The 72,089-nt window shown below is 35.9% G+C and overlaps 2 protein-coding genes and 1 long non-coding RNA gene across 4 annotated transcripts; all 3 read right to left on the bottom strand.

Annotated features, from left to right (window-relative positions):
- Nucleotides 1-1,920: 1,920 nt before the first annotated feature.
- On the bottom strand, nt 1,921-33,315 carry LOC121380805 (myb-related protein B-like). 2 transcript variants are annotated; one of them, XM_041509782.1, is made up of 18 exons: nt 33,139-33,315; nt 25,140-25,272; nt 23,285-23,437; nt 22,752-22,855; nt 20,829-20,957; nt 19,767-19,935; nt 19,062-19,092; nt 17,636-17,708; nt 17,250-17,389; nt 16,756-16,886; nt 14,996-15,178; nt 14,610-14,734; nt 13,873-13,990; nt 13,085-13,213; nt 12,324-12,437; nt 10,890-11,003; nt 8,798-8,863; nt 1,921-6,645 (listed from the first exon to the last, which is right to left on the bottom strand). In XM_041509782.1, the coding sequence occupies exons 1-18, from the start codon at nt 33,180-33,182 to the stop codon at nt 6,532-6,534; spliced, it is 2,070 nt and encodes a 689-aa protein (XP_041365716.1). In that variant the 5' UTR covers nt 33,183-33,315; the 3' UTR covers nt 1,921-6,531. The 2 variants fall into 2 exon arrangements, with proteins under 2 accessions (XP_041365716.1, XP_041365718.1); XM_041509784.1 differs by lacking the exon at nt 33,139-33,315 and adding an exon at nt 32,540-32,678.
- Nucleotides 33,316-43,042: 9,727 nt separating this feature from the next.
- LOC121380442 lies at nt 43,043-46,249 on the bottom strand. Its single transcript, XR_005958932.1, has 3 exons — nt 46,113-46,249; nt 44,644-44,727; nt 43,043-43,575 (listed from the first exon to the last, which is right to left on the bottom strand). It is a non-coding gene; the product is annotated as an uncharacterized LOC121380442 (long non-coding RNA).
- Nucleotides 46,250-46,567: 318 nt separating this feature from the next.
- On the bottom strand, nt 46,568-70,129 carry LOC121381787 (tetraspanin-18-like). The gene is made up of 7 exons (XM_041511142.1): nt 70,001-70,129; nt 65,231-65,334; nt 52,062-52,274; nt 50,836-50,910; nt 48,626-48,715; nt 47,271-47,349; nt 46,568-46,719 (listed from the first exon to the last, which is right to left on the bottom strand). Exons 2-7 carry the CDS (start codon nt 65,294-65,296, stop codon nt 46,568-46,570), a joined length of 675 nt encoding a protein of 224 aa, XP_041367076.1. The 5' UTR covers nt 65,297-65,334; nt 70,001-70,129.
- Nucleotides 70,130-72,089: the final 1,960 nt, after the last annotated feature.

Below are 72,089 nucleotides of genomic sequence, written 5' to 3'. Positions count from 1 at the left end.
ACAAAACGAGCGTTTTTCAGTTGTCAAGAAAGAAAGAAATGTTTTGTTTAACGACGCACTGGCTACTCAACACATTTTATTTACGGTTATATGGTTAAGAACCTTAGAGATATTGAGAGAGGAAGCCCGCTGTGACCACTTCATGGGCTAATCTTTCGATTAGCAGCAAGGGATTTTTTATTTTATCCCACAGACAGGGTAGTACATACCACGGCCTTTGATATACCAGTAGTGGCCCATGAGCCTACCGACGGCGATCGATCCCAGACCGATCGCGCATCGAACGAGCGCTTTACCACTGGGCTACGTCCCGCTGCCAGTTGCCAAGATGAACGTGACACGAGATCTTTATGTGACAGCACTGTGACTTTTTATTGAACAGTAAAAACTGAAAATAGTAATTGTAGTTTGAACATCATAATTATGTGTTATATACTAAAGCTCGCTCCAAGGACTGATTTTCTTGAGACGAGTGTCAGAAAAACCATCTACAAAAGGACGAGTACCAGAAACTATTAATCTACATACCGTAGTTTTTTATCCTCGGTATGACCGTTGTCATGTCAAATTGACTGGATTAATGGTGCAATGGTGTATTGGCGTTTGTACATGGAGCAGGATGCGAACATGAACAGAAATGATACTTGTCCACACCCATCTAAATGTTTTATAGCTTCTATACAGTAACTAGATACCTAGATAAAGATATTCAGTTTTAGAATTTATCACCAGACTCCTCTGATAACGCCCAAAATATTTACCTGGTATGGCAATGTTTGCATTAAAAACATTTACATGTAATTAGACTTGTTATTCTGTTCTTGTTTCTCAACAGCACCACACGGTCAGTTTTTTGTAAACTCCGTCTGTCCACATTTATTCAGTGTCACGAATTACAAGGTCGGCTTCGTACAAGGCATTAACAGATTATAAATGCAAATTAAATTTACTTACAAATGAGGGAAAGAGGGAGAGACCGCTATATTAGCATCATTCTATGATGCGATTTTTGTTCCCCTTTCTTTTTTCGAATTTTATGTGTACCATTTCCTTGGAAGGCAGAGATTCAGACAACCAAATGAGCACACTCCCGTTGTCTAGCTTTTGAGTAAGGAAATGTTTATTTAACGACGCACTCAACACATTTTATTTACGGTTATATGGCGTCGGATATATGGTTAAAGATCACACAGATGTTGAGAGGAAACCCGCTGTCGCTACTTCATGGGCTAATATTTTCGATTAGCAGCAAGGAATCTTTTATATGCACCATCCCACAGTCAGTCAGTGTAGCACATACCACGGCCTTTGATATACCAGTCGTGGTGCACTGGCTGGAACGAGAAATAGCCCAATGGGCCCATCGGCGGGGATCGATTCCACACTGACCGCGCATCAAGCGAGCGCTTTACCAGTGGGCTACGTCCCGCCCCTCATAAAGAAAATGTATTTTTAGTCATTACAAAAAAGTTAAATTGTTTGTTTAACAACACAACTAGAGCACATGATGAAGTATTCATCATCGGCCAATGAATATTAAGTATTTTAGTAATTTTGCCGTGTAGTCTTAAAGACAAAACCAGATACATTTTTTCATTAGTAGTAAGTGATATTTTATAAACACCATCCACGACTTTTGATATACCAGTCTTGGTGCACTGGCTGGAAAAAGAAATATTCCAACAAGTCCAGTGATGGGGATCGATCCTAGACCGACCGCGCTTATCACTAGGTAACGTCCCACATCCATGTTATTACAAAGGCATTGTGTGCTGGAAACAGTTTAATGGTAGAAAACTCAGTAGTCTGATTAAATGGGAGTTGTCATATTTTACCAATGGAATACCTGACTACCATTTTTGCATTGGAGTATGTACAATATTCTCACAATATAGAAGTTCAACACAAAATGCATTGATAAAGATTTTCATTTTTATTGTATTTTCATGAAGCACAAATGAGATAAATACATGTTCAATGTTTTGTAGTTAATAATCATACAAGAGGTCATATTGTATTAAAACCAATGCCTACAATGGTAGGATTGTGATTTACTATTATAATTAAAAATCAACAGAGCATTACACATCGATCTGTTCCCCCCCCCCCACCCCCAATATAAAATCCTGACTACACCAATAATATTTTAGGTTATTAATAATCATGGTGTTGTGAAATGGGCTCTAAATCCATGTGGAAAAAAAATATAGCAAAATATAAAAGTATTCTAACAATTTTATAGGAATTTATCTTTGATGCAGCATTTTACCAAAAAGATACACACACAACAGATGATAAAAAAAACAAAAACAATACATCTGAAAATGTACAAATAGGGAGCCATTTCTTTTAAAGTGTAAGTCCGCTACAGCCCAACTAACTATATAGATAAGTGTTTGATAACAAGGTATTTAGTTGCTTTACCATAACCAACATGTGTACTGAGATTACAATAACTAATGGGCAGCAGCAGCAGGGGGGGGGGGGGGGGGGGGAGAGAGAGAGAGAGAGAGAGAGAGGGAATATAGGGTCTTTTCCAGCTAGATACAAATGGTTATTTTTAAACTAAAAAAGAAACTGGCAGTGAGGCATCTGCCACCTCCCCAACCCAGACATCACCCAATTATCTATTTTGTCTAAGGTATAAAAAAATTATTATGAATGAACAAAAAGAAAAAAAGGACACGATATTGTGATCCCTCCTCCTCCCCCCCCCCCCCCCCCCCCCCAAAAAAAAAAAGACAGAGTCAGTCCAGTTTCATGAGCCAGTTAGGTTACAAGAAACAAATTTTATTCAAAAACAAGTTGGCCCAAAATGCTTCATCATTAATAATGCCAATATGAGGTTTTACAGCCGATCAAAACAAAAATATGTTATGAACAGAGCAAAATGTATACTTATACTCATAGCGGTCTTCATATATTTTTTATACTGAACACACTGAGATTTTTTTAATATAATATACAAACAATCTCCACTAGAAAGTGGGTTGTATTTTATTATCTGAAATACTAATACTACAAAAACATGCATGCACAAAATTACATTAAAACTAGCAGCTAAATAATTAAATACCCAAATGTACATAACAAAACAAATTACTTTTATAAATGATTTCTCACAACAGACTAGGAACATTTAAAAAAAACCCACATGAAAACAATGACATGCTAAATTTAGCACAATGCACCATGCAAAAACCAATACTTAATGTGCCAATATAACAACAGAAACACAAAAATTACTTATACCACAATAGATTTTATGAACTTTTGTGGTTTTCTTAAATACCAAAATAATTTATCAATTTGGAAAAAATTCATATCTTCCTGGTCGAGGTGATAAAACCAATATTGTGTGCTTCATATAAACATTTATTTTCGAAAACTGTGTAATTAGATATATATGCCACAGTATAATCACATAAACTCTAGCCAATAACCAATAGCCAAACAACATCCAGAAACAACTGTCTTTAGTCATTAATATATTAACTTTTAAGTCAACCTTATAATTAGTCAAATAATTTCAAAATCTAGCAAAAACAATACATACTTGTGATTTGAAATATGTCATGACTCGAATTTTTATTTTTTATTTTGCACAATTAATGTAAGGATAACCTATATAATTTCTTTTAGTTAAAGGAATGCTTGTGCAAGGCTATTGGACTGGTATAAACGATATATAATGCACATTGTCATAGATAATACATTTAGTAACCAGTAACTAACCCTGAGTTTTTCTAGACATTGGAAAATAACGTTATTTCCCTTGCAATGTAATGAAATCTGATGCAACTCCAATTTTATTTGTTGAGTTTTTCAAAAAAGCAGGACAGAAGATAGAATAGAAATTAAAATGTTAATAAATGTTTTACAACACATTTTATCAGCGAAAAAATAAAATAAATTCAATGATTTTAAATTGGAGCTGTCTAAGCTATCTGCAATATTTACATTAAAAAAAAAATAATAATAATAATAAAAAAAAAAAAACATTTGAGGCCTGCACATATATACCTAATAATAGGATGTGGTATTTAATGATGAAGGTAAGAATGGGGAACTGTAAGGATTTGAGTCAAGTGTGCAAAAGTTCCCCATATCCCACATAATTAACCAGTTATTGTTTTTGTTGCGTTTTAAAAAACAAACATTTTGTATCCTGCAATGAAACGAGTGGAGAAACAATGTTTCTTCCCAAGATTTGATATGATGAATCAAGCCCAGCGAGCCTTTAACACAGCATAACATCTCACAAAATACCAGATGTCAGCTGGTTAAATTCTAATTCATAAATAAATATGAAAAGTTTATTGTGTTTACCATGACACAAATCTTTTCATTCCTTATGCTTTCAAACTATGAATTAAAAAAATGTAAATGAAAATATAAACTAAACAAGGGCGGTCAGCTGACTGGTAATATTTTGCTACTAATGTATCACCACTTTGCTTTATTCCTTCATCATATTTTGTCAGTACAAACAGCGACAGTAAAATAAATTATATTATCAAATATTTTGTTATTTTCCTATATTTGAATGCTGTAGTATTTCCAGATTAATTTGTAGCTTCCTTAATTACACAGTGGTTGCCTACAAGCAAATTAACCATGAAGAATACATCACAATTAAACACTAATAATGTCACTATGTTGTCAAAACACTTTACTGGTATCTGTGCGACTAAACACTGGACAAATTCCTGTTGTGAATTTCTATCTCATCTACAATTTGAGATAATGTAATAAAAATATGGTCAGTCAGTCGGTCGGTCGGTCAGTCATGACTTTTGGGGGTTTTCTCTCTATATACAATAAATGGTAACATGTCAAATTTTCATATGAAATTGACAAAAGAGTTTTAAAAAAACACAAAAAAAATTGCAAATATATTTCAGTTTTCATGTCAACTTGTCAGATATCTTCAAAGAAACTTGGGTTATTTTCAACAGTTTAAGCCAAGAAATATGCACACTGAAAGGCACTACAGCAGCTAACAGCTGTATGTAAGAAACAATGAGTAGAAAGACAACAAACTATTGTCCAAGTCAAGAACACACTACTACGGCCTTTTTATTCTACCGAGCAACAGAAGAATTATTCTGCTCAATAAATAAAAATGAAATTTAACACACATGAAGAAATTGCAAATTGCGATCTCAATTTCATGGCTACACAAGGTTGCTGTTGTGATCAATGGTTTAAAAGTGGTGTCCTGGTTTCTTAATGTATTCTTCGCCGAAATTGATTTTTGAAAGTGGTCAAAATGCTTGCTAAAAAATGTGCTGCCGTTTTCCCTAGAAATATGGCAAGGCATGGTAGACTTTGGGGGCATTTTTACAATTTTTAGGGCACTTTTTTTTCATTAATTTTTTTTTTGCTAATACATGAATGGCAAAATATACAAGAGGTACATTTTATTACTTAATAATACTTTTTCAGAGTTTTTTATAAAGACATAGGCAGATTTAGAGTTAATTATTGAAAAAGGCTTGTTTAATCTCAGAACAGCATGGCATTGATTAAGGCAAGATGGCACTGGACTATGGAGGCATGGTGCCACACCATGCTAAAACAAGCTAGGAAAAACACTGTGCTCATTAGCAAATATTAAGTATTATATGTAAGTATTATATATTTTATTCAAGTTTCTGCAGGTCAATGTTTGAACATGAACTGGTCAGCCACATAGAACACATTTTTCTAGTTTTAAAGCAAATTTTGGTCACCCACAAAAACATGTCAACAAATCTTAGACACTGTTGACATACAATCTATGATAAAATTACCATCACAGTAATGTGTCTGGCAACATGTAATAAAATCTATGTACATAAACATGAAAATGCTTGATCGGCAGTCAGCACTCGTATAATATCACTGCTAACACAACTACAAGACACAATTGTGTTGGGAGGATGTGGAAAATTAAAAACAAAAAAACCTTATAAATAAAATTTAAGTAACAAGTCTAGTAGATACATTTGCAAAGAGTTTAAGCTTTTTAAGACGTGTGAATACACTTCTAGTAATAAAGCTTTCTGATCTTTCCAAAATATTTTTTTTATCTACAGAAATAAAGACAAATGTTTTTGTCATATACAAACTATCACAGCTTTATTATATATCCTACCAAAACAAAATGGGCGCAATAAATTATTCACAATGTTCACAAACAACATCAGGCTTTACAGCCAGAAAAACGGTTTCCAACCTGTGTAAAATGACTACACAATAATATAAACAGCCGTCAACAGGAAACACATTACCTGCTATCTGATTAGACTTTTATACCGACAAAGCATTTATGTTTGTTATTTCATAGATGGGCGTCTGTCTAATCCAAGTTCCAGATAGAAACTCAACAATCTCAAAATGACATGACCACGGTTTTTTGAAATGGTTAAATGAAGATAGCACTGAGACCGTGGAAACGGTTACATTGACTTTCAATGATTTGATGAATTCCAAGGACTTGAGGTATGTTTCTAGCTGCAACACGATGGTGTGAGTGAGTGCAGGAGATCAGAGCACAAGGGTTCTTGGTTTTACAACTGCCACATAGCGCTTAGCGAGTTCGGTCATTGCAACTTGATCTTCAGTCAGACCACAGGCCACACGTTCAAAGTTTTCATTGAGCTGAAATTGAAAAACATTTAATAAATAAATAATAATTATTATAATATTATGATTTTCTGTTTGACTGCAAACTGGATTTCAATAAGATTGGGGGGGTTGGGGGTTGGGGGTTGTTTTGTTGGTGTTTTTCTGTTTTTTTGTTGTTGTTGAGTTTTTTTTGGGGGGGAGGTGTAAAATAAATACCCCAAACATTCAACATAGTTTTTTTGTTTTTTCCCGACCATGCAAGCATAACATAAATTGATCATGACAAGATGAATTGTGAAGGCATTATTTCCAATGGAACTACTTGACAGGACTGTAAACGTTGAGCAGATTATTTATAATAATGTTGGCAATTAGAGTATACTTATTAGAAATGTTTCTTTAAATTCTGTCAATGTCATCAAAAACATATAATTATGACAACTGTTTAATCAGCCTTTTTCTCATTGTCTTTGCAATAAAAATGTGTCCTGTGTGCATCTTCTGAATGTATACAATATGACTGAAGTTATATATGGTGATGTAGGCGCTCGTGAGAACCATTAGCAACATAATAAGGATATATACTGAAGGAAAAAAGAAACTTTACCATTTTCAATTTGGAATTTAAGAAAAATGAATTGTTTTCAAAAAGTAACTCAATCCAAAACACATAGCCCAAACACAACAATAATGTATGCAGAAAATTATACCCGCCCACTGGACGTTTTGGGTGGAACACACAGAAAAGTGAAAAACTTGTGCACTATGAACAACAGCAATTGCATGTGCAATAAGGGTATAAAAACGGTTTAGACGGCATGTCAGACATCCACACAGATAAAAAAACTACTATAGGAATGCCACAACTGACACCAGAACAACGCGATAGAGCCCTGGGTATGATACTGATGGAAGCCACTCATGCCCACATCGCCGGAACCTTCGGTTGTTCCCGTGTTACTGTTACAAACTTGATGCAACGCTACAGGCAAACAGGGCAGACATCAGACAGGCCAAGAACAGGCAGACCCAGGGTGACTTCGCCCCGTGATGACCGGTACTTGCATACCTTGCATCTACGAAATCGCTTCCTGACAGTGATGTCATCAGCAATGAATGCCTTAGGTCACAGGGTTTGTAGACAGACAGTGGCCAGGTGACTCAGGACTTATGGAATAAGGGCTTACAGACCATATAGAGGACACTTACTGACACCACAACATCGTCGTTTCAGATTGACATGGGCTAGGACTGTACGACGTTGGCAGCGACGTGATTGGCTGCGGGTTCTTTCCACTGATGAAAGCCGGTTCTGTTTGTTCAGAGTTGATGGAAGACAGCGTGTGTACCGCCGTAGGGGAGAACGAGTGGCGGCTTCTTGCGTTCAGGAGGTCGTGCCATATGGTGGAGGGAGTGTCATGGTGTGGGGAGGTATCTGTGCACAGGAAAGGACACCATTGGTCATCGTTCACGGAAACTTGACAGCTCAATGTTACAGGGATGACATTCTTCGTCTAACTGCAATACCATTTCTCCAACGGCAGCCACGTGGTGTCATTTTTCAGCAAGACAACGCCAGACCTCATACAGCCAGAATCGTACAGAACTTCCTTAGAGCCAACAACGTAAATGTATTGCCGTGGCCTGCACGCTCCCCAGACATGTCCCCCATAGAACACCTCTGGGATGTTTTGGATCACCGTGTTCGACAACGACCACACCCTCCAGCCAACCAACAGGAACTGATCCAGGCCCTTCAAGAAGAATGGCAACGTGTCCCACGTGACCTCATCAGACGACTGATTTTTTCTATGCGTCGGAGAATTATTGCTTGTATTTGGGCAAGGGGTGGTCACACTCGCTATTAATGTGACTTTTTATTGGACTTGAGTGATTGTCTGTATGCTTTGCATGTCGTCCATGAAGTTGAAAGCTCGATTTGTGTACACCACCTCGCTTTGGGAAAATGTGACGTCATTATCAGATGCTGAATGACACTCATTTTTAGTTATGTTAATGTTGACATATTGATCTAGTCAATATATTTTACCTCATGCGACTATCTTTTGTTGTTTTTACACCAGAGTGATTTAAATCTATGGTAAAGTTTCTTTTGGCCTTCAGTATATTATATAAACTTTATTTCAGCTCATAACAACAATGGATGAAGAAAATCAATACAAACCAGGCATTTGACTTTCGGTGGTGTCTCGAATCTAATTCTCTTCATACTTGTTCTTTTTGGTTTAACCTGAATAAAAATAAAACAAAATAAAAATCAAACTATTTGACCCTTTACAAGAAAATAATGGTGCATATACCCGGGCTGTATGTTCATGGAAGGTTATGTTGAACATTTGCTTATACTTTGGTTACAATGAAATAATTTTCGAAATTGTAACGTCTACTAGAAAATTGCAACAGCTATTTAAAATCATCTCATTTAAGAGTGGTCATGAACTCTGGTGATAAACATGTACAAGTAAATACTGATGATATACAAACTTCCAATCTTTCTGAGTTACTGCCTTATGATACACAAAACAAGTAAATACTGATGATATACAAACTTCCAATCTTTCTGAGTTACTGCCTTATGATACACAAAACAAGTAGCCTAAATGGCATTTCGCACTTGAAAAAATACACCTCACACCAACAATATTTATTTTAGGGTAACATTAAAGAATTTTTTTTTTTTTTTTTAACTGATCAAGTTCAACTTTACCTAAAATCTTGATCAGTGAAAGAAAAGCAACCAGGCCTGGTGCTTATAAAAACTTTTAAAGTCTACACTCAAGACTCAATAGGAAATGTTTTATTTAACAATGTACTCAACACATTTCATTTACCATTATATGGCATCGGCAACTCTTAATAGTCACTAATAGACACACTAATGTCATGACAATGCCATACAAATTGCATGTGTGTGACATCATTTGAAATAGAGTCTGGACTCTTAAAGTTTTATAAACACGGGCCCAGATATGAATCTCATCACAAATGATCTACTTTGTCAGGGTTCAACAAATTCCTCCATCCCAACCGACACCATATTACCATAAATGAAATGTGTTGAGTGTGTCGTTAAATAAGATATTTCCTTCCTTCCTTCCCTTCATCCCGGCTACTGAATTCTTGGTCTGGGCTAGTGGAAATTATCAACTATTACTTTAATACATATGGTACTAGCCAAAGTTTCTGTGAGGGCTAGTGGAAATTATCAACTGTATTACTATAATACATACGGTACTAGTCAAAGCTTCTGTGAGGGCTGGTGGAAATTATCACCTGTATTACTATAATATATACGGTACTAGCCAAAGCTTCTGTGAGGGCTGGTGGAAATTATCAACTGTATTACTATAATACATACGGTACTAGTCAAAGCTTCTGTGAGGGCTGGTGTAAATTATCACCTGTATTACTATAATACATACGGTACTAGTCAAAGCTTCTGTGAGGGCTGGTGTAAATTATCACCTGTATTACTATAATACATACGGTACTAGCCAAAGCTTCTGTGAGGGCTGGTGTAAATTATCACCTGTATTACTATAATACATACGGTACTAGCCAAAGCTTCTGTGAGGGCTGGTGTAAATTATCACCTGTATTACTATAATACATACGGTACTAGCCAAAGCTTCTGTGAGGGCTGGTGTAAATTATCACCTGTATTACTATAATACATACGGTACTAGCCAAAGCTTCTGTGAGGGCTGGTGTAAATTATCACCTGTATTACTATAATACATACGGTACTAGCCAAAGCTTCTGTGAGGGCTGGTGTAAATTATCACCTGTATTACTATAATATATACGGTACTAGCCAAAGCTTCTGTGAGGGCTGCTGTGTTACTATAATACATACGGTACTAGCCAAAGCTTCTCTGAGGGCTGGTGTAAATTATCACCTGTGTTACTATAATACATACGGTACTAGCCAAAGCTTCTGTGAGGGCTGGTGTAAATTATCACCTGTGTTACTATAATACATACGGTACTAGCCAAAGCTTCTGTGAGGGCTGGTGTAAATTATCACCTGTGTTACTATAATACATACGGTACTAGCCAAAGCTTCTGTGAGGGCTGGTGTAAATTATCACCTGTGTTACTATAATACATACGGTACTAGCCAAAGCTTCTGTGAGGGCTGGTGTAAATTATCACCTGTCTTACTATAATACATACGGTACTAGCCAAAGCTTCTGTGAGGGCTGTAGTGACTTTCTCAAACATTTGTGAACACTGACTGTGTGTGTAGGACTCACCAAATTACTGGATGACTTGGACAACAGGTCTCCCATCTCCTCGTCTGCCAGCGTGTCCTTGATTATAGACGGAGGTGAGAACAGCAGGCTGGTGTCACCGATCAGAGACTTGCTCTGAAATGAAATCAGAAAAATACACCAATGCATTACGACTTGTCTGTCACACAACTTGACCATGACCCTCTATCCATTACAGTCAAAGGCCATCGTATGTGCTTTCCTGTCTGTGGGGAAGTGTATATAAAAGATCCCTTGCTGCTAATGAAAAAATGTACCGGGTTTCCTCTGACCACGAGTAGGAATGACCAAATGTTTGACATCCAATAGCCGAAGATTAATTAATCAATGTGCTCTAGTGGTGTCGTTAAACAAAACAAACTATCCATTACAAGTTTGTGTACAATGTCTGAACAAGACAACACTGTCGGTTCCCAAGAAACATAAAAATATTAACATATTACACCTCAAAGCTTCAGTATGGACATTTGTATAGTGTATAGTATTTACTCATAAGATGCTGGTGGATTATTTAGTTCACAATTACTCACAAGCAGAGCTAACAAAAAATAACAAGTTAACAGGTCATCTGCAGATAAAAGAAGTAACACTTACAATTCTCCTTCCAAACCTCATACCAGCATAGTAGTATAAAGGAATACTTTTACAATATCACAAACAGAATAGTTGTAATGTTTTCAATGACATATCAACCTTCTGACTACTGTAGGCGAGATGTCTTGCCGGACATTACGTCAGTCGACATACTGTACACTGTATACAGTGCATTCCCCAATTCACGTTTTGCACACGACACTCACCAAAAACAGGTTTTTTTTTACACAAAACATTTTATTTGACAGCATGCTAGCTTTTGTTTGTTTTTCAATGAAAAAACCTTGCAATTTTTAGTTCAAAAAGTGGTTTTCGACAAGTATTTTTGCTTGACAACAATAGCAGCACGTCAGTCATTTTCAGGGATCGATAGCTGATTGTGACAACTAATTTGACAATAAATTTGATCATTTATCAATAATGAAAATCACCAAATATTGGGATATGAATCGTAGCTCATTCTTAAAAAAAAAATCTGGTCAGTAAACCACGGTTACCAGGAATAATGAACATAAATACTGGACAGCTGGCCACAAGTGTCCGTAAGTAAATGCGACTTTGTAGATTTTTTGCCTAATCTTAATCAACATTAACTGATCATAAAAATTATAAAAACCCATGAAAATAATACTTACCGATTCAAATAGGAACTTTATTTTATGTATTATAAAACATTTAAGTGAATATATGCGAGTAAAAATTATAAACTTGTACATGGTTTTTGGCAAAAATTAATCCAGTAGTCTAAAGGTTAACAGACATCTCTAACAAAAAATCTTCAATATAAACAAATGTGAAACAAAAAAACAAGACTGGATTTACCGGCGTCTCTGGAGATGACAGAAATGATTTTGTTCCGAGGTAATCCAACTTCTCATCGGACCACTTCTGCTGCAGAGACTGTCTCACAGATTTGCTGCCCAAGTGTTGAACATCCTACAGAAAATAATTTAACATATAAAATGCAGGCAAATGCACTTCCTTATAACATGTAATATGACGTATTTATACATGGTCTGTATTTTATGAAAACTATTAGTAATCTTTTTAATCAAAATCACCAAAGGACAACCATGAATACATAGGATAGCTTGTATAAGTGAAATCACATTACACGTACAAGTATTTCACTTCATAGAATTGTGAAGGTAACATACCTAACAGGAAGTTGGCAGAGTAGTGTCTTTTGATTAATTAAATTTGTTCTGCATTTCTTAAAACAAAACTGCATCTCAAACATTGCAAAATATTTTTATATTTATCTGAAAAATCAGTGTTCATAAAACACATTAAAACATTAAAAAACCTACACTGACCGTAACATGGATAAATTTCTAATAAAAGAAAATCCACTTTATGATAAATAGGACCCATCCTATGATCCAGGTTGGTTACAGGCCTATTATAGTATCATCTGAAAAAACCCATTTCAATTCTAAGTCAGAATGCAGTTCCATTTAGTAATTTTGTGCTTTAAAAAAAATTGAATTTCAGGCCTGGTATCGTATTTAAAGAAATTACTTTGTAAGATATTTGCAAAGTCACATTAGTAAAAAAAACAAGTCGGCCAAAGCCATGTGTACCTCTTTATTTGGTTTTCGTTTCGACTGCCGAGCCCGTGATGGTGTGATTCCAACAGAAAGGTCGGCTTCGTACCCCGTGTCGTATTCCGCTTGTAACACCTCCCCCAAGTCAGCCAGCTGGCCAGGGCTCTGCCATACAGCAAAATAACTTATTTATCAAATGAAGTACATACAGTTTAAAGTTATTAAAAACTTTAAATACAAAAAGAACAACACAGAAAACATTTGTATTGTTAAAGGGACTGTCCTGAGTTTTCTGTTACTGAAACATGATGAATAGAGCCATTTTAACAACTACTGTTACACATACAATGCAGTTTCTTGTTTCAAATATCAGTGTCAATATATTCAATGTGTTTCTGGTCATCCTAATGTTTGTAAGTAGCCCAAATTAGATTTTTTTCTCTCTCTATAATTTTGTACATATGAAAAAATATATATCATAGTAAATAAGCTACTACAAACATAAGGACAATCTAAAACAAACTGAATATGGAGACACTGATGTGCTAAACAAGTAAACATCTTTAAAGTATAATTTTAATCTTTAAAAAAGTTATATTAGTTGGAAACATCTTATAATGGCAGTATACTCAGGAACGTTTCTTTGAACAAATAAAAAAAAGCAATCATAATTTTTAGAAACAATTAAAAACCACTTGTCTAACATTCTCTTACTACATTTGTTCTCCAGGCAAAACAAAAAGTGAATGACTGAAAGAGAATGAAAAACAGAAGTGTGCTAATGTGGTAGACCCAATGTAAGACACTAAGAACAAACAACTCACAAACTGCCTGGAAACTCCCGACTTCTTTTCAATCTCAGCTAGTGCATTCTTGAAAGGAGTAGGAGTTCTGGGAGTTGAGTCCATGACCGGGTTAAGCACTGGCGTGTGGAGAATTGAACTGAAAACAAAAATAAAAAAACATTTACATTTGCCATCCACATTACATGTGTATCATCCCTATCTTCTGGTCCTCAAATTAACACTGAATGTTTCTAACAAACTAAAACATACTGTTAAACAATGGAAGGAAATGTGTTCTGTCCTACAAGAAATAGTAAGATTCCTAGACAAAATAACGATTTGCATTTCAGTCGCCCTTGGATTATAGGGCGTTCATTATCATTGAAAATGAGAGAAAGTAGGCAGCTATATTGACTGAATGCAGAGAGGTTTATAACTAAGCATGACAAACAGATGTCAGCAATACCACCAAAAACCCACTTGCTGTCTACTAATGAACACAATGGATTAAATGTCCAAACAAAACTAGCCAGACAGTGCGGTAAAATATTCGCTAGACTGGTTTGTTTTACATTAAATCAAATGATTACTTTGAGAACCAAACAAATAATTCTTGATAATTTAGGGTTGCTCCTTGTCATTGAATTCAGGACAAATGACTTCAAAATTCAAAAAATGCCACACAAAAAACTCAAATATAATAGGAATACCAAAGGGAACAATGTTATAAAATTATTATATATTATGTTATAGAATTCTAATTTCACTAAACTTACTTTTCTGTCCTTTTTAAGACAGGAGTTGTCAATGACTCTACACCAGACGAACTTCTGTTCTGGCGGCTTACAGGAGTTGATGTAATTCTTCCATTTCCAAATGGAATTTCTGGACTATTTAAAAACTGGAAAAATAAACGATAATCAATTGCATCTGATCACAGAACGTCAGACATTCAAGTAAATACAAATTGGTAAAAGTTATATTTTTGAAGATAAAATTGTTCCCGATTCATTGAAGGAATTTGAACTAAGGGCTCTTTGTGAAGTCTTTAATTAAGCCAAAGTCAAAGCCACTAACAGTACTTTATACCAACACGACTTCTAATTATAATAATAGTTTCATAAAATAAACTTTTTTAATGCCATATACAACTGACACTCACCTGAGAAGGTGAAAAAGGAAGATTTTTTATTGGTGTTCCAGTTGGCGTCTCGGGGTCCATCTCAAGAAAGTCAGGTTTGTCATTTTCTGTCAGACTTTCCTCCTTTATGTCAATGGTGTCCATTATGTGGACGTGCTTCGCTTTGGGTGGAGAAAAAATATATGTGTACTGCTTTGGAAATTTCTGAAAAAGAAAAAGAAGAAACATGGAAAAATCTTTTAAAGTATAAGAACCACATTTAGTATCTTCCGGACCCCAGTTTCACAGAAGTTGGTAAAATCTGTTATAAATAATTACACTTATACCATTGTATTTTTTAGCAGAAACAAAATCCGATTTGTCTAATTTATTCATATTTCTGAATATAAAAACTGACTTTATGAATGTATGTAAAATACTAATATGAAGGTTTGAATCTCATTAATTTGGGAACAACAGGTTTTTTGTCTGTTCCGAGTACTCCAAGGTCTAGTTAGCATAATAATGTTACTAACAGATTGTAAACAGAATTTGTAGAAACTACTGTTGTAGTTTTTTGTCTGTTCCGAGTACTCCAAGGTCTAGTTAGCATAATAATGTTACTAACAGATTGTAAACAGAATTTGTAGAAACTACTGTTGTAGTTTTTTGTCTGTTCCGAGTACTCCAAGGTCTAGTTAGCATAATAATGTTACTAACAGATTGTAAACAGAATTTGTAGAAACTACTGTTGTAGTTTTTTGTCTGTTCCGAGTACTCCAAGGTCTAGTTAGCATAATAATGTTACTAACAGATCATAATAATGTTACTAACAGATCATAATAATGTTACTAACAGATTGTAAACAGAATTTGTAGAAACTACTGTTGTAGTTTTTTGTCTGTTCCGAGTACTCCAAGGTCTAGTTAGCATAATAATGTTACTAACAGATCATAATAATGTTACTAACAGATCATAATAATGTTACTAACAGATTGTAAACAGAATTTGTAGAAACTACTGTTGTAGTTTTTTGTCTGTTCCGAGTACTCCAAGGTCTAGTTAGCATAATAATGTTACTAACAGATCATAATAATGTTACTAACAGATCATAATAATGTTACTAACAGATCATAATAATGTTACTAACAGATTGTAAACAGAATTTGTAGAAACTACTGTTGTAGTTTTTTATTTTGGGCACAAAGTTTATCGTCTCTACTTTGGTTCAATCTAAATTACAACTTGTTATATTTTCTCAATATGGACTGAATATTTGTAGATGTGGGACAGGAATAAAACAAATATATTACTAGTATTAAAAAAAAATTATGGTAATTATTTTCTTGAAACAAAATTATTTTAGTCTAAAACTGAGTTTCTTAGCTATGAGTACTAATATTTAGTGATGATCCAAAGATAGATTATAATCGAAAATTGATCGGTTAGAAACTATCAATGTGATGATCAATTATAAAAATCCATAACCAAATGTGTGGACAAAAGTTAACTGTAATTGTTCCTCCAGTTCAAATGTTTTTGGGGTTTTTTGTTGACGACATCACTTGAGAATATTAATCGCTACTGGATGTCAAACATTTAGTAATTTTGACATATATAATATATAAATTCCATACTGTCAAAAATATGGATCTTTATTATATGATATCATTTAGAATTGTGAAATAATTTACAGTACATTGTAACAACACTGAATAAAATGTTCCTGCAAAATGGTATCTCTTTTTTTTTGGACATGTGGGTTATTGTTCACATCATTTGTTCAGAAACCAGGACTTTACCTGTTTTTTCCTTTTACTCTTCCTTAATATAGCAGGCAATCTGTTGAGCTTTGATGCTACAGGTGACGTAATTGATATTAACCCTCCAGGACTCCTCAGTTTCTCCAGTGCATGGCCATCAAACCGTAACCCTGAGAATATGTTCAAGTAACGATTTCAAGGGCTAATTGTTTATGAAAAGATCTAAAAAGAATGCATGACTATTTGTAGTTATTAAAACAGTAACTTCCCTGTAGCTGATTAATTCTACAAAAATAATGTATGATTATTTTAAGAGCAAGACAAACTTTTCAAGTTTTCTGAAAGACAAATGGATGGTCATTCCATTGTGCCTGCAACTTGAAAATAGGTTTGGGAGGCAACCAGAATAAATTGTTCCTTTGAAAAAGTATAAATTCTCAAAATTACTGTATAAATATTTGAAACTTTAAAAAAATCACTCTTGGATTTTTCAATGTGAAAAGAAAAGACTGATCAAATTGTTAATTTCTTACCTGTTGCCCCCTTCTTCAGCCTGGTAAACTTGATCGGCGTAACACCCGTTTTGGCATCAATGCCATTAATAAGGTCCAGACTAGACAATCCACCAAAGCTGCTGTGACCAGTGACTACCTCAGCGCAGTTAGTAAGTGTTCTGAAATGAAGCAGCAAACTCAAGTATTAGTAAAATAGGTAGTCAGCTGCTAGGTATTATATCTAATTATATTAAAATGGTAATAAAAAGAAGGAAAACAAAGTTACTGTTGAAAAGAAATACATGCAGAAGTTAGCAAGTCAGTTGGATTACAGCAGTGACTTCTATTATTCAATGTGATGACACAATATTTAGTAACATTAGCCAACTTGTTAACAAACTTCAAGTCCCGATTTTGTTACGTACTTGAGTGGTGCAGACAGAGAATCAAGTGAGTTTTGATTGAGCTCTTTGATTTTCTCAAATTTGCCAACAGCATCTGCAATAAATAATTCAGATATGTTTCATCAGTGCATCATAGATAAATCATCAAAGAACTTGAATGCAGCAAAAATTCAGCAAGACAAAATCGCCGTTTACTAGATGAAACATCTTTTTTTAATGGTATAAATTAACAAACAAAAAATAAACAATTACACTTAAAAGATAGCGAGTCATAAGCATGTTTGTTTTGCAATAATCAGTCTGGATTTATTAGTCACTTTAAGACTATCAGGGCTTCTAGATTATGGTAGCCCCATTCTCATGGCTAGTGATATTCTATGTTGGGCTAGTAAATAACTACTATTGGCATGCCAGACGGCTAGCGAATTATTTTTGTCTAAAATGTTGCAGTTACGTCTATTCTGTAAATATGAATCTCTCACCCCAACCCCCTAATGATAGTGTTTAATCTCTGTCTCCCTCTTTAGGTAACATATCCAATTATTACTATTATTTAATAAAATTGTATGAACTTAAAGTAAAGTAGGGCTAGTGAATTTTTAATCGTGGCTAGTACATTTTTTAAATCACTGATCCCATGGCAAGCTGATTTTATAAAAATATTACACATCTGTCTAAAACTGGCAGTCTGGTAAATATTATGACTAGATAAAAAGGTTTTCTCAAAATACGATTTAGATGGCATTAGAATAAGATCATCATATCAAGTTAATGTAGACTGTTTTTATGTACGTTACTGACTACAAATGAACTACTATTAACCTTCTGACTACTGTAGGCGAGATACTTCGCCAGACATCACGCCAGCTGACATACTGTACACTGTATACAGTGCATTCCCCAATTCATATTTCCCACCATTTTGCACACGGCACTCACTTGAAACAGAAATTTAATGAGGAAACAGTTTATAGCATGCTAGCTTTTGTTCTTCATTTTGATCATTTTACCAACAACGGAAATCACCAAATATTGGGATATGAATCATAGTTAGTTTTAAAAAACCCAATTCTGGTCAGAAAACCAGTTATCGGGAATAATGGACATAAATACTAGACACCTGGCCAAAAATGCCCATAAGCAGATACAACTTTGTCAATTTTTTTGTATAATTTTAACCAACATTAACTGATCTAAAATATCATTAAAATTATAAAAACCCACAAAAATAATACTTACCGATTCAAATATGAACTTTATTTTATGTATTTATAAAACATTTAAGTGAATATATGTGAGTAAAATGTATAAACTTGTACCCACTTCACATGCAGTTTTTCAAAACTTAATCCAGTAGTCTAAAGGTTAATGTGTACATATTATTTACTTATTATCTACTTATCTACTGATGAACAAGAAATTAATAAAATTAGTTAGAAGTACTTACCTGAACCAATAACTGGATTCCTCCGTACAAACTGAAATTAATAAAACATATATGTATAAAATCGGACTCACGTATGGAATTCCATCTATTCGAACAAGTACAAAATGTATATTCAGTGACAAACAACTTCAAGTATAGCAGTATTTTGTACAAAGCAATCAATGACACATCTTTAATACAATAAATTGTTAGTATAAGCAATGTATGGCTTATTAGAAAGGATAATCACAGATGGAACATTGTCTCTGTTTATTACAAACATGTTAAGAGAAGTAAGACCCATCTCAGAGGCATATCTAATATTTAACCACTCAAATTGGAGGACGAGCTGGAATTATATATTTTTTATTACGCTTAAAATGGTTCATTTTTTAACATTAGCACCAGAGCCCGAGTGAGTCCAAGACACTGTCCAATAGATAGGACATAGCCATTAACAATCATCAACATTTTCACAAACATGCAACAGGTATATTGAGGGGGTTGAGATGGGGAAAAGAGGGGTTTGTGCCCGCATATGCTTTTAAAAAAACAAAAACAAAAAACAAACAGTCAATAAAATATTTTATGCATAATCAACATTTTTATGTAAACTTTTAGGAAGGAATAGAGGCTAGCCAAATGGAGTGCTCCTTGTAAGTTTGTAATAATAACTAATGATTGTAGACCAAAGACGGTCCCATGTATAACAGAAATTCAAAGCACCATGTTGGGGAAGAGCTGAACAGGCTGAACATTCTGGAAGTTGTGGTGTGTACTCGGCGTGTATGGGTGTGTGAATACTGGAGGGTCACACGCCCGTTCTCGAGCCTCCTCTTGTTCATACTTCCGCTTCATTGTGGAATTCCAGTGGTTCTTGATAGCATTATCCGTTCTGAAACACAAATAGCTTGATAGTTTTTCAAAAACCTGTCTCTGACCTTCCAATGTTAATCACCATTTTTAATTTCACAGGTTACGAGAAATCCATGTATATTCAGTAGAAAAGAAAAGGATAATTATTAATTAGTGACAATCAAGAGCTAATTTCAGAAAACATATAGCTTTACATTCATTTACAGTGAGCAGTTACACTTACAAGTATTGTAGGGAATATTTTGTTTTTAAAATTTTGATTAGCAACAGCTGTTAAATGATTGAAAATTGATTAACAACTACTATTTACCATTTAGAATTGTGTACCAAATGTTTAATGACGATTCAAAAGGCTCTATGAAAGAACATACTGCCATAGAATGTGCTGTTTTGTCTACAAAAAAATGCATATAAAAGAAATGAAAATCTCTGGAAAACATTTACAAGTTTGTCAAAAAAAGTAAAGGTAGCCTAAATAACATTTTTCAGTTTTCTTTTTTTACGCAAAACAAAACTTGCCAGGCGAACAAAACCATATTCAGAGGCCTGCAAGTACCATTCAGTTGGACTAGACATGTGGCAGGAGCAGATTTCATCTGTTATTACGAAAAATTAAATTATGTCGACTTTAAATAGTATGAAAATGAATGCCATCCGATTGTAGATAATGATTTTCAGACGCATGTGCCATTACTTTAAACTACTTTGAACCTCAGGGCTCACCCTGCCCATTGCCAAATTAGCCACTAGCTCAAAGTGGCTTTAATATTTACAATTTGCCAAATAAAAGTGTGTTTAAATAAGCCATTTTCAAGAATTTTTAAGCAAATATCTATATATCTAAAAATTGCAAGTCTTTCTAGTATGATCTGTTTGTCATTCATCAAGTGATCAGTTATTATTTCTGTGTACCTTCCGGGCAAATATTTTGCTATTTCTGCCCAGCGATTTCCCAAAGATCGATGAAGCTGATATATCAGTTTGTCTTCTTCAGCAGTCCACGCAGTTTTCTTGATGTCCGGATTGAGATGATTATGCCACCTGAAAGCAAATAACAATCACCATTACCAACAAATTTAACAGCTGTTAACTGCAAGGTCCAGTACCTTTCAGGTGGGGGAGGTTTTAAAGTTTATATTAAGACCACTTCAGTATTCTACAATAAAGCACATTCACTTTAACAACAACTCACATGTTATTAGAGACATATTTTTAAAATAGCTCACGTTATTAGAAACATATTACCCCATTTAGATTTATAGAGCATTGTAAACTGATGGCGAGTGTATTCTGTATTGTGATTGGTTAATTACATTCTGTTTCTGGGATCAAATGAAAATAACACCCGGAAAGCTAATGACGTCATTAGCAATTGGAACAGGCGAAGCTGACAATTCAAGGGTTTACAGTTAGATTGTAGCCAGGTACCTTCTTCAAGAAATACGATTCAGTTTACAATGGACATTATCATATTGAGGTTTTTTTATTAACGGGTGCTATTGTCTATTTGATGCCTACAAATGTTTAATTTTTCACCTCAGGCTAACACTTTCAGTCAAAAATTACATTTGCAGGATCAAATAGACAATAACACCCCCCCCCCCCCCCCCCCCAAAAAAAAACTTCATACGGTTATCTCCTAATTTTGCTTTTACAGAATATGACAAATATTTTGAAGTCACTAGCCACAGGGCTAGTGGGTTTGTAAAAACCACTAGCCCACCAAAATAAAGCACTCGCCCAAATTCCTGATCAATTATAACTGGATTTTTATATAATTTTTGTAACATTACACATTTACGAGTATAACAGTAAAATAAAACAAACACTTAAATCCTGTTGTAACTTTCAGTTTTTTGCCGTGTTGTACGTTTGGTCTTTTGTTAAGTGTGATCCATCGTTATTGTCCCAGTTTCGCTTTTGCCCTCCCCATGGGGAAAAATATTGAGTAAACTCATGGTTGGTATCTAAACCCACTATCAAAATAATTAAATTTAAATGAGGGTACGACAGTGTGACACACGGTAATAAGTGGTTCAGTGTATTTGGTAGTGGGTTATACATTTAGGAACGGTGATGCCAATTGCTCAAATACAGGGCATTATCCCGTGTCAGACTGATATCAAAAGAATATAACAGCGACATCTAATCCGTTGTTAATTGATGAACAAAAAAGGTATTATCTTGTATCAGCAGCTGTGATGCATTATCCAAACTGCTACACATAATAGGCCAAGTCGAGTTTGGTTCCCATTAAAGTAAATTGTTTTCCTGATTGCCGATAACCAAATGTAAGCGAACTGTTAAATTAGAAAACAATAGGTAAATAAAACAAACACTGAAATTCAAAGCATGACTGGGGTTTACTTGATTGAGATTAACCTGTCGTTGCGATTGGTGATTTCCCAAGTTCTTAGCCTAAAACATAGGTGCGAGATTAACTACCACGTGACGTGTCCAACCAATCAAAACACGCATGTCTTTAGACTTATTTCCTGTGCCAGAAACTTGAAAGGGAAAAGTAAACAATGCATGCTGTAACTGTGACGTTGTAGAGATAGCATGTTACTGCAGTTTGCAGACTTAGTTCTGGTGGATTATTATTATATACTGATTGTGTGATTGATATTATTCGATGACAAACGTCACAATCAAATTTATTAAACGAAATTTCAGCAGAGAGAAAAAGAAAAAAGAAAAAGAAAAAACACAATCAAGCGATAAGGAGAGGGGGAGGGGGGGGTTGTGTTTCTCACTAGCCTGAACTTAAAAACTACTAGCCACCGGTGTCATGCTAGCGGATTTGTCGAACTCTGCCTTAAGGTGAATACTAACCTCTCCCTGCACTGTTTTCCCGAACGACCTTTCAACTGTCTGGATATCAGTGTCCATCTCTTGGCCCCAAATTTCTGCACAAGCTCAGTGACCTTATCGTCTTCCTACATTTAAAACAAAGAATGTCATTACTAATAACATGGAATAAAGAATACATAAATTAATTTTAGAACTCAACATCCATAGTATTATATAGATTTCTTTGTAAACCCTAGGAACAATTCACCAAGGTGCATCATGGTTATCATGTAATATAGTTTAATTGGCATAGCCCAGGGGCCTACTGTAACTAAATTTTAGGCAATTAACCACATGTACATTGATTAATCAGTAAGTGAATTAACTGACATTACCAGTTAAGTAAAGATAATTAAACTATTATTAATTAATAATTAAAACTATTTTTTGTTTTCATATTTATAAAGTTTTGACACCCAACAGTCATTTCTTTTTTCATTTTTTCTCATGATGTGGTTTCATTAATAATTTTTTCTTATTCATAAAACAAAGACACAGAATGACATTTAAAATACCTCTTTTGTCCAAGGTCCTTTAATCAATTCTGGATTCAAGACTTTGTTCCAGCGATACTGGCACTGGACCTCTGACCGATCTGTAAACAAATGAGCTATGGATGCCCAGTCATTGAGTCCTTTAGCATCTACTAGTTTTTTTAGTTTCTCATCCTGAAAACACAAAAAGAGGTACTAACAAGGATGAAAGTACAACATTTTGCCCTAAATTCTCTGTATAAAATAGTTTATATATCTTAGTGATATGAATCAACATAAATGCTAGTCAGCCCTCGAAATAGGTCACGAATGATAGGTCAAGTCTCATTTTGTTATTTTCCCATAACCGATGCATCCTTCGCAATCCAAGTTTTTTGTTTGCATGGTTTTCACCATTTTCTCAGGAGACAGTGCTTACTGTAAGAAATAATTGAAAGAACATGTTTTTAAATAGAGATTATTACACAAACTTGTGTGTCATACTCGGCTTATGAAACGAATGTCAGGATTATTGTATTGCCCGAGCGACAGCATAAATCCTGACACAGGTTTCGTAAAATCAGTATGACTCACACAGCGGTTGCAAAATGAAGTACTAGAAGGTGTTGGAACTGTCAGAGTAGGAGTTGGGGGGGGGGGGGGGGGGGGGGGTGTATCGAGAGCTACAGACACGCAGTAATGGGGGCACGGGGAGGGGGGTGGGGGACTCTTTGGGCCGGAGTCGGTTACCCCAGAAGTGTGCAATGTAGTCCACTAGTAATGCATACAGTTGGTGAAATTGTTGGCCCAAGATTGTAACAAGTATGACTCACATTTCTATCCTTGAATGTGATTGGTCAGTGCAGGAATAAGCGATATCCAACTGTTACAAGTGTTCCATGTACCCCACACAACAAATTACTAATTTTTCAATGTAGATACTTTGTTAAATTTATCTATTCCTTGATATTGTGTATTTAATTATATTTATTTATTTTATTTTATTTTTGCAATTTATTTGATATTTTATAAATTAAATTAATAATTTCTACTATTATTATTGTGGGTTTTTTTAACAATAACAAAGACTGTCTTAAATTGTTTCAACAACAACTAGAAAAAAACTATGAAAAGACATCAATTTCACTTGCACAGTCTGAGCTAGAACTGGTGAAGCAACATCATGCTATGACATCGCTTTCCCAAATTTACGTCATTACACTTGTTATTACACATGTGCTTCGTACAGTTTTATTAATTTGGTTATGCTGAACCACATGGACAATATTTGTTTATCATATTTCTTATGGAAATGAAAATTCTGACACCATTTTAATTGTATTAACATATTGCTGCATTTGTCTCATGGGAATTAAATGGGCCCTATTAAACATTCAAATGCATTGAAATTCACGGACCAAAAGTTTTTATATAAGTACAATCGTTGAGTATGATCCTGTGGTCTAGGATCAATCCCCATCAGGCTATTTCTCATTCCAGCCAGTGCACAACTGATATAAAGGCTGTGATAGCCTGTATGGTGCATATAAAAGATCCCTTGCTACTAATAGAAAAATGTGGTGGGTTTCCTCTCTAAGACTATACGTCAAAAAAACAATTGTTTCACATCAAACAGCCAAAGATTAATAAATCAATGTGGCTCTAGTCGTGTCATTAAACAAAACATTTTTTTTTAGTATAATCCATTTAGCCAGTGTACGATTCAACAACCTAGTATTTTGTTTTTTAATTGGCTATGTAACCTACTAATCAGATAACCTGAGTACAGCTTATTCCGAGGGCTGCTAGAAAAATGGTTTCTAAGATTTATACAGATTTGAAATGCATGGTAGTGTAACTTATCACACTGTACAAATAGGTCACATTAATGACTAACCTCTTCCCTCGACCAACGACTCCCACCAAGATTTTTCTTGCTTCTCACTTGTGATTGGTCATATTCATTGTCAATAAGGTCGGCATCATCTGTATCCTCATCACTACTCAACGATGACTGTCTGCTATTGGGTCTAAATATAGTGAAGGAGACAAGTTACGTTTGACAATTAAATATACATGTATATTATCATTACATAATTTATAAAGTTCTTATGTTCTATTTGAATATAAATGTATGTGTTGTACAGGTATCGGTACAACGGGAACAGAGATGTGAGTGAATAACAAAGTATCAGCATTTTTGTGAACGAATGACAATTGAAATTGTGTACTTCATTTAAATGTGTCGTAACCTATATGTTACCAGGCCCATATTTTACAGTAACCAGTAAATCTACGCTACCGATGCCTGTACATTATTCATACAGTTAACTACATTGTGTATATGTCTACATGTGCATTACATACATAAATGTACATGTGTACAGATACACACTACCTGTATGTCACAGCAAAATGAATTCAAACATATTTACACCCATACAGGTACATGTACAAATGTATGTTATATCTACAAATGTAGACATACATCTAGACACCATCATCGAGAAATGGAAGGCACATTATTCTAATATCAACCAGAGAATCAAATCTAACTAGTGCTTTGACACAATATACATGTAGTGGTAGATGTATGCATTAATTACCAATTAAAAATTAATTTTGTTTTTTAAATTGCTTTTTATAGCCAGCACCACACCATCTTACATGACCATGATCCATTTTTGTGCCATTCCATGGTATTTGGTCCATGGGTGTGAAAATTTCAAAATAATCTGTTAAACTAAGTTTTTATTATAGCTTAATGTTAACACCCTTAAGTACATACAAATATACTTTTATTGCCAATTTATTTATGTTTTATGGGTTTTAATGAAAGTTTTATTTTGTAAAATAATTTTTGTAAGCCAGAACGTGACATTTGTTTTTTGGTAATATTTCATTACTGTTTTATATCAAATGCAAAAATTAGGTATCAGGACATCATATCTAAAATATACTACATATGAAAATACTACTTTCCCTCTTTCATATCATAATTAGTATATTAAGTTATTTTTCAAAATATATAATGTCACATCCTGGCTGATTTGACATTTAAAAGTTAGGGGTTTTTCAAAACTATTTTTCAGAAATAAAAATCCTTTTTAATTCTCCTCCTTCTCAATGTTCCAAGTTTAAATAAAAGGTATAATGATGACTGGTTGTATTAAATTATTATTAAAATAACCACCCAGAACTTTAAGCCAGGACGTGACATTGAGCCAGGACGTGACATTCAAGATGGCATGTTAAACTGAGTAAAGATTAAAAATGTACAGAGAAATTGGCAAAACTGACTAGATAATGCACATGTACCTAAAAGAAATTACTTTTATTTTCAATATTTTTGCTCTCACCATCAAGAATCGGAAATAGAGAAACTGCATGTTTGGGGGAGCATGTTCAAATATTTAACATGGATTTATGTAGATACAAAAATACTATTATCAATTAATTCTAAGTTTTGACCAACAATGAATTATTGATAATCCATCAATTTAAAGAATATTGTATTTATACCAAATGTTCCATTTTGTGAATCCAAACTGGTGTATACACATACAATAAATATTGTCAACAAACTGTTCAAATACAATGTGCTGCTAAAATCTTAAGTTTATTCCTTGGCAGATACAGGTATCCAAACATGAATTGGAATATATAAACCAAAATTTCTCCAGTGAAGGATAAAATTGATAAAGTTATATGTGGAAGATAAAACTTGCGTTGGGGGGATTCAAATCAATTGTATCATTGAGATTTTTGCTATTGTCATCCATCAACATATACTCTGTCAAAAAAGAAACGCATAGGTGATAGGGAAAGAAGAATTTTTTTTGATTTTACAAAATATCGGTTTTTGTACAATGTTGCTGAATGACCATGTTTGTTAATGTTCCTGGAAGGGACAGCATGCCCAAATGCACCCTAAAACAAATTTACCGCACGTTGTGCGACACTTGCAGGAAATCAGCGTGAAATGGTCAAATTTTGGCGAATGCACGTGAAACTCGGGGAAAAGACTGGGGTAGTGATGGGTATTTAAAGCTGCAATGCTCGCAATGATGCCTCATTTTCATTTCGACGTAGACGAGTTACAAGATGCCAAGACTAAGCCTGCCGAATGGAAACATTGCAATAGGCCCCCTCCAGTTAGGTGAATCACAGTCAGCGGTCGCACGTCACATGAACGTCCATCAGAGCACCATTTCACGTCTCTGGGACAGGTACCAGCAGTTTCAATGAGCTGAAGACCATGGCCTTTGTTGAACCAGTTATGGATCACTGGTCAGTGCAAGTGGTTTACACCTACCCATTGAGCCTTGCGGAGCCAGAAGTGGAAGACCTTGCATAACAACTGCAGCACAAGATCGCTACATCTGGGTTCTGCACTCGTGTCACCTAACTGCCACAGCAATGAACACTTTCAGCAGGACAATGCCAGGCTGCATTCGGCACGTGTAACAATGGATTTCCTACAGAATGAGAACATTACTGTGCTGCCTTGGCCATCAAGATCACCAGATCTCTACCCCATTGAACATCTATGGGACGAACTCGACAGACATGTATGCCAGCGTGACCCGGAGCCTCAGACGCTTCCGCAACTGTCACATGCACTGCAGGAAGAATGGGCTAGGATTCCACGTGCCCAGATTCAGAGACTCATTCAGTCAGTGCCAAAGAGATGTCAAGCAGCGATTGCTGCTGCTGGTGGCCACACAAGGTACTGATTTCAACGCCCCCATGCGACTCTGTTTGGTGACGAAAACGTCTCCACTGTAGTCAGTCCATAGCAAGAACATTGTCACATACCGGTACTCATGTCAAATTTTACTGTGATACGATCATAAATAACAAAATTATGCCACTTTGTATTAAAGAGATAATTCCATGAATATTTCGCCTATGCATTTCTTTTTTGACAAAGTATATTAATATACATTGTTGATAGTTTGGCCTATCAGATAATGATGAACAGAAAGAAGAAACTGTCCAAAAACTATAATTTCTGTCCTGACTAGGGTTCATATTTTGAATTCCAATTAAATCCGATGATCATAAAAATACCTACAAAAGGCAAAATATAATAATATATTACTTCTAAAATATATGGTAAATTGCAAACAAGAATTCTACAAAATTAAATGTCTGGCCTACCATAAACTTATTCAGTGTCATTGATAGTGTATCTGTAGATATCTATCTCAATGCATGTTAAAAAAAAATTTAAAACATTAACAAAGTTAAATTTCTAAAAATTAAATTTAAAATTTAAAATAATAAAGCTGAAAAACTAATTCTGACGTGCACTGAGGTGAACATTCATAGATAGAACTATAAATGAAGCTTTACTGATGCAGGACATGCAATTTATGAGAAATGCAGCTAAATTTGTACAATCAATGTTGAGCTAAAAGCAAAAGTTGATGCCGCAGCCAGCGAAAATGTTATACCTATACTTCATCTTTTTTAGTTTGTACATGTACTGTAATGTAAAGGTAAGAGAAAAATCACCAGAGTTAGCAACATCAGGATAAACAATGCTGTTGACAGTATGGTCACTGGTTATAAAAGTATATTATATGAATATTGTATGAGAACTTTTTTTTGCACGACAGTTCAATTAATCAGGATTTTATGCACTTATTTTGATGATAAAAACACTTAAAAGAAGTAAATGTCATCGATTTTATAAATTAACAGTGTTTCATTAGTAGTATTTGATATACATATCATTTATTAGTTGTATAAATGAACTGGACAAAAAGTCACGTCCTGGCTCCTACTGAAATTTTAAAAAGTAAATTTTACATCATAAAGGATATTGTGTTAAACAGTGTATTTCAATAAGCAAACATTCTATCTGGAGAGCAGAGTTTTGGAATTTACTGCAGTGTTAAAAAAAGTGATGTCCATTTTCGTCACATCCTGGTACTACTTTTCACTTTATAAGTCTTTTTTTCTTTTACAAAAATAAAATTAGGCCTGACAATACTCTATATGTAATGAGTCTATAAATGATAAAACTGCATTTTCATTTAAAAATAACTTTTAGTGAAGGAGATCATAAGAGTCAGAATGCCACGTCCGGGCTAAAATCATTACCATGGAATGGCCCTTCTATAGCATTTATTAGAAGACATTCTATGAACTATAGAGTACAATTACATACCATTACATATGCATTTTAGCTGTTCATACAATTCAAACAAATGCATACATATGGTGTATAATGTCACATATTAAACTGTTAAAATAACACAACCAATTCTGAGTCTGGAATTTAAACTACAGTTCATATGCATTCATTAGTGAAGACACAAATAAATAGATGCCCTAAATCCAAGAAAAGAAAACAGGAAGTTTACAAATGAACATGTTTGCTTTCAAATCACAAACTAGTCTCTCAAAGGGACATAAGTCTGCATTTACCTGTTATTTATCTTGGCAAAACTGCTTGCCGTTTCCAAGGGTGGGAAATCTTACACCAGTTTCTCCAGTCAATAAAATTCAAGAGCCCAAAACATGACAGTTGTACTATATACATGAGCACATGGTATAATACTACAATACTAGTATACATTTAAAATGTCTACACCAATTTGAGCAACATACATGAAGTGCTAATATAGATAAAAACTCTTCCAACTTTCTCATTAATGTACAGTACATACGTATGTACAAACACATGTGTGTATGACATATATGTGTATCTTTATTTGTGTGCAATTTATATACTGTAATTAACATTTATTTGAGTCAATACTTTAAAAATAATTATAAACTAAATTGCCTGTGAGATTCCTGGGCTCAAAAAAGGAAGTAAAATATATATATATGGCCTACAGTGCTACTGTTATTCTTTTACGGTAACAGGCAAAATTGAAAAATAATATATTAAGTTGTAAATTTATATTTATATATTTACCTACAATCCATCCTGTCCCATATTAGTAATTTAGTAATAAAATGTTTATTTTGAAATTGCGTAATAGGGTTCATATTTTACCACGACACATATGGCAAGTGCTGTTTGCCCTCCTTACTTGTCACTGTGCCTCAGTTGTCAGATGTATTTAACAGTAACAAAAATGTTGTGGTGCCCTACCTGGATTATCACTGTGCCATTCCCATACATCTTTGACCGTTTTGCAAAACAATTTTGCAAACGTTTTTGGGAACTAAACCTGCTTGCAACCAGTTTTCCCATTGTTCCCCCTTCAACTTGCAGGGCTACATACAGCTATGTCACTTACCAAATTCTCCAATTTTAAATTTTAAAAACTGGCAAATTTTATTTTAATTTGGCGAAGTAACAATTTTTATTTAGTGAGAAAATTACTGGCTTTGTGCAATTGTTTAAGTTTAATAGATAATTTGGCGAAAGTGTCTGGTGACCCAGAGGTAGCCGTGAACGTACATCTTTGCATGTGGCTCAATTTGGTTTAGTAAACGGAAGGCAACATTTGCAGTGGCCCTCCAAAAAAATTAAAATACAAATGTTTTGAACAGAATTTTTTGAGACGAACCCTACAATTTCAAATCCGCAAACGCACCTGTTAACTGAAATTGACAAACGGCTGTTGTTTGTGGTTTGCCGAGCAATGGTCGCACAGGCGACTTATACTTTTGACATTCTCCATTCATAGCAAACACACAAAAAAAAATTAAAAAGTGCAGTTGAACTTGTATTTCAGATAAATTTGTGCATGATATTATTATATGGTAACCAGACACTGTAATTTTAATTGGATATAAGTGTAAAAATAAAATTGAAATGAAATAATTAACCCATAGATATTGTATTAACCTTTTAAAAATGGAATATATTGAATTCATATTTGATGCGTGTCACATGACCTCATGCATGCCAGATCAACAAGGCAAAATTTTTTATAATTTTCATCAGTGTCTATATATTCAATGTGTTTCTGGTAGTCTTAATATTTGTAAGAAGCCCAAACTGGATTTTGTCTTCAAATAATTTCGTACATGTATACGAAAAAATATTTTTTAGGAAATAAAATGAAAATTAACCTAGTACAATTACAAATACAGCCACTAATATTATGTAATTAGTCGTAAAAAGTCTCTGTTAGTCGATAACATCTTAAAAATTGCAGCAAACTCAGGAATGTCCCTTTAAGAATCAGTTTATTAAAAGATGAATATGTTATGAAACTATTCCATGGTATGAACGTATATTGTTTATCTGTAATGACATCAAGTGTTAGCATCATGGATAAAAACAAGAGGTGAATTAACTGCACCTGACAAACTGAATTTTTCTTTTAAAAATATTAATTACAGTTTTTGTCCCGTTGTGACATTAAAAGCCGTTGAAGTTGAACCGTGCATGTGCAGTTCTAAAAGGGTATTTTTCCAGCATATAGTGCACTTTAACGAAATTAGAAACCTAAGACAGTTTCCGGTTTACATGATGGGGTTACACATAAATTTGTTTACTAGAATCAATCAATTAATTTTATGTTCGAATTGTTTATTTTTCAAGTGAAATGATTGGGATGTATTTGATGTCATATACCATAAATCTGCAAAATATTCTTTCTGTATTGATTACATTTGCATTTTTGTCGTTTCTTGAGCAGTTTCTGAGTTTGGGACGTCGATGTTACAATGTGTATTCAGAAAATAAACTGAAGGACACTAATATGTTATTTTTGTTTAAGGTGTTAAAACTGTTCTAATTTACAGTCCAGTAATTAAGATTTTTAACCTTGTAATGTCCCACAAATTTTTAAATTGCAGGGAATATTTTGTTCATCATTGTGTCATGATTTGCTATGCAAGTTTTAAAGATTGCTACACAATTCTAAAATTTTAAAAAGTAATTGCTAGACAATGTTCAATCAATTAACAACTATTGCTAATAAAAAAATTAGAAAACAAAATGGTCCCTGATTTGGTAAAAATTCTAATATAAGAAATAATTTAACCACAATTAGAAAGAAAAAAAACTTTATTTTTTTTAATGGGAGTGGAGGCTCTCCATATTTAAAAAGATTTCCATTCTTAGTATTTTCGATCACCATGACTCACAAATAACCATAATCTTACATCAAGTCTTGGGCCAATTGACTAGCAATAGTAGCATTCATACTCTCTGGGCAAAAGTATCTGTGATAATGGAGCTTTCACAACTCATGAACTGGTTATTTTACAACATTGCATCAAGCAATGGACATGAACTGATGGAATTGCTATTCCTGGGCCTCTTTGGAGAGGAGAGAATCATTATTATTCCTAGTTTATGCAAATAAAAATACATACCGATGCCACGAGAAAGCATCATGTCTCATTGTTGTTGTTTATAACCTTCAATATGCAGATCGGTTAATAAGAATTAGTCGATAATTTAGGGGCAGAAAACAATATTTCAACATGTTTAACGCAGCACTGCGCGTGCAAAGACGTCATAAGGCAATGATGACGTCGTCGTTGCGCATTATTACATAACAATCAATCTCCTACCTTGTTAGAACAGTTCTAACTTTTAAGAACTGTTTAAAAAAGTTTCATCATAACGTGGCGTCTTCGGCGATTTTTAATAACATATCCCCTTTGAAAAACAACAGACATGAAGGACTATCTGTTCAACTTAATTAGGGTGCATTCAAGCGGGAAGACAAGAAAACATCAAAGCAAATGGGGACAGCTGCTCAAATCAAGGTCACGCTGACCAGCAGTTATTCTTTTACACAATAGTTTACAAATAAAACAATGAAATATCGGCTTACAAACATGCAATGACAATAATGTACATTATTAACATGACAGCGTACAGCAATGATATAGGCCAAATTTACAAGCCATCGTTGCGAATTGCAGCAACTGCCAACAAAACCTGTCACTTCATCTGTGTAACAAACCTTTCCAAATCGAAATGGTTGATGCTCAAAAACTCGTCAGACATTCCGTTCTTCTACATCTAGTTTGAATAGGTCATCCATTACTTCCTCTTATCGTTTAAAGTCAGTTCAAATTATGCTGTAAAAAAAATATTTCGCACAAAATAGTTCAAGAAAACCACAAGGTAAAATGGCGGACTGTTGTTAAATTTGCGCGCTCTATATGATAATTGCTGGGGAAAATCATCCTACCATTCAGCCATTGGTTGTCGTTGAAAGTTTGCGTCAAATCTATTTTTACCGTGGGTTATATTTGGAAACAAAGAAAACACGGAAGCGCTCCTTTTGTCCCATCTGTTGATTCCATAATAAAACTCAAAATAAAGAAGCGATTTTATTGCACTTGATGTGTTTATTAGTAGTTGTTATGAACTAATTATTTTAACTTCGCTATTTAGTTTGCAATAATTAATTAGATTTACAAAAATATCCCAATTTTAGAGTGATATTTAATAACATTTTGTAAGCTATTAAACTTGGGCATCGGAAGATGTCAGAAAATGTGGGTGGGTGGGTGGGGTGGTACGGGTTACATACGCGTGTGCAGGGGGGTTGGGGGTCGAACTTCCTCCACAGATACTCCACTGTAAAGTTCGACAGACATCAGTGATCTTAATAGTCATACATTTTTTCGTTATATTTCAGATGATCCGTCTTGTTCTTGTGGCCATCCAGTAGAAGATACAAATCATTTCATTCTCCACTGTCCCCTATACAATGAACAAAGAAACAATTTTATGTCAAACTATTTACATCTAAATTATAAGAAGATCCTATTGGGAAATTCAGAATTTAGTGAAAAAGAAAATGATAAAATTATTAAAACTACTTTAAAATACATAACTGCTACTAAACTTTTCTGCTAAAGTTTACACTAATTTTTTGGCTAGAAATTCCCAAAACCAAAGAAAAGTATTCGGTTTTTTATTTACTATACCTACACCTTTCACTCTATCCCCTCTTCTTTTCTTCCTCCTTTAAATCTACTATAGTCTGTGGTATATAAAGCATGTAAATTATAGGGAGAGGTCTTAATATAGGCTAAGCCTGTTGACCAATCCCAGTATATTGTTTTAGCAAATAAATATTGTTTAAACTAACTTCCTCCTCCCCCGCTCGACTAAAGTTTCAATATACTTTCCCCCCCCCCCCCCCCCCCCCCCCCCCGATAATCTTCGCTCACCCTGCTAAAATTCCTGCACACGCGCCTGGTATATAATAATATTGCTAATTGATTTTCAACTTGGGGGTATGCAATTAATCAATGTGCTCCGGTGGTGTTGTTAAACAAAACAAACTTTATTTCTTTCTTAAATCATCGGATTTAGGGAGCACTCTCCACAGTCAATCCCCCACCCGACGTCAAAAGTGAATTTAATTAAATTTATTTTATTTTTATTTTCTTAAAATCCGAATTCCATTTTCATTATTTCACTTCATTTTAACTTGATCTTCATGCTTATATCCAAGTAAGGGTCAAACACACTATTCTGGGCACATACCTGGACTGTTTGTCCGATATAGCCTACGTGGTTCCAACTGTTTCATTCATCTCATTTCAATTATTTTTGTGCATATGTCCAATTAAGGTTCAAGCACGCTGTCCTGGGCACATACCACAGGTACGTCCGTGGAGTCATTTAATTATTGTTTAATTTAAACTCGCTTTCAGATGAACTCAGTACCTATCAGCCTTTAGTCCGGTCTCTTAACCACTACATCATCGAGGCCGGTATTTCATTTTAATTATTTTTGTACTTATATTCAATACAGGTTCAAACACGCTGTCATGGGCATATACCACAGCTGCTTGGGATGTCTATCCAGGACAGTGGTTTAAAGAATATTTATTAGTGGTTAGTGAGAGAGAAGTCGGTGTAGAGGCCTTACTAGTATCTATTGAGCCGTTAAAGCACGCTCTGGGTGGGAACTGGCAGCGGGATGAAAACCTACCAGCATTAAGTTCTATGGCTTATGCACAAAAGATGAAAGACTGTTTCATTTTATTTTATTTTATTTTATTTTCGTGCTCATATCCAATTAAGATTCAAGTACGCTGTCCTGGGGACAAACCTCCCAGCTATCTGTGTTATCTTGTCGAGGACAGAAGGTTAGATGTTATTTTTAGTGCCCATTTCCAGATATCACATGTCACAGGCTTCAAAATACCCGTCCAGGATTTGTTCAAGAAAGCGGGCGCCCGCGAATAATTTGACTGGTGCAAGCGAGTTCGGCACAAAAAAACATATAAACGTAGTTCAGAGAGAGAGAGAGAGAGAGAGAGAGAGAGAGAGAGAGAGAGAGAGAGAGAGAGAGAGAGAGAGAGAGAGAGAGAGAGAGAGAGAGAGAGAGAGAGAGAGAGAGAGTGAAGAACTTGTCCTAAATCGGACTACATTAAGCTTCTACAAGTAACATCACGACAAAAATCTGCTCTGACAGAATTTGGCAGATTTATTATATATAAATTTTTAGCTGTGGGTGACAATAAATAAAGAAGTCGGTGTGGAGGCCTTACACCTATCCGTTGAGTCGTTGAACTCGTTTTGTTGATGAACTGTCAATATATAGGCTATTTTTAAATTTCAAACTAAATCAACTTAAGCCTGGTGGTTATTGTATTAATATTATTACATGTGTCGTAACAATCAATGTGTAGTAGTCTACTTGTAATACAGATCAATGTTTTACCACAACTTACGTCATTAGATTCCAAGTGATTAGTTTGTTTATTAATGGTCTCTCTCTCTCTCTCTCTCTCTCTCTCTCTCTCTCTCTCTCTCTCTCTCTCTCTCTCTCTGTGTGTGTATACACACACACACACACACACACACACATGGATCACGGGATGGGAATTTTGTGGCTTCTGCTACAGTTTCTCTATCAGACAAAATAACTTGCATGAGATTGCCCGATTCAGCATCAATCTTTACTGCTGAAATTTTGGCAATCACTAAAGCCCTGGAACAGATTAAGAATGCATGTGTATCCAAATATATTATTTTTACCGATTCACTTTCATGTCTCCAAGCTCTACAGTACATGCAATCGGAGCATACCTTAGTTGGGATGGTGACACGAAAGTGTGTATTTTTATCATTTGCCAATAAAGATGTTATATTTTGTTGGGTACCCAGCCATGTTGGCATTAAGGGCTGCCAAGTCCGCTTTGAATATATTTGCCCCATGTCGGTGTTCCCTACAGTGAGTTTAAATATCATATTAACCAATATATCTTTTCTACTTGACAAGATGATTGGGACGGTGCGATCGCGAACAAGCTTCATTCTGTCAAGCCAGTCCTGGGAGAGTGGTAGTCATCCTACAGACGGTGCAGGAAGGATGAAGTAGTCTTGTGCCATGCCAGTATCGGCCATACGCATTTGACGCTTTCATTTCTTTTAAAGAAGGGCACTCCTCCTCAGTGTGACATTGTCAGTGTACATTGACTGTGTGTCATATTTTGGTGGAGTGTGTTCATCTCCAACCGAAGACAAATGATATATTTGGCAACAGAAATGTTTTGGAATCTTTTAAATTCCACCCAAAATTCATTTTAAAGTTTTTAAAACACAGGCGCGGATCCAGGATTTTTAAATAGGGGGGGGTCCGAGGGCGCGAAGCGCCCGAGATTCCTAGGGGGGGTCCGGGGGCATGCTCCCCCGCGAAATTTTGAAATTTAAGTGGCCTGAAACGCGATTTCCTCGCATCTGAGTAACAAAATAGCTATATTAACGTATGTTTTTGGTATTGTCATACTGTTTTTGTTATTTTCGAAATTTCATAAACTCTGGTCTCTTCTTCTTAAAGTGGTCATCTCTCCTTTCCATATTATGCTGGTTTTCCGTTGACTGCGGCTGCCGGTAAATGGGAAGAAATATCGAAACAGTTGTTTCAGTAATATACATTGCTTTGAACAACTGGGCCAATGTGTGCATTTTTGTGTAATTCCACTCTAGTGTATGCTATAGTTAAAAAATAATAATAACTTGACCCCAAAAATAGGGGGGGGGGGGCCGGGCCCCTTGGGCCCCCCACTAAATCCGCGCCTGAAACACTTTGATTTCTATATAAAGTTTTAACATATACCTTGATTTATGTATTGTATTCTACCCCCCCCCCCCCCCCCCAGCTCCTTACACTGTGGTAATAATACATAATTATATAGATAATAGTTTCATATACTTACCATTTGTGACACCCAATAGGTGATGTGTACTTTTTGTGCTGGGATGTCGTTAAAGGGACATTCCCGAGTTTGCACCATTGTAAGCTGTTTCCGACTAATAAAATATTTCTACGATTAAACTTACGTATTAAATATATTTTCTTGTTTAGAATATCAATGTCTGTATATTTAATGTGTTTCGGATCGTCTTAATATTTGTAAGAAGCCCAAACTGGATTTTTTCTTTTGTATTTTAGGAAATATAATGTAATTTAACCTAGTACAAATATTAGAACGATCGGAAACATGTTTAATATACAGCCACTAATATATTATGCAGAAAAATATATTTGATATGTAATTACAATCGTTAAAAAGTCTCTGTTAGTCGATAACATCTTAAATACTGCAACTCAGGAATGTCCCTTTAAATTTTCATTCATTCACTCTCTCTTTCTCTCTCTCTCTCTCTCTCTCTCTCTCTCTCTCTCTCTCTCTCTCTCTCTCTCTCTCTCTCTCTCTCTCTCTCTCTCTCTCTCTCTCTCTCTCTCTCTCTCTCTCTCTCTCTCTTTCTCTCTCTCTCTCTCTCTCTCTCTCTCTCTCTCTGAACTACGTTTATATGTTTTTTTGTGCCGAACTCGCTTGCACCAGTCAAATTATTCGCGGGCGCCCGCTTTCTTGAACAAATCCTGGACGGGTATTTTGAAGCCTGTGACATGTGATATCTGGAAATGGGCACTAAAAATATATCTCTCGTTCAATATATTAGATAGTAAGAGTATCACAGTATACTATCGCTTGATTCTTCAGAGGCTTTTCTTCAATTGCTCTAAATCATTCATCTCATTGGAACAGTTGAGATGACTGAATTCTTGATTCGGACAGCGCATTTATAGTTTGATAAAAAAATTTAAAAAAACCCCACCAAACTCTACAGAATTAATTATAGCAGCATGTCATATAAGGATTTTTAACTAGTTTTAGGGTCGGGCCGTAACCCAGTAGTAAAGCGTTCATCTCATGCGCGGTCAATCTAGGATCGATCCCCATCGGTGGCCCATAGAGATGAATATTGGCAAAATTTTCGTATTACGATATATTGCGATACGGAACCTGAATTGCAGTAGATACCACGATATATTGCGAACACAAATTCTTAATGATTAGAATTTATAAAGTGCTCTGCACTAAACACTAAACACCACTGGAGCATATTGCTTTATTAATCATCGACTATTTGGTAATGTTAACATGTAGCCTTAGAAAGGGAACCCGATACATTTTCCCATTAAAGCGGCAGTATCCGGAATATTTTTATTATTTAAGCATATAGAACAGAAAATCCAATTACGTTCGGTGCATATATGACGCCGCACTCCGCATTGGTTTCACTACGCTGGCTTATCCAGGTCAAAAACAAAGCCAGTATTTCGAAAGTGGGACACTTTTGACGGGCTCCTACCGATCTCGGTTTTTATTGGCTTATCACAAGTGTGGAATTCCCCAACAAGAGATCACGTGAGATTTCGTAATTTTTGAACAAATTTAACTGTCTTGATTGAGGAGCCGCCTCATATCTCCAAAACATATTTATATCCATAGAGGTATGGTACAACGCCTTTCCAGGGGTCGGTGGGTGGGGGATTTGCCTTGAAATTTGGACAGTGGCCAGCTGTTGGCATACGCGTTACATGTAACCACTAGAACACATTGATTTATTATTCATCGGCTATTAGATGTCAAATATTTGGTAATTTTTACATATAGTCTTAGAGAGGAAATCCGCTCCATTTTTCCATTAGTAGCAAGGAATCTTTTATATGCACCATCCCACGGCCTTTGATATACTAGTTGTGCTGCACTGGCTGGAACGAGACATAGCCGAATGGGCCCACCGACGGGGATCGATCCCACACCGACCGCGCATCAAGCGAGCGCTGTACCACTGGGCTACGTCCCGCCACTAAAAATAGTTAAACGTAACCATCCTTATATGACATGATGCTATAATTAATTTTGTGTTGTTATCAAACTATAAAGACTAAAGCATGCCTCCACACTCATACAGAGACAGATCTATATAACCTCGCATCGAGTATAATTATATAAACAAAGATCAAACTTCCAGTAAACAAACAATTTAATGTGATAGCAAACATTTTATTTCAGTAATGTTAATGATTGTGGCAACAGAATTCTTTTTTTACAATTAAACTTCTCAATAACAATTTTGTGCAAACAATATGTATTATTTTTATTATATACATACAACACAATATTATAATTATAAATTTGATACAATTATATAATAGTTTTAATAAACTTATTGAGGTCATCACATGTAATAAATATTAGGAACACAAATGAAATAGGTATTGAGGAACTAATGTTTTAATGTTTTAGAACTATGACAGGTACAAAAGTATATGATGAAGATATACAAAACCGGAACACTAATTTGATCAATGTATTGATATCGGTTATATTCTTAAGAATCTTCTCTTCTGTTTTTTTATTATTTGAAACGTTATTTTTTCCCCAATTCACTTGCCACTTGTGTTATTATCATTATTGTTAATATTTATTTATTTATTTATTTTCACCCACAGCACAAAATGTTATATATATAACATACATAATAAATCTGCCAAATTAGCTCTCTCTCTCTCTCTCTCTCTCTCTCTCTCTCTCTCTCTCTCTCTCTCTCTCTCTCTCTCTCTCTCTCTCTCTCTCTCTCTCTCTCTCTCTTTTTTTATTACGATTTATTATTACTGTATGTAAAATGGTTTTGATAATCAAGGCATGCATAGTTATGATATATTGTGATTGTGACGTCATTCATTATGATGTCATACCTGTTTTGCGTTATAGGAATTTATTTTTTAAATTGTGCCCGCTTTAACATGAATCAGTGCTGTTGTTGTTGCTGTTAATGTCGTGGTTGAATGAAACTTACACAAAATTAAAAAAAATTATATGTATTAATTCATTAATGCTGATATGAACGTAAAACTGTAATCACACTGTATGGATGGTTGGATGATGGATGGATGGTTGGATGATGGATGGATGGATGGATGGATGGATGGATGGATAGATGAATGGATGGATGGATGGATGGATGGATGGATGGATGGATGGATGGATGGATGAATGGCGGCAGGGATGTATTGTGTTCAAAGTGTGTGTTTTCCTTAATGTAATAAATACAAACATCATACACTGTATATTAAAAACAAACAAAAAACAATAATAATAAAATTAAGTGTTAGGCCTAAAAACATCTTGTTTGGGGGAAAGTGCCGAACAATGTTTTTGTTCAGTATAACAGGCCCGTAGGAGCAGGGGGGCTGGGGGGGGGGGGGGTATTTCAGGACTTTAAAATGTCTTATAATAAGCCGAAAATACGCCAGAATCGCTATGAAGGGGGTTAATATTTTTAAATTTTCCGTATGGGGATTTTCCTTATGAGAGCCCCCCCCCCCACCCCACCCACACACACATACTTTGAAAATCCGTCCTACGGGCCTGGTAATATATATAAACACGTATAACGCTCATTACACATTGCGCCATGCAAAAAAAAACACGTGTAGACATGAAACACTCTTTATAATGAAGTTACCACTAGTTAATAATATACTTATATATACTATATAGCACACAACTGAATCGTGAAATATGTATGCTGTAAATGTAATTATGCAAATTATATACAGTATTTCAACTCGATATCTGTTTAATGGTGTGATTTCGGTTATTGTAATATATATATATATATATATATATATATATATATATATATATATATTATACGTTGTTGTTTGCCAGACTGAATTTTCAGAAAGACTTCTTGAATCGTTCTGACGTAACACAGTGGAGTGGGAGCACAATCTTCAGAGAGAGTGCCACAGTTTCTGGTGGGGGGGGGGGGGGAGGATAAGCTACATTTTTATCTATGTTCATACAGAGTTAGACGAAACAAAAACCCATACATTTTCGTCCTCAAGTGGGGTACAGCCCCTCCCCGGTTCCTACGGGCCAGCACCACCGCCACACCACTTTTAATCCATTTCCTTATCAGTCTTTTTTCTTTCCTTACTTTCCTAATTGTATTTACTCACTACATTTTCTTTTCTTTTGGACGTTTCCGTCCCTTCCGCAAACCGCAACACACTTAGTGTAAGATATATGCAGTTGTTCTCTTTAGATCACATGTGGAAATAATTATACGTTTATAAAATATGTTGAGGTGTCGTTAAACAAATATTCCTTTCCTTTCCTTTGTCTTCGCCTTGGATACTAATTCCCAGTCTGGAGCTCGACGCGGTAAGACATGTTTGTTTCGCTTGTGCACACTGCACGTGCTTTCATGTGCTTGACTTGGGGATCCTTCATTTCGTTGTTTTTGTCAGCGAAATGAAGTTTTCTACTGGGATATATGCGGCCATTGGAACTGATTGAACGCTTCTCGTTTCGACAGCCTGCACCACCAGGTTGGGTTCTTTTTTTTAGCGAGGTTCCTTGCCTTCAAGTCATTTCTCCGGCTGACTATGTCGACATTGTTTTTTCGTAACTCGGCCATTCTGCAGAAAGCCACTGTTGTTTGCGTTTAGTCTCTACATGTCCGAGCCTGTCCTAGCAGCACTGGACCGTCCCACTCTAAGAAGAAATAGGAAGCGGGGTCGGCCCCTACTACTCTTTTCTAGACTTTACTTTGCTTTATTGTGATACCATCTCGTATCCTCCGGAGTCGGACCCGTCCGCACCACTATACCAACCCATGACGACTGGACTATACCCTAGTCTGATACTCTCTCTAGTTCAGACGGAACCGGTTTCTCAAGATCTGTATTTCAGCACAACACTACACCTTCAACGTCTAATGACTGTCAATCTAGGGGTTGTCTTGAACCCCTCTCTAAGCGGTGCATCCAAACGGCCTTAACGAGACCACTCACGTGGACATATCGATCGGACTTTAACTTTTAGATCTGCGTTCAAAATTTTATGTCGACATTACTTTCTTTTTTAAATATTATTAAATAGTCCGATCCTCTCTTCTTTCTTTTATTTATTTTTGGACTGTCCTTCTAAAATGCTCCAAATTATATAAATATTTGGCCGAGCAGTCATTTCTTTTTATTTTTGGCTTGTAACTTTTTTCTTCTTTTTTAAAAATGTTATTAACTTTTTTACTAATGGCCATTTTCAAAATACTGCCCATTTTCAACTCTACCCTCCCCCTCCCCCCATCCCGAGTCAGTCCACCGATCTTATCGAAACCCAAGTGGTATATGAGCACGTTAAAGTAGTTACCTATCTATCTGTCTATCTATCTATCTATCTGTCTATCTATATATCTGTGTATCTGTCTATCTATCTGTCTATCTATCTATCTTGGATACGCACAAGGGGTGGGACTTAATGCAGTCTAGGATCGATCCCCGTCGGTGGCTCAGTTGGGTAATTTCTCGTTTCAGCCAGTGTGTGTAACAAAGGCCATGGTATATACTGTCATGTCTGCGGGGTGATGCATATAAAAGATCCCTTGCTGTTAATCAAAAAGGGTAGCCCATGGCATGGCGGCAGCAGGTTTCCTCTCTCATGATCTGTGTGATCCTTAATCATTATTATGTCGAACGCCATGATATAATCATACTTAAAGTGTGTTGAATGCATCTTTAAATAAAACATTTCTTTCTTGAATACGTTTACTAACTTAGGTCAGAACTTTTGATAAAGGTGAATGTGTTTTTTATAAACTTGAACAAACACACTGCAATAATATCTTGTCATGGGAGGACCAAGGAAGGGAATACACACGCATTCACCCTTTGGAGGTTTTTGTTTACTTTGGAGGTTTTTGTTTACTTTGGAGGTTTTTCTTTTTGCTTTAGCAAACATTGACTTTAGATGTATTACGTTTGTGTACAATATGTGCAGCGAAGGTGATTGCAATAAAACTGTACACTCTCCCTTTTCAACCCATTAGAAAGAAATCCTCTTTAAGTATTGGTGTTGATTCAACGATAACTTAACTTAAGAATATATACTTCCAAAGATGTGTCTTGCATTCCATTATAAAACTTCATCACACAGATTAAAACAACTTCGGTGGTATGTTGGAATTAAAAACAATATGTCCTGATTCTTAGATTTAGCTAGACCAGCTACTCGTAATATTCTGTCCTATTTCGACACAGGCAAACAGCGAATATAATGCCTAGAATCTGAAAAAGAAGAAAGAGAAAAATATTTACAATATTTTATATATCCCGACTATCCGCTTTATTCTTACAATATGATTTAATAAAGTTTTGATGCAAACACAATATAACAACAGTATTACGAAAGGTGAAAGTCAAAGTGAAAAAATTAGAAATACAGGATGAGAAAATGCGAAAGAGAGAGGGGTAGAGACAGAGAGATAGAGATGGGGGGTAGAGAGAGAGAGAGAGGCATACAGATAGACATGCATACGGCCAGATAGACAGATAGACAGACAGACATATAGATAGATAGATAGATAGATAGATATAGAGAACGAGAAACATATTACAATAATTTATAATATTAATGCATGTTTAACAATGGTTTTCTTCGTATGACATTTTCCAGAATTAATATTATTGGAATAGTTATACATCTTCACATTTGTTCGCAATATTTTAGGCCTGTGTTAGACGTAATCATAAAAGTGACAATAAAATAATTTATTTTTAAAGGGACTGTCTTGCATTTTCTGCCATTGTTTCCAACTAGATCCATTCTTCACTTAGAGATCGTGCGATAGATTCTATTGATTGTGAGTAAACGTTGAACATTTGGAATTCCAAAATAATCATATGTCTCATGGTCGCTTCATTTTCAAGCGATACAATGGAGACTTTTCAATTCCCAGTGATTAAAGTTACGGTCAAACCTCATTTTAGTTACCAATATAATAATAATTTTTAAAAAATACTGTATATAAAGCAAAATCGTAGGCCTATGTAGGTATTTATTGAGAGGAGAAAACCAATTAGCGCCACTTAACTATAAACATTAGGAGACCAGAAACATCTTGTGTGTATGTATCCAGACACTAATATTATAAACAAGAAAATATATCTAATGCTTGCCCATTGAGTCGTTAACTCACGCTCTTGATGGAAGCCGGTGTAACGTGGTATTTTGATTCCCGTTGAATACTGACCCCCACGTTACACCCGTACCGGGCTGCAAACCCAGTACCTACCAGCCGTATTTCCGACACCACCGAGGCCGGTAGAATCTATATAAGATGCTGTGTTTCTCACCTCAATTATAGTTATTCCTATTACGACGCATATAAGAATGACACTTCGATTTTCTAGCCACGTGATAATAGCTTGGAAACACCCCTGAAAAACAATGTGTTCATGTCAAATATACGAAGACACGCATAACATTTAGCCTGGGACGTAGCCAAAAAAAAAACACGCCGAGGAAAACCCAGGCCTGTAAAATAAATATACGAAGACACGCATAACATTAGCCTGGGACGTAGCCAGAGGAAAACACGCCGAGGAAAACCCAGGCCTGTAAAATAAATATACGAAGACACGCATAACATTTAGTCTGGGACGTAGCCAGAGGAAAACACGCCGAGGAAAACCCAGGCCTGTAAAATAAATATACGAAGACACGCATAACATTTAGTCTGGGACGTAGCCAGAGGAAAACACGCCGAGGAAAACCCAGGCCTGCAAAATCAATATCAGTGTCATGGGGAAAATAAAATAAATCTGGTGAAATTCCAGACGAGGCAAGCGCCTCGTCTGCCTCATGCTGGCTACGCCATTGCTAACAACACACATAGTAGTCGTAAACTAGTTATTAGCAAAAATTACTTTGATATTATATGGAGTAGTTTAGTTAGTTTTACTTAGATTATTCTTCCAAAATTGTTACCGTTGTATTTTTCCGATAAAAAGACGTGTTATTTTTTATATATAAATTTCGTTATCCTAATAAAAAAAAATGTGTAAGACAGTGTGGTTTGATCATATTTTGATAGATTCTTAAATTAAATGTGTATTTTATAAAAGTTAGAAACTGATAGTAAATAGTTAAAGTTTGTTTTGTTTAACGACACCACTAGAGCGGATTGATTAATTAATAACTGGCTACTGAATGTCAAACTTTGATAATTTGACATATATTTTTTTAGAGAGGAAACCCGCTACATGTTTTCATTAGTAGCAAGGGATCTTTTAAATGCACTATCCCACAGAGAGGATAGCTCATGCCATGGCCTTTGATATAACAGTCACGGTGCACTGGCGGGAAGGACAAATAGCCTAATGGGCACACCGACGCGGATCGATCCTAGACCGAAAGGAAATAATTTACAAGTATTTAACAACACCTCAGCATTTTTTTTCATCTATGTTACTAATTACAATCCGTGTGAAAAATGTCAAACCACCGTTATTTCATTCTTTATTTGTTGTTGTATGTTGTTGCTGCTGTTGCTGCTGTTATTGTTGTTGTATGTTGTTGTTGGTGGTGTTGCATGTTGTTGTTGTTGCTGCTGTTGTTGTCGTCGTCGTTTGTTGCATTCTTCGTGTGACTATTATTATTGTCGTTGTTTAACTTTGTTTTGTGTTGGAGGGCCGTTATTTGACTGGGGCATTTCTCTTGTGTTGTTGTTGTTTGTTTGGGGGGGGGGGTTGGCGGGGGGTTGTGGGGGAGGTGTGAGAGTGAGTGTTAGATAGGTAACTGTGTTTATTCATTAATGGTGTACCCTTGAGCGAAGTTGCGTCCTGTCATCAGGAGGTATCGGTGACTGTGGTGCTGCTTCCCGTCCACACTCCGTCATGTTAGCAGCCTTGTAGGGGACCACGCCCGGCACGCCCTTACAGCACGTGTCTGGGACATAGCCCTGCAGAATAAACACACCACTTTCAATCAGTTTACTATCTAAAGCCCAAAACACACGGAAGCTGTGTCTGGGTCTGGGTCTTGTGAGTATGGTACCAGTCGAAAAAGAAACGCGTTGAAATGAATGTAATAATACAGTAATACAGGCGAGTGTGCAGGAATTTTAGCACGGGGGCAAGCTAAGTTTATGCTAACCCCCAAAAATGTATTGAATAAAAAAGGAAGGCAATTTGCTTGAACGGGGGAGTTCGGTCACCGAAACACCGCCACCTCTTACACACACGCCTGCAGAACACATTGCGCCCGATTTGGCGCGAACTACAGCTCTGGCAGCAGACGACATAGAACCCACGCTATATTTTGACTGCTAGACTCAACAGACCCAGATTCAACCCCAGATCTAGAGCCAGAGCCAGGCCCTGCTCGGTGTGTTTTGGGCCTAAAGCTTAATCCTGACAATTTAGGAGGATCTATTTCCACAAGGTATTTATAAAATACCATATAAATTATGGAGGTCTTTAAACTGTTATGGTTAAATCAAGACAATGAAGAAAATTAATATTCGAAAAAAGTTTTTTTTATAATAATACAATGTAATAATAAAATAATATTAATACATAAATAAAACCCAGTAATGTTTAGTAGGATCAAATCCCTAAAGGTATTTATAAAATACCATATAAATTATGGAGGTCTTTAAACTGTTATGGTTAAATCAAGATAATGAAGAAAATTAATATTCTAAAAAAGTTAGTTTTTTTTAATAATAATACAATGTAATAATAAAATAATATTAATACATAAATAAAAACCAGTAATGTTTTAAACAGAGATAAAGCACTGTTCAGACATTTGTTCAAAATTAAACGAATCTATGTATAAAAAACACGTGATATTCACTTTATTAACTATATCCCATGAATAAATTTTGTTTTGAAACCTGAATAGTTTCTTATTAATCTTTACTACATCTGAATAAACTTGATTATGTCTTAATATGCAGACCTATATTTTAGTTTACTTGCCTTCGGTGGTTGCTGATCCAGAAACCAATTGCTGTTTCTATAATCTGTATAATTGTCAGTTCCACAACAATGAAACTGAAACATGATATAAATATACTTTATAAATAAAATACTTAATCAATGAACACTGCGCACAAGAAATACATCAAACTTTAAAATACAAATTCACACTGTTCTTTTTGTTATTATTATTTCTTTATTTCAAGTTTTAATTATTTTTTCAAGATGTTTACAAATTAGAGTGTTATGTTTCATGCATTTCTATTTTTGATGTGGTCCTTAACCATATGTCTGACGTCATATAATCCTAGATAAAATGTATGGTTGCCTTGTTAAACAAGCATTCTGAGAGTACTACTAAAGCAATACCGGGACCAACACTTTTTTGTATCTCCTAAATTGAGGGCCATAACTCTGTGTGAAAAATTAATAAATCGCCATGAAAGTTAAATTTGATCTGTAGCAGAACATGATAAAGCTATATACAAAATGTCTGTTCAATCTCTTCAGGCATTGTAAAAAAGGGCCATAACTCTGTCAAAACTGAGTAAATCGCCAAGTAAGTCAAACTTAATCTGTAACAATATATGATAAAGCTATACACAACATTTCAGCTCAGTATTTGCATTCTGTGTGTGGGACAGACTGACAGACAGACAGACAGAAAGAAAGACGGAGATGAAACCTATAGTTCCCTCTGGTTGGACCGGTAGGGGACCAATACATAATTTGTTTGTTTGTATTATTGTGGCACATTATAAACTGTGCAGTTCATTAACAACATAAAACAACAAAAAATAGTGCATATCAAAAATGTAAAAATATACAAGAAGTATCAGATTGTTTAATGTTGGTATTGGATGGGTGGCAACACTGAAGAAAGTGATAGATGGTGGTGACTGCCAGTTTATTTAGTTCAGCCAGATGTATATGTTATTAATAGCTTCTTTGCAGCTGACAATATTAACAACCCAACTACGAAGTTGGAACGAGGCAGTATCTTGAGACGACATGGCGTAACGTAAACGAAAGAAAGAAATGTTTTATTTAACGACGCACTCAACACATTTTTTTATTTACGGTTATATGGCGTCAGACAGAGGAAATCCGCTGTCGCTACTTCATGGACTACTTTTTCCAATTAGCAGCAAGGGATCTTTTATATGCACCATCCCACAGACAGGATAGTACATACCACGGCCTTTGATATACCAGTCGTGGTGCACTGGCTGGAACGAGAAATAACCCAATGGGCCCACTGACGGGGATCGATCCCACACCAACCGCGTATTGAGCGAACGCTATACCACTGGGCTACGTCCCGCCCCTGTCATAAAGGAAGTAAACCCACCTCGATCTGTAGGAAGTCAGCCGTGGAGTTACCGAACCCGGTGTAGTTTCGCACAGAATTCTCCATTATGGTGTGTATGTTTATTTCCAGCTGCAATAAACAATGGAATACAATAAATATCTAGAAAAAGTTAAAGTTTGTTTTGTTTAATGACAACACTAGAACACGTTCACTTATTAATCATCGGCTACTGTCAGACATTTGTTTGTTTGTTTTATATTTACGAAATTATACTCAACAAAGGGCCAGTAGTTATTTCTGGATTCGTCTTTAAAGCTGTTGAAACAAAGTTTAAGGGATTTTCTTTTCGTTGTAAGATGTCGGCGTGATGAAAACCAAATGAGAAGTTGGGCCTATTTCATTTCATTTCATTTTAACTTATTGTCGTGCTTATATCCAATTAAGGTTCAATCACGCTATCTTGGGCACACACCTCAGTTATCTGGGTTGTCTGTCCAGGACAGTAGGTTAGTTGTTACTTGTTAGTGGTTAGTGAGAAAGATGAGGATGTAGTGACCTTACACCTACCCATTGAGTCGTTAAAAGTCGCCCTTGGTGCGAGCCTTATGTCCGATGGCTTAACCACGACGCCACCGAGGCCGGTGTAGGGCCCATGTTACCAACCAACGTTTAATGAATCCTAGCTAATTTCGCATTTCGCTAGTTTTTATAAATGCACGAAAAATCTATTGTGTGTAAGATTGTTGCGTGTATAACAGGTTAAAAGTTTACTGAAACAATGTTTGGAAGTAATTTGTGATCAAAACTTCCTATAATAATATATTACTAGCAAAGAATGCGAAAATTCTACTGGGCTTTAATTAATTTTATTCAGTATACATATAAAACATCATTTATTTTTACAGTAAATAATTTAACCATTAAAAAATATATATTAAAGCGACAAACGAAACGAGAAAAAGTAAAGTTTGTTTTATTTAACGACACCACTTGAGCGCATTTATTTATTAATTATCGACTAGTGAATGTCAAACATTTCGTAATTTGACATATTGTCTTGGAGAGGAAACCCGATACACTTTTCTATGAGTAGCAAGGCATCTTTTAAATGCACCATCCACAGACAGGATTGCATATACTACGGCCTTTGGTATACCAGTCGTGGTGTACTGGCTGGAAAGAGAAATACCCAGTAGTCCAATTGGCCACCGGCGGGGATCGATCCTAGACCGACCGCGCATGAAGCGAGCGCTTTACTACTGGACTATGTCCTATTTTCTACGAAACGAGAAGTGCCAACTATTAACATGTGTTGGTTTAGGCGATGATGTGGAATGTGCTACATATCATATGTAACGGATATCATTGAAACGGATGCTTTTCTTTCCAGACGACATCAAGCTGCTAACAAGATTATCCAATGCCAGTAATTAGGCCGCTCTAGATATTATCAACCCCCCCCCCCCCACACACACACACACACACACACACACACTGATGTCTACCCTCTTTCACAATTTCTATGTATCTTTCCTAAAGAACGATTAGCTTCATGTTTGTGTCATTGATTTATTAATTTATTATGCCATGAAAAGATCATGAATCGTGTTCCCTGAATAGCGTGCTTTAACCTTTTATTACGTTAAGCATGGGAATAAGTTATTTCATTGAGATTATTCCAGGCACTATATCACGACTACTGCGGGGCCCACGTGCGGGGATGGGGGGTGAGGATGGCGTGTCACAAGCCTTAGTTGTATCATCATTTATTATAGAGTGGGACAAAAACTGTACATATTTGTGCTCGAGTTGGGGATGGGGGAGGGCACAGGCAAATGGTTCCTACATGCCTGTATCCTCGTTTTCACCACTACACCCCCCCCCCCACCAGAGGCGGATCTGGGGGGGGGGGGGTGCAGGGGGCAGGAGCTCCCCCTAAATTTTGCAATAGTTATAATTTTATTATATATTTGTTTTATTTATTTTTTTACGATCCCCTTCCAAATCTCCCCCAAAGTTCCCTTGGCATTCCATCTCATGTCACTAGGGCCCCCCTAAATGGATTTTCTGGATCCGCCACTGCCCACCACCACCACCAACCCCAACCCCACCAAACAAAAGACAGAAAAAAGAAACACCTCGGATAACTAGGTGATAATTTTCTTTGATGCGTCGTCATGCGTTTACTGTAATGTTCTAAATAAAACAAACGCACGGGGGATAATTAGTTTCGCACACACGATACTCACGTCTCCTTTTTTTACGGCTACAAATATACCAGCTGCCAACTCTCCGCACATAACGAGCGCCATGCAGAACATATACTGGAAAAAAAAAAAACCCATAAATGATAGTAATATAAACAAATAGATCGGTTTAAAACCGTACTTACATCTTTCGTGTTTAAGCAGTAAAACAAAACGAAAAACATCCTAAAAAGAGTTGCACGATTGGGAGTATCCAGCGAGGCGGGAGATGTCGGTTATTAACTATTGCTGCTTTATTGTGATTGTATTTCTCTCTTCTTTACAACTGTCAAACAAATACATAAACACATTTGGGGGGTTTTATGAACCGGCTAAATTCGATTAAAATTTAGCTCACTTAATATATTGTTTTACTTAATTAATTTTATTACATTACACTAACACTAAACATATTGCAAATCTCTCCCTTTCGAGTTTCCCTTTTTCGTCCCTTTCTTACTATAGGAATAATTCATAATGTTAAGACAAAGACTTTGGCCACGTCACTTGTATGAACTCTCAGAATATAAGCACGTTATTAACAAACACGCTGTAGACTCGTACTCACGACGACACACAACCTCTAGAATCATACTCACGACGACACACAACCTCTAGAATCATACTCACGACGACACACAACTTGTAGAATCACACTCACGACGACACACATGTTGTCGAATCATACTCACGACGACACACAACTTGTAGAATCACACTCACGACGACACACGTGTTGTCGAATCATACTCACGACGACACACGTTGTAGAATCATACTCACGACGACACACACGCTGTAGAATCATACGACACACGTTGTAGAATCATACTCACGACGACACACACGCTGTAGAATCATACTCACGACGACACACGTTGTAGAATCGTACTCACGATGACACACACGTTGTAGAATCATACTCACGACGACACACACGTTGTAGAATCATACTCACGACGACACACACGTTGTAGAACCATACTCATGACGACACATACGCTGTAGAATCATACTCACGACCACACACAACCTCTAGAATCATACTCACGACGACACACACGTTGTAGAATCATACGACCATAAACAAGCTGTAGAATCATACTCACGACGACACACACGCTGTAGAATCATACTCACGACCACACACAACTTGTAGAATCATACTCACGACGACATACACGTTGTAGAATCATACGACCACAAACAAGTTGTAGAATCATACTCACGACGACCAGCATGAAGGCGCTCTCCCTGACAGCACCGCAGCAGCCGCAGAAGCCGGCGAAGAAGACGAACGCGCCGACGGTCACCATGATGTAGGCGGTCGTGTAGAGGAAGTCGAGCGGCACGTTCAGGTCGATCAGAGACTGCAACAGGTTCTCCACCTTGTCAGACACCAGCACGAAGATACCCATCCCCAGAACCGCGCCTCCGGATATCTGGGGAGGACAGGTAGAAAAATACAGATTTAATAGTCAGACACCAGCACGAAGATACCCATCCCCAGAACCGCGCCTCCGGATATCTGGGGAGGACAGGTAGAAAAATACAGATTTAATAGTCAGACACCAGCACGAAGATACCCATCCCCAGAACTGCGCCTCTGGATATCTGGGGAGGACAGGTAGAAAAACACAGATTTAATAGTCAAGACACCAGCACGAAGATACCCATCCCCAGAACTGCGCCTCCGGATAGCTGGTGAGGACAGGTAGAAAAATACAGATTTAATAGTCAGACACCAGCACGAAGATACCCATCCCCAGAACTGCGCCTCTGGATAGCTGGTGAGGACAGGTAGAAAAATACAGATTTAATAGTCAGACACCAGCACGAAGATACCCATCCCCAGAACTGCGCCTCTGGATAGCTGGTGAGGACAGGTAGAAAAATACAGATTTAATAGTCAGACAAGACAAGACTTTATTTACACTCGGGCCGTTACACAACGGCATAGGAGGAATATATACATAGACATTTTGTTATATACACGTGACAAGATGGTTGACAGTAAATACATTAATAACATTACATACACAAACACATATACAAACATATACAATCACGCACATCAATATATTATGTAATAATACAGATATTTAATACAAATATACGGTTATCCAAGTACTTATAAACGAATAGATTGTTAAACTTATATATGGTGCAGTGAATAATGATAGTATTTTGTTAATTATGTTTGGTTTTGATGGTGTTTGTAGTCAAGGCGTTTGAATTCATTAGTTATTATATTTATGAAATATGATCATTTCTTTAGGGTACTAATTCGTTTATTCTCCATTAGTTCTATAAATTTATAAGTACTTGGTCCTGTATAATAATATGGGTGTAGTAACTGGACTCTTGAAATATGGAAAAAATGGCAAATAAAAAGATAATGGAACTCGTCGCCAATGTCTATTACATTACATAATGTGCAAATTCTATCTTCTATGAGTGTGTTATTCCAACGTCCAATTTCAACGGGTAGGTAATGGTTAGACGTTCTAAATTTTAAGAGTGCTGTCCACATTTTTTCTGGTAGTTTATTGATATAGCATTCGAAAAATAGTTGTTCTTTGTATAATCGGTAAGTGTTGCCTCTCGATGACAGTGATATGTTATTTTTCCATGTTTGTAAATACTGATCGCATTGTCTTTGTTTAATTTGTTGTGAGAGACAATTTACTGATATGAAAGATTGTCTTATCCAGATATCACCCATTCCCAAGTTATTCAGTGTGTTTTTAACAGTATTAATCCAGTTATAGTTAGTTCCGTTAGTAAGGTGGTCATTTAACATAATTTTGTATAAAAGAGTAGACAATATTGATTGTTTTCCTGATATCAGTCGCGCCCAGTAACATACCATTCTTCTATATATAATTAACTCGACAGGCGTTCTCCCTAACTCTCCATAAAGCATAAATATTGGTGTTGCGTTCTTAACGGGTATGATGTGTCTTAGAAAGTTTATTTGTACAGAATTAAACAAATCAACTTTTTCATATCCCCATATTTCACATCCATATAATAAAACTGCAAGGTGGCTGGACGTGTTTTTCTGCGCTCTCATGAAAACCCGATTATTTACCTGTTTAAATCAGAAATTTACAGCAGAAAGGTATCAGGAAACTGCCGAAGTAATATAGAATCATCGTCAGAGGTCAGGCAAGTTTTATAGTTGTGTTTTGTGGTGTACTTCCGCAAATTTAATCATAAACAGTCAAATGGCAGTATAAACATTCTCTCCCCCCACCTTCCCAACCCAAGCCTAAGCCGATGGCACATTGTGAGCACATTGTGAGCTGTGTTCATGTACTTTGACCACAACAGATCATTGTCATGTACTGTGTTAACATTGTTTAACAATACACTGTAGGGTTTGAGCGCATGATGTAAGCTGCGATTACACAAGTAAAATACCAAGAGAAAAGTATGTCTAAATATCGGCTGAATTCAAAAAGAAACTTATCAAGTGACACTAGTTTTGAAAGTATGGATAAAGACAAGCAGACGACAAAAGGTAAAGCAAAACCAGACCCCAAAAAGATGAGAGCTGCCCAAGCAACAGAATCTGAAAATCAACCGCAAATTACTGACTACACACAGCAAGCAAGTGTCAACAGTACCCAAAAAACCCGACTTGCAGTCGGTAATAGAGCAGCTCCAAGTGATTAATAACAAATTAATTACAAAAGAAGACTTACGCCAGGAACTTGAAACAAATAAAAACGAAATCATTAGTTGTTTGAATGAGAAAATCGAGAAACTGGAATCGAGAGTTCTAACATTGGAAATTGATAAAGAAAAAATGGAAAAGGTTGTGAACGTGTTACAAGCTAAATGCAATACATATGAGGCGCAGGCGAAACTATCGGTGTACAAAACTGATCTTGCCATGAAACAAATAAACGATTTGGAGCAATACACTAGAAAAGATAGTGTTCGCATGTTTGGGGTGGCGGATACTAATAAAAGTGAAAACGCAGAAGAAACAATGGAGACAGTAGTTAAGGTGTTATCAAAAATAAACGTTCAAGTAAGCAAGAGTGATATCAGTATTGCACATCGTCTGGGAAAATTTGAGTCCAACAGATCTCGGCCAATCATAGTAAAATTCAAAGCAAGAATCCACAAAATCCAAGCCCTGTCGCAGAGACGGAAACTAAAAGGCACTGGAATGGGCATTAGTGAGGACTTAACGCACAAAAATCACCAGTACTTAAGCCGATTGCAGGAACATAAAGATGTCGAGGCGGCCTGGACCAGTGATACGAATTGTTTTGTAAAACTGAAACAGACTGGTTTTGTGAAAAAGATTGATCCATTTGAATTTCTGGCTGAAAATACAACTAATAATGCAGACACAGAAGATGAATACTTTTAATATTAGCAACATATTGGAATTATCACCGTCTACCAAAACGATGTCCATCAAACTGTAGGATTTGTTTTTGTACAGCATGTGTAGGGTAAAACTGTTTCGCTATTTTATGTGCGACCTTTTGATAATAATAATACTTATATCTTACATTTATATTTAGTTATACATCCGCAGACCAGTGACCGTTGCATCTTTATACACCCATGTGTATACATTGCGCAATTGTGTCTATGAGTTTTGCTTATACAGTGTGTGTGTGTGTGTGTGTGTGTGTGTGTGTGTGTGTGTGAGAGAGAGAGAGAGAGAGAGAGAGAGAGAGAGAGAGAGAGAGAGAGAGAGAGAGAGAGAGAGAGAGAGGGGTAAAGAGTAACAACAGACTACACCTTTTGCAAATGTAATTATGTTTGTAATAGATGAAACTGAGTGTTGCGTTGAGTTAAATGTAGCAGGTGGGCACAAATTACAACTATGGAGACTTTCTGTTTACGTCTGCGTAATATTGCTATTACTCCTTTTCCCTTCTTTATGTATACTCTTCAAAAGAAGAAACGCAAAACCACATTGTCGTAACATTTGGAGAATTGATTTAATTATTGAATGGTGAGTCCGATAATTACCAAATGTTGCAGGATTGTTCACAATTCACTCTAGTCCATTGTGAGTAAGTAATAGGACACACCACCAAGGTCAAGGTCATCTGGAGTCAATACCGGGTGTGGCCTCCGCGTGTGTTGACAACTGCCTGGCACCGCCTGCCCATTGAAGCAACCAGAGTACGGATGACGTCCCGGGGGATGGTGGCCCACTCGGCCTGCAAGGCTGCTGCCAGCTCGGGCAGGGCCTGGGGCTGTGGCTGTCGGAGGCGTCGGTCCAAGTCGTCCCATAGATGCTCAATTGGGTTCAAATCCGGTGATATCGATGGCCAAGGAAGGACATTAATGTTGTTGTTCTGTAGGAAAGCCGTTGTGAGACGTGCTGTGTGAGGCCTGGCGTTGTCATGTTGGAACACTGCGTTGGCGTTGGCCATAACTGGAACGATGTGTGGCCGGAGGATCTGGTCAATGTAGCCCTGTGCATTCAGGTTGCCCTGCACGTGGACCAGGTCAGTTCTGTCAGTGTGTGAGATGGCTGCCCACACCATGACACTACCCCCGCCGAATCTGTCCACTTCCTGCACGCAGTTTGCCATATAACGTTCACCACGACGCCTATACACGCGACATCTTCCATCATGACGTCGGAGCAGAAATCGGGACTCGTCACTGAACCACACCTGTCTCCATCGCAGTTGAGGCCATTGTCGATGAATCTAGCACCACTGCAGTCGGAGTCGACGGTGTTGTGGTGTTAAGATGACACCTCGAACTGGACGTCTGGCACGAATTCCTACCTCACGTAGGCGGTTCCGTACGGTCTGGTCGGATATCCTGCGCAAACCTGGTATTGCTGCGGCTGTGGAGGTGGCAGTAGTCAATCGTTCCCGAAGGTGGCGTACCCTGATGTAGCGGTCCTGCTCGGGGGTAGTGACCCGTGGTCGACCGGATCTAGGGAGGTCACGTGTTGATCCATGTTGCTGGTAACGGTCCCACAGTCTGGAGATGGTGCTTGGGGACACATGGAATGCCCTGGCAACGGCCGTTCTGGATTCGCCTGCGTCTAGTCGGCCGATGGCATTGTTTCTCTGCGGTTCACTGAGACGTGGCATGTCCTGGATTGTCAACTGTCGGCCAGATACAGAGGCCAGGCAAGCGAACACCCTGCACTTTTATACTGTCGGTGTTCATGTTGCACGTGCAGACAACGCACGTGCAGTGGTGACATGGTTTGCACGTGGCTGCGTTTTTGCGAATATTCACATTTTGGAACTTTATTGTACAGTAGCTGCGTTTTATCGAATGTAACCGTGGGAATGTGTTTGGGACATGCAATGACCTTATATTCACAAAGCATGAACCGGTAGGAAACATAAAATCGGAGTTATAACCCATTTGTACCCTTTTGCGTTTCTTTTTTTGAAGAGTATATATGTATATAGTTAACATGCTTATTTATCTATTTATTTATTTATTTATTTATTATGTGTAGTGGCATATGTATATGTGTGGATATGACATGTCTGCATAACTTATTTATTTATTTATCTATATATTTATCTATATATTTATTTATTTATTTATCTATCCATATACATGTACTTATATACTTTTATAATTTTACTTATTAATTAATTAATTATTATTTGTTTGTTATAAGCTATAGGTAAAAAACCATAAGTTTATTTACTGACATCTTTAAATATACTTGTAAGATGGCGACATCCTGCAGTGTAGCACAGTAGCTATTGGTTTAATACGTTCTGTTCGAAATAAATATACATACATGTATTTTTATCAAGGCAAAACGAAACACGATCTCAAATTCATTAAACATTGTATTTGTAGCTATGCATATACGTGGATAGGCCGGATAGTGTATATATATATGCATATAAATGTTTAAGAGTTCACATTCATATTTATGTTGCAAAATTCTTATATTATGTTGACTCTGATACCAAGTGTTTATCGCTCTCAGTCTAACGATTATAATAAATTATTAAATATATGTAAGGAGTATATTGTTTTAGCAAAAAATGGATTTAAATTAAATAAGTAAGAGTACAAAGAGGTCTCAATATATATTTCAGGGCGCTATTTTGAGCAATATACTTTACTTGGCAAGTAATGTAACTCAAGAACAAGTTGTGCTTTATCGTAATATTTTTTTTCTTTACTTCACAGTATATACCACTTTATAAAACTGAATAGACTTGGGTTATGGGAAATAAGTCATGACCTACATGTTTTCATGTTTTATGTTCTTCACATTTCTATCTTTTTTCTGCTCCCAACATCTTACGGTTTTTTTTTTCATCTTTACTTTTGTTCTTCTTCACAATTCATTGATTTTAATAATTGGATGGAGTAAACATATTTCAGCTTATATACTCAAAATGTATCTAATATTACCATCAAATGCATTAAGTATAATCTTTCTAGAAATAAAACTAGATGACGTTGATCTATCAATTTATATTAAATTAAAATGGCCTGCTTTCAAATAATGACATTAAACTGTCAGGGACTGGGAGATCCAGAAAAACGCAAAGATGTTCTGAATTATTTAAAATGTAAACGGTTTCATATATACTGCTTACAAGATACACATTTTACTCATGAAATAGAACCATATGTACAAACGCAATGGGGGTACAAATGTTTGTTCAACTCATTCACTAGTAACGCAAGAGGGGTGGCTATCATGCTAAATAATAATTTTCAATACGAACTTCATAGAATAAAATCGGATAATTCCGGTAATTATATTTTCCTAGACATTACTGTAGAGGGAGAAAGAATAACACTTTTGAACATATATGGACCAAACACTGATAAGCCTAGTTTTTTCGAAAGTATATTAGAATGTATAGAAGAATTTGCTAATGAACAGTATTTAATATGTGGAGACTTTAATTTAGTGTTAGACCAAAAGTTGGATACCAAAAACTACCAACATATTAACCACCCTAAGGCTCGTGAAATACTGTTGCAAAATATTGAAGCGTTTGACTTAAAAGACCCTTTCAGAGAACTATATCCTACACTTAAAAGATACACATGGAGAAAAAAAAATCCATTAAAATTAGCTAGGTTAGATTTCTTTCTTCTATCAAATAATTTAATGTCATGTACCGAAAAGGTCATAATAGAGAACAGCTATAGGTCAGACCATTCGAGTGTAGTACTAGATATGAAATTAAATAAAATCATTAAAGGTAGGGGTCTTTGGAAATTCAATAACTCACTATTAACTGACCAAGATTATGTAAATATTATAAAAGAAGTGATTACAAATATAACAAAACAATATGCAATATTAATTTACAACCCACAATGCTTAAACAGAATTCCAAAAGATGAAATACAGTTTGATATAAATGACAGTTTATTTCTGGAAACATTATTAATGGAAATAAGGAGTAAAACAATATCATATTCGGCATTCAAAAAGAAGAAAACTATTGAATTGGAAAATATTCTTTGTGAACAAATTAAAGAATTGGAGGAATCTGAAAACGACGATAACGCTGAATTATTAGCTGCAAAAAAACAGGAATTAATAGAATTAAGGAGACAAAAGCTGAAGGGTCATTACATAAGAGCAAGGGCAAAATGGATCGAAGAAGGTGAAAAACCAACAAAATATTTTTGTAATATGGAAGCTCGAAACTACTATAGCAAATTAATATCAAGAATTGAATTAAATAATGGATCAATAGTAACTGACCAAAAACTAATTTTAGCAGAGACAAAGTGTTTTTACCAAAAGCTCTATTCAGCACCGCTTGACAAATCTGATAATAATATATTTGAGAAATTATCTGACTATACATTTGAAAAATTAACAGATGAAGAAACACATTCATTAGAAGGAAAAATTAGTTACTCTGAAGCTTTCAATTTTCTCAAAAATATGAAAAACGATAAAAGTCCTGGCTCGGATGGTTTTACGGTTGAGTTTTTCAAATTCGTTTGGGCAGATTTAGGACATTTTATAGTTAAAGCAATAAAGTACAGCTATGAAGTAGGCGAAATGTCTACTGTCCAAAAATTAGGAATAATCACTTGTATTCCGAAACCAAATAAGCCAAAGCAGTTTTTAAAAAATTGGAGACCTACAACTCTTTTAAATTGTATATATAAAATAGCTGCTGGTTGCATAGCTAACAGAATTAAAATTGTCCTGGATAAAATAATAAATAATGACCAAACAGGTTTCATTAAGGGAAGATATATCGGAGAAAATATACGTTTAATATATGACATTATGCAATATACCGAAACACACTTTATACCTGGTCTTTTAATATTAGTAGATTTTGAAAAAGCATTCGATTCAGTATCTTGGTCCTTTATAGAAAATGCATTAAATATATTTAACTTTGATTCATCAATTATAGGATGGGTAAAAACTTTGTACAAAAATTCGATGTCGAGTGTAATACAAAACGGTCATATGTCAGAAACATTTAAACTCGAAAGAGGATGTAGGCAGGGAGATCCACTCTCACCTTATATCTTTTTAATTTGTGCCGAAATTCTTTCAATTCTTGTGAGAAATAACAATGACATTAAAGGTATTTCTATTGAAGGCGAAGAATATTTAATAACTCAATACGCAGATGATACTACTTTTATTCTTGACGGGACATCCCAGTCTCTGGAAAGTACAATGGTTTTACTTGATTACTACTCAGATATCTCAGGTTTAAAAATAAATTATACAAAGTCTAAAGCCATTTGGATAGGCAGCAAAAAATATTCTAAAGAAGTATACCATCATACACGGTGGAAGCTAGAATGGGGTGGAAATAAATTTAACCTCCTTGGTATAAATTTCACAGTTAATTTAGATGAAATTATAGATTGTAATTATAATTCGAAAATTAAAGATATGCAGAATGTAATGAAACTTTGGTCAATTAGAAAATTGTCAGTACTTGGAAGGGTTACAGTCCTTAAAACCTTAATAATACCAAAAATCACACATCTTTTAATAGCACTGCCAAATCCACCAACACATATGATACAAGCTCTTAAAAACATGTTTTTAAAATTTATTTGGCAAAATAAACCAGAAAAAATCAAGCGAGATGTATTAGTACAAGATTATAAATATGGCGGTTTAAATATTCCTGATATAGTACACCTTGTTACATCTTTAAAAGCAACGTGGATACAAAGAATTTTCCGACAAAGTACAAAATGGGTTACATTATTTGAGTCCACCACAAAGTTACGAACTAAAGACCTTGTTATATACGGAGATTACTTTCTTGTAATTAAAAAGGAAAGAGTAAGAAATATGTTTTGGAAAGATGTTTTGTGTAGTTGGGCACTAGTTCAAAAATATCAAAAGTTACAAACCACTGAAGATATCCAAGGATTGAATATTTGGTATAATACCAACATATTATTAAATAATGAACCATTTATGTATAAGAACTATATTAACAAAGGAGTCATTTTTATTAGCGACATACTGGACGAGGAAGGAGACTTTCTTACATTTGAATCCTTTACCCAAAAATATAACATAAATACTAACTTTTTACATTATGCATCGCTAACAAACGCTGTAAAAGCCTTTTTTCAAACACAAGATAGCTTAACTGTAACAGAGTTTAGCAAAATTAAAATACCAATTTTTCCTTTTAAACTGATTTTTCTGTTGAACAAGAATACAACAAGTAAGGTTATGTACAATATTTTGAATAATAAAATCACCACTCCAAAGTTACAAACAAAGTATGCAAGAAAGGGTTTAATATTTGATCATCTTACATGGACAAAATATGTTTTATGTTATGTTTTACCTTTTAAATGTTTAAAAGACACTACATTAATATGGTTTCAATACCGACTGCTTCACAGAATTCTTGCCACAAATACATTTCTATATATGATAAACTATTCTGAATCAAATAAATGCTCATTCTGCAATAAACTACCTGAAACTTTACAACATTTGTTTTACGATTGTGACAAGGTACGAGAGCTTTGGAAAAGTTTAGAAAATTGGATATTTCATGAAACGGGATTTCGCATTTTACTAACAAAACATTTAGTGATTTTTGGGATGATTGATGGAAAAATGGCCCAAAATATAAACTGGTTAATAATTAATACTAAATACTATATTTATACCATGAAAATACTTAAAAGAAATTTATGTATCAATGCGATTAAAGTTATTCTACGTAAAAAATTTCAAATAGAAAAATATATATATTTAAAAAATTGCGAATATGATAAATTTTATAACAACTGGTCCAAATGGCTTGATCTTCTAGCTTAAACAAAATACATATTGACACAGACGTATACAATTAACAAACTATATTCTTTAAAAAAAAATCGGTCTTTTACTCCATCCAAACGTTTATTTCTAGCGTTACACACCTGTCCAAGCACTCGTCTAGTTCCTTTATCTTCTACTTCTCATTTCCTTTCTTCTCTTTTTCCTTTTTCTACCTCTTTTCTACTGTCTTCTTTCCTTCCAAACTTTCTTTTATTTTTGTCTCTCATTCCTCAGACCAAATGTTATTTAGAAATAACGTATGGGCGTGTCAATTTAATGTTTGAGTTTAAAAAAAAATTATGCCTAAATCTCACATTTATGAAAGATTATGCTATACAAAAAGTAAATATTTTTGGTACAATATATATGTATGTATGTATTTATATATATAAAGCTAAACCTCTATTCTATGTACATGAATGTTAGTGTATATGTGTATTATTGTAAATGTTGGTTTAAGATTGTATAATATGTGTATGTATTATGTACTATTGTAACCATGTGTATATAATATAATTATGTATATTATCTCATTGTAAGGCAATGATGCAAGGCGCCCCACCCTTGTCATTGTTAAATTGATCTGGGGGTAATAAAAATTTATTTAAAAAAAAAATAATAAAAAAATAAATAAAAAGAAATAATAATAAAAAAAATAAAAAAATAAAAAAAAAATAAAACTGGCAGAACCATTGAGTCAAACATTTTAAGTTTACATTCGGTTGATAGATAGTTGTCCTTTGATAGTACAAAGTACATGGCCTTGGTAGTCTGTTGTTTAAGTCTATTCTTTGTAACTCGAAAGTTGTTTAATTTTGTAAAAGTAATTCCTAAGTATTTGTATTCTTTCACATGTTCTAATGTATTATTTCCAATCTTAAAATTTTGTTTATAATCTCTAGTGTTACCGTTAAAAATCAATATTTTCGTTTTGTTGCCGTTTATTTTAAGTTTCCATTTATTGCAATATTAATAAAACTTATTTAAGGTGTGTTGCAGGTCTGCTGCAGAGGTTGATAATAGGGCAGTATCGTCTGCATATAACAAGCAAAGCATGTGTAAAGCAATATCTATTGGGTGATCTTGGTTGTCTGTTGTAGGGGAAACCCCTTCACATCCATGGCTAGATAAATAATCTTCTAAATCATTCAAATACAGGGAGGATAGAATAGGGGATACATTTTCACCTTGAAGGATACCGTTGTTACATGGGAATAAAGTAGATTGCTGATTATTTACGACAATCATTGATTTAAGACCTTGATACATTTGATGGATAATTCTAAAAAATTTACCGGTTATGTTATGCTGTAGTAGTTTATGCTAAAGCTGTATTCTAGGTACCGTATCGAATGCTTTCTCAAAATCCACAAAAGCGCAATATAATTTCTTTTTCCTTTTTTTCAAGATATCTATTAAGTGATGTAATGTAAAAATATGGTCTGTCGTTGAATAGCCTTTACGGAACGCGGTTTGGGCCTCACTAATGGTATTATTTCCCTCAATAAATAAACTTAAACGGTTATTAAGTAAAGTTGTGAACAGTTTAGAGCAGCAGCAAAGTAATGTGATTGGTCGGTAATTTTCGGGATGTAGCCGACTTGTTTTGTTTTTGAAAATTGGTATAATAATACCGGTATGGCATTCATCTGGTAAGACTCCATTATCAAAAATAGTATTAAAAAGTTTAACACCAGCACGAAGAAACCCATCCCCAGAACCGCGCCTCCAGATATCTGGGAAGGACAGGTAGAAAAACACAGATTTAATAGTCAGGCACCGGCACGAAGAAACCCATCCCCAGAACCGCGCCTCCGGATATCTGGGGAGGATAGTTAGAAAAACACAGATTTAAAAGTCAAGACACCAGCACGAAGATACCCATCCCCAGAACCGCGCCTCCGGATATCTGGGGAGGACAGGTAGAAAAACACAGATTTAATGGTCAGACACCAGCACGAAGATACCCATCCCCAGAACCGCGCCTCCGGATATCTGGGGAGGACAGTTAGAAAAACACAGATTTAATGGTCAGACACCAGCACGAAGATACCCATCCCCAGAACCGCGCCTCCAGATATCTGGGGAGGACAGGTAGAAAAACACAGATTTAATAGTCAAGACACCAGCACGAAGATACCCATCCCCAGAACCGCGCCTCCAGATATCTGGGGAGGACAGGTAGAAAAACACAGATTTAATAGTCAAGACACCAGCACGAAGATACCCATCCCCAGAACCGCGCCTCCAGATATCTGGGGAGGACAGGTAGAAAAACACAAATTTAATAGTCAAGACACCAGCACGAAGATACCCATCCCCAGAACTGCGCCTCCAGATATCTGGGGAGGACAGGTAGAAAAACACAGATTTAATAATAGACATCAAGATGAAAATACCTATCCTCAGAACCGCACCTTCGGATATCTGGGGAGGACAGGTAGAAAAAAACAGATTTAATAATAGACACCAAGATGAAAATACCTATCCTCAGAACCGCACCTTCGGATATCCGGATATAGTTAACAAACCACAGATCTAATGGAACACACCAAGATGAAAATACCTTTTCTTAAAATCATCCTCCAGATATCTAAAAAGTACAGTTACCAAAACACAGATTTAATGGTTAGACACCACGATGGAAATACCTATCCTGAGTTGTAGTTGTTAAGCCATCGGACACAAGGCTGGTAGGTACTGGGTTCACCTCCCGGCACCGGTTCCCACCAAGGGCGAGTTTAACAACTCACAGGGTAGGTGTGATGGCACTACACCGACTTCTCTCTTACTAACCACTGCCCCCACAGTCCTGGACAGACAGCCCAGATAGCTGAGGTGTGTGCCCAGGACATCGTGCTTGAACCTTAATTAAATATAATCACGAAAATAACTATAAATGAATGAATAAATAAATAAATAAATATATATATAAATGAATAAATGAATCAATGTATGAATGAATGAATTAATTGATTAATTAATTAATTAATTAATTAATTAGGGTCTAGCTCCATCATAATAGTCTTGAGCAGGAATAAATGGTATTAAAAAAAAAAGAAAAAAAAAAGAAAGAAACGAAGACATGTCTTCTGCTAAACAATAACTTACCCAAAATACAAAGTTGAAAATAATCAACATGTATCTGGAAAACGATGCACACCGCCCTTCCGCCATCCTTGTACTTCACTATAACCAACTCTCTAGGTCAGTGTCTAAAAATAATGATTAAAACCAACATTTTAAAAAGAAAATCGGGGTACTGTGATCGAGGGTTTTCTCTAGCTTAATCAAAGAAAGGGATCATTTTAAAACTAACATGGGCTATTTGGTTCACTATTCTAGCCTCCCACTATGACATTAAATGCAGGGTTGCACGGTAAGGTAATTGACCTGTTAATAAATTAAATGGAAGGAAATGTTTTATTTAATGACGCACTCAACACATTTTATTTACGGTTATATGACATCGGACATATGGTTAAGGACCACACAGATATTGAGAGAGAAAACCCGCTGTCGCCACTTCATGGGCTACTCTTTTCGATTAGCAGCAAGGGATCTTTTATATGCTGTTAATAAATTAAATGGCTGACAAAGTTTTGTCTGATAATATCTGCAATTAATGGTCTAGAAAAATATTTTATTTAACGAGCTACACAATCGTATAATGTCACTTGTTAAAGATATTTAGGTAAATGTGTAAATGAGGAAAAAAAAAATTCGTTCATTTTTAGCTAACGCTGCTGTTTAAAGTGTAAAACCACTTTAATGGCAGCGTGCGTAATCCGTGCATCTGCGTTTTAAGTAGGTCAACTACCATGCAATTGTGCGTTCGTTTTTTAAAATGTTAACAGATTTAATACATAGCACACTGCGCCGTAATTGAAGTTGTAGCAATAACACTTGTGGAAGGAAAAAAATCGAGGGAAAAGTAATAGACAACACACAAAGTATGTTATTTTCTCCTCTATTACCGACACAGCTTATTCATTTTCACCTTGTTTCATTATCGTTCTGCGAAAGAAGCGTCATACAAGAGAGGAAATAATGTTGATTGAAAATACTTGTCTACTGTAAATCGTGTGTCTGTTTGTGGTCTAAAACCCACAGCGCCAGAAGCTCTGAAAGGAAGAGTGGTTTATGCTCACATATTATCAGTGCATTACGTCGAACAGGTGTAGTTGGTCCTTAACAGGGCCCGTATTTATAAAATATTGAAAATACGTGTCTACTGTAAATCGTGTTTGTTATTGTGGTCTAAAAGCCACAGCGCTAACAGCTCTGAGTTGAACAGTGGTTTATGCTGACAGATTATCAGAGCATTACGTCAAACATTAGTAAAAGGGCTCGTGCTCAAGACTTCAGTAAAATATTCCCAGACTTTCAACTACATGGCATTTGTATGGGTAATGTTTTACGATAGCACTGAGTTTCTAGACTGTACAGTTTTTTATAAGCATGGTCCTGGTATGATATTAATAGTAACACAGAATTTGATTGACTCTCTTTGTCATACCGGAAGTGATAAAATAATTCAAGGAATGTAAGGTTGAAATATTTCACAGATACATTAAAAAACAACAACACCTCCACAACCTTTATAAGCAGTGGTCGTTAAATACAGTTCAATAATAATAAAATGTGCTGTCTAACAAATTGTTCATTCAGTCATTAAAGGTTCACGCGTAGCTCACAAGAGACTTATGTCAGATATGGACCAATCGTCCTCACTAATAACCTTATCAACTAATCAACTGTTTTAACATGTCGAACCTCTGATATCACCAGTCAAATTTTTTTTTTTTTTAAATAAAAAAAAAAATTGTGTTATTAAACAAAACAAAAAAACAAACAAATTTTTTTTTTTTAAAGAAATATTTTATTTAACGACGCATTCAGCACATTTTATTTACGGTTATATGGCGTCAGACATATGGTTAAGGACCACAAAGATATTGAGAGAGGAAACCCGCTGTCGCCACTTCACGGGCTACTCTTATCGATTATCAGCAAAGGATCTTTTATATGCACCATTCCACAGACAGGGTAGTACATACCACGGCCTTTGATATACCAGTCGTGGTGCACTGGCTGGAACGAGAAATAGCCCAATGGGCCCACCGACGGGGATCGATCCCAAACCGACCGCGCATCGAGGGAGCGCTTTACCACTGCGCTACGTTCCGCCCCTATTTCTAATAGTACCCCGCACATGTTTGAAACACAATAGTAGCTGGTACATTGACACTGGTTCAAATTACATCACAGGAATTTATTGGTAAGAAAAAACAAAAATTCTACGATAATAAACACTGTCTCATTTATACTGGTAACGTTTAAGTTAAAATTTGTTTTGTTTAACAATACCACTAGAGCACATTGACAAGAAAATGTATTTTAAATCATTAAAATGCATCGATTTGCCGCGCACTCAGGACGGTCCCTTTAATAATGAAATGAAACGTGCACCTCGAAATTTGATCCGCTGTTTGGTGTACTACTACCTTTAGAATACGTTTTATGCAAAACAGACAGGGTAAGTAGCTTGGAAACTGTGGTCAATTGTCCCATAATACATATAACTGCTTAACGCAGTTTATCGTTTTATTCATTAACTCATTTCATATTAACTTCATTTCTAGTTTTCTATCCAATAGAGGTTCAAACGAGCTGTCCTGGACACACCGACAGCGCATCAAGCGAGCGCTTTACCACTGGGCTACGTCCCGCCCCTTAATGGTTAGTTGCTAGTGGTTTGTGAAAGAGCTTTTAAAATCCATAGTGAGAGAGAGTGGGCGAGACGTAATCCAGCGGTAAAGCGCTCGCTTGATGCATGGTCGGTTTGTGAAAGAGCGTTTAAAATCCATAGTGAGAGAGAGTGGTCGAGACGTAATCCAGTGGTAAAGCGCTCGCTTGATGCATGGTCGGTTTGTGAAAGAGCGTTTAAAATCCATAGTGAGAGAGAGTGGGCGAGACGTAATCTAGCGGTAAAGCGCTCGCTTGATGCATGGTCGGTTTGTGAAAGAGCGTTTAAAATCCATAGTGAGAGAGAGTGGGCGAGACGTATTTCTGTGGTAAAGCGCTCGCTTGATGCATGGTCGGTTTGTGAAAGAGCGTTTAAAATTCATAGTGAGAGAGAGTGGGCGAGACGTAATCCAGTGGTAAAGCGCTCGCTTGATGCATGGTCGGTTTGTGAAAGAGCGTTTAAAATTCATAGTGAGAGAGAGTGGGCGAGACGTAATCCAGTGGTAAAGCGCTCGCTTGATGCATGGTCGGTTTGTGAAAGAGCGTTTAAAATTCATAGTGAGAGAGAGTGGGCGAGACGTAATCCAGTGGTAAAGCGCTCGCTTGATGCATGTTTGGTATCGATCCCCGTCGGTGGGCCCATTGGGCTATTTCTCGCTCCAGCCAGTGCACCACAACTGGTATATTAACGTCCGTGGTATGTAATATCCTGTCTATGGGATGGTGCATATAAAAGATCCCTTGCTGCTAATCGAAAAGAGTAGCCCATGAAGTGGCGACAGCAGGTTTCCTCCCTCAATATCTGTGTGGTCCTTAACCATATGTCTGACGCCATATAACCGTAAATAAAATGTGTTGAGTGCGTCGTTAAATAAAACATTTCTTTCTTTCTTTCTTTCTTACATAGTGAGAGACGGTATTGGAATGCTATCCAAGCGCTACGCTACAGAGGCTAAGTTTAACTATGGTACTTACCAGGTGATGTACAGCCAGGGCTGTATCTATCCTAAAATAATGGGGAGAGTGCAGACAAAAACATTAAAATAAAACAAAAAACGGTCATATTGAATTTCTCAAGCTACACAGCCAAAAACAGGAATTTGTTTTAACCAAAAGGGAATTTTTGCTCCATGACGGTCCCCATCCTCTTTCCTAGTACGGCTCTATACCCCCAGATACGTTTTGTAAAATAAACAAAACCCTGGAATTCAGTAAATAGTGTGCAATAAAAAAAAAACCTATAATTTTTATGTCAAAATATACAACCGTTATGCTTTGAATAATAATACTCACAATTCCCATTCAACAAATCATTTTACCGTTATGTACAAAATAATAAAAAAAAAAAAAAATATTTCATTAAAAAGCATTTTTCTGCTGCGTTATCGTGACAGCAGTTCGGCATTCCTGTTAAATTATTTGACAACTGTGATAAAAAAATTAAAAAAACATTCTCTTGTTCAACAAATCATTTCAACAGAATATACAATAACGTTTAAAGTTTGTTTTGTTTAACAACACCACTAGAGCACATTGATTAATTAATCATCGGCTATTGGATGTCAACCGTTTGGTAATTCTGACTCGTAGTCAATAGAGGAAACCCGCTACATTTTTCATAATGCAGAAAGATATCTTTTATATGCACTTTCCCACAGACAGGAAAGCACATACCACGTCCTTTGACCAGTTGTGGTACTGGTTATAGTGAGAGAAACAATCCAATATACAATAATAACAAACCTATTGTATATCTATGAATTACAATAGAATAAATAACACAGAATGATTTGAATGTGAATAAAACTAAGAACTTTTGTGCTAAACAAATAATTTTTACCGTATAATATAATAAACAACCAGAAAAATGAATTAATGAATGTTGAATGACACCCCAGCACGAAAAGTACATCGGCTATTGGGTGTCAAATTAAGGAAAATTCAAAAATGAAGAAGAGAAGAAAAATTAATTAACGACACCCCAGCGCAATACAAAAACAACAACATGGCTATTGGGTGTCAAACGAAGTAGAAGAAGAAGCAGAAGAAGAAGAAAAGAAGAAGAAGAAGAAGAAGAAGAAGAAGAAGAAGAGACCAAAACCAAAACAAACAAAACAAAAGAAAACATTTTACCGCTACGTATCATAGAATACACCACAGTGATCCTCTTCATGGATCATATTAACTGACTTGGCCGCTGGGTACAATGGTAGCCCTATAAACAATTGCATTCGTGTAGCCTTATAAACAACAGCATTCGTGTTCTCCACAGACAACAGGTAGAGGAGCCAAGCTCAGCGAGGAATGTCCACCTAGTCATGTGTTTTAGCCGATAAGATAGGTCTCTGGCCGGAGGAGCTGCCCGGCTCGGTACCATTGTGCGTACATCATTCTGTTTGTAGAATAAAATCTTTATTACCTCGTGCACGCGCGCCTTGCCGCCTAATGCTCAAACTACAGATTAGACAGAGACCAAGCCTCGGCCGAACGATAAGAAACACATGCAACCAGCTCCAGAAAAAAACACCATCCGACAATGCCATATGGCAAAGTCAAGACGTTAAGCAAATACCGGCCTCGATGGCGCAGTGGTTAAGCCATCAGACTAAAGGTTGGTACATACTGGGTTCGCAGCCCGGTATCGGCTGCCACACAGAGTGAGGGTAAGTACTAAACGGGTAGGTGTAAGGCCAAAACACAGACTTCTCTCTCACTAATTATGAACTGACTAACTAACTAACTAATTAACTAACCACTAACCTACTGTCCTCGTTACATTAAATAAAACATTTCATTCGTCAGACATTCCACATAGCTGAGGTGTATACCAAGGACAGTGTGCTTGAACCTTAGTTGGATATAAATCTGAATGATAAAACCGTATTCCATGATCAAACTCGTATCTCTGCATAAGACAGAGTTGAAAGGAACTTGGGCAACGTCGTCATTGCTTCCATGATCCACTATCGGGTACTCGTCCTCAAGAAGACCGCCACTCGCCTAGGAGATCCGTAACACAATGTTTCATCCTTCCTCCATCGCCTGTAGCTGGACTGACAGCCTCCAGACTAGAAGATCCGTAACACAATGTTTCATCCTTCCTCCATCGCCTGTAGCTGGACTGACAGCCTCCAGACTAGAAGATCCGTAACACAATGTTTCATCCTTCCTGCATCGCCTGTAGCTGGACTGACAGCCTCCAGACTAGAAGATCCGTAACACAATGTTTCATCCTTCCTGCATCGCCTGTAGCTGGACTGACAGCCTCCAGACTAGCTTGGAAAACACAAACTTGCACAGGATAGAGCCCAGTGGAAGATAAACAGCTGTGATGGCATGCACTCATGAATCACTGTAAAAAGTGTGCTGATATCAGGTGTTCGTGAAAGGTGAGCATATCCTGCCCCACCGGCAGTACCCGTCATGTACAAAATAAGCACGGAAGTAACTATAAAGGAATGTATGAACCCTAAGGATCGTTTCATACCAGTCCAAAGTGGGGACCAAGTGGGAAGCAGTTCTTCAAATATCGAAATATTTTAGCGTTATTTGCACAACAATAAATTTATTATTACCTGCAATGACTTTTCCAACGCATAGAATTCAAAATATGATAAAAGAAACGCGAATATTAATAGAGTTTTCTTTAATTTATTTTAAACTATTAATTTTCAGTCGTTGTAGTTTTTATGTCTATTAAAATTATCAATATCTACTGAACATTTTAGACCCGCTTTCACAGTCTAATTTTGCAATGAAAAAAAAAAATGTATTAAAATATTCGCTTTTTCGTTGTTCAGTATACTTGTTGGTTTTCACTATGGATACAATAATATTTTTTATCGTCGACATTTCTAACACAAAACGGCTTTTAAAAATGATTTTTAATTGTATACAGGTATTTTTCAAATCAGTTTCGTAATGAGTTATAAAATGTTTATTTTGTTTATCGACACCACTAGAGCACATTGATCGACTCTTGTGTGTCAAACATTTGATAATTCTGACATAAGAGGAAACCCGCTACATTTTTCTAGTAGCAGCTAGAGATATTGTATGTGCATTTTTAATTTCCGATATACAACACAGCACATACTACGGTCTTTGATATGTCATTCGTGAGGCACTGGTTTGGCAATAATGGCAACGCCACACGATACGAGTGCTTCGTATGAGTATAGGCTAATCACGAGAAGAGCCGACTGTTACAAGACAAACGTTA

Source organism: Gigantopelta aegis, chromosome 9 (assembly GCF_016097555.1).
Source record: "Gigantopelta aegis isolate Gae_Host chromosome 9, Gae_host_genome, whole genome shotgun sequence".
In the NCBI taxonomy this organism is placed as follows: domain Eukaryota; kingdom Metazoa; phylum Mollusca; class Gastropoda; order Neomphalida; family Peltospiridae; genus Gigantopelta; species Gigantopelta aegis.
This window is presented reverse-complemented; position numbering and strand designations above follow the sequence as displayed.

Bases quoted from the DNA above. Each gene is read 5' to 3' on its own strand.
- LOC121380805 (XM_041509782.1), bottom strand. From the start codon at position 33,182: ATGTCTGACGAGTTTTTGAGCATCAACCATTTCGATTTGGAAAG. The intron at 17,390-17,635 runs GTACGTAACAAA...GCTTCATTTCAG, and splicing joins TCTCTGTCTGCACCACTCAA to AACACTTACTAACTGCGCTG. The intron at 6,646-8,797 runs GTTTGTATTGAT...TTTCAATTTCAG, and splicing joins CACCGAAAGTCAAATGCCTG to CTCAATGAAAACTTTGAACG.
- LOC121381787 (XM_041511142.1), bottom strand. From the start codon at position 65,296: ATGGCGGAAGGGCGGTGTGCATCGTTTTCCAGATACATGTTGATTATT. The intron at 50,911-52,061 runs GTGAGTATGATT...TTTTTTTTCCAG, and splicing joins GCGCCTTCATGCTGGTCGTC to TATATGTTCTGCATGGCGCT. The intron at 46,720-47,270 runs GTAAACTAAAAT...TTGTGGAAATAG, and splicing joins TCAGCAACCACCGAAGGCAA to ATCCTCCTAAATTGTCAGGA.